Genomic DNA, 72,089 nt, shown 5'->3' on the forward strand with positions numbered 1-72,089 from the left:
TTTGAGAACCACTGCACTAGAAGAAGTTCCTTGTGCCTCCCCCATACCCTCCCTCATGCCCACTGCCAGTCACAATGTGGCCCTTAGTTTTAGAAAATCTAGATGCAACCAGACTAAAAGATCTAAGGTAAAAAGCCTCACTCAGTCAGACAGGCAGACACACACACACACTTGTGATAGATAGCAAAACTCTGCCATATGGCACAATCTTTCTCAGCATGAGTTTTTACAAAGATTCTATTCTGCATGGTCCAAGCACTTTGCTTTCTGCTCAGAAAAAATAAATCAGACCAAAATCCATGAAAAATCACCCACAAGCTGAGGGGCATGCGAGCAATTTGTCTGCATTACTTACTTCTCCAGGAATACTGAGCAAGGGGAAATGGATGGCTGGAATGTACCAGTAGTTCAAACTTTCTGACTGCTCTCTGCAGCTGTGATTTGGACATGGAATGCTCTGGAAGCATACTACATGTGGACATGTTTAAAAAGATACTGAGATTAGGAAAACATTATTGCACTACAGGAACAACACATTTCCGCTGCCTTTACTGCCGCTAAACCTGAGAAAGCTTTTCCAGCAGAATAAGGATTGTGCGATGACACCAAAGAGTAAGCAAAAAACAAACCAAAAAAAAACAACTCAGGGATTTTAAGAAAGTTTAGTTTTAATATGAAGGGCAAAGTTCAGTTTCAAAAGGGCTCAGCATTGTCCTAACTGGGCTGCCAGTGAAGTCACTATTAAATTCCCACTAACTTCAGTAGGAGATGGGTTAGGCCAACTCTTTTGAACCCCTCCCCCCATTTTTCTCTGTGTATGATAAAAGCAGCTTATATTAAAACAGCATCCATTTTACTTCTGCTTGAGGATCAGCTTCCACTTTAAAATTGTCCTAATAGTTTTTCAAACTTCATTCCACCCTATCTGATCTAATAGCCGCTTCTGCCCTTACCCTCTCTATCAGATTTTCTATTTTCTCTTTTGAAAGCTCCCCATTAGCAGCAGACCTGCAGGAGCTAGAAGCAATGCAGATGACAAATACTCAGGATGCACCTTCATTCACATGTTTTGATCAGATGCTTCAGCAAGGATTGGTGGAGTCCAGAAGAAGCTGTGACCCCTCCTCTTTGACCAGAAGGCAGAATCACCTTAACATAGAGACTTGGAGGTGAAGAAAAGAGGAAAGATGGCTGGAGCCTGCAAACTTATGCCTCAAACCCCCCCACCACCACCACCATTCCCCCTCTCCCAAAAATCCTCCCTCAGATTCATTCTCTCTTTATTACTGATTCTCTCAGAATCATCTTCTGTTATTTCACTTCAACAAGAACATGATAGTCCCAGCCCTCCATAAAGGTTAGCATCAAGCTTACCCAGAGGTTATCCAGGGACACTGACAAATAGTTAGAAAAGGCCTATTGGGTGCCTTCCACAAGGCTGTGAAAACTAAACACAGTTTTAAGATCTGCTTCCATTGGGGAGCTCTTCAGACCAAGGGGCTTGTGCCACTTCAAGGGCTACAGCTGCAGAAAACTAGGGGGGCGGGGGGGGGGAGTTGGACTGCCACAATCCTGTTGAAAGCAAGCAAGCAAGCTGGGGCATCATCACGAAAAATGAAGTATGTCTCACCCTGTGTATCTCTGAGCCAAATGACTTTTGTTTATTTACTTGCTCTTCATTTAGATTTTAGATCAGCTGCAGTTACCCAGCAAGCATGGGAGAGGCAGCTTAAGTGAGTACTCGTCCTACAGGACAAGACTGGAAACAGATCTGAGCAGTGAAGGAGCATTTTTAAAGGCAGTGTTCTTGATCGTTTGTTTTTCTGTTTTCTTGGCCCCTTCTCAAAAGATCATGTTTCTGGAAGGGAAGTTTCCCCTGGCGAAGCGGCTGACCCATTGGCAATAGTACAAAGTGCTGAGTTTTTAGAAGATGAACTCATGCTTTTGAATTCAATCCCCTTTTGCTGATGAAAGCTGCTGATGAAGGGGAAGCTGGCAGAGCTATGGAGGAAGTATGGTCCAGGGGTGAGGGCGCTAGCCTGGGATGTCAGAGACCAGCGTTCAGTTCCCAGCTCTACTGCAGAGTTTCTGTGTGATCTTGGACAAGTCTCTTTGGGCCTCAGTTCCCCATCTGATCAGTGGGGAACATAGCACAGCCCTACCTCAGAGCGGTAGGATGATGAGAGAGTTGAAAAAACTTAGCCTAGCTAGATCTGTATCAGAGAATAGTGATGGCAATTTGTATCCTCTGAATGAACTTCAGATTGCAGAGAAATGCCACAGTGATGCAGCACCACTCAGCACTTGTCTGGCACATTCCCTTCAAATGCTTCACGGATGTTAATGGACTAACACTTGGGTGAGGTAGGGAAATATTTGTAGAGTTGTAAAGTATTTTGGAAAGGAAACTGAGGCCCAGAGGTTACATGCCCAATGAGTCACTGGTAGAGTTAGGAGCAGAGTCCAAGATTTTCAAAGAAGTAACTAGTGATTTGAGATCCTTTTCAGGTATCCGTTTTGAGATGTCTTAAAGGAGCTCTAGCTTCAATGGCTGGGCCCTCAGCATTTTCAGAAAATCAGGTCACTTTAAAGTGTCCCACGCCGGGACCTCAAAAACTAAGGCACCCCACAACACTAATCAACCACTTTGGAAAATCATGGCTGATTTCAAGACTCCAGACTCCCATTCCCCTCTCATAACCTTCAGACCTCTCCCCCTTCACGGGACAGTAGTTTATAAAAAGTCTTATTAATTCTTGTGCGTTTGGCCAACAGTTCGTATGGATGCAGTGAAGGTTGTAAGGGCTTTGTTCAAGTTTCATTGGTTAGTCTGTATTTTGAGGATGGCAAGAATACAACATTCCCATCTTGTGGCTCAGCTGATAGTGTTAAGTGCTTCACACGCTGGCCCAAGCAATGGAAAAGCTCTCAAGGGGCCTCCTTTTGGTGTGATCATAGGGATCTCTGTTGAATGACCGTTCTTAGGATCCACACTCCCCAGCTGTCTTTCCTGATGCCAAACATTCATAAGGCCTCCAATTCAGCAGCTTATCTTCTCTTGCATCATAAAGAAATAGGCTGGAAACCAGCCAAGGGCACATAGAAGGGAAGATACGGCAGGAGTGGGGAAACGGTCAAGGGGAATACAAGCGTATTTATAAAATCGGAACAATGACTCCACGGAGTTCTGATAAGAGCCGCAGGAGCTATTTTTTACTCTCAAATCTGAATTCTGATTTTGATTGTTTTGGTTCCCCCCGCCCTGTAAAATAAAAACACTTTTTAGTGGGTAGAAAGGGTTAATACGCTAGCCTTTTATTTATGATCTGAATTCAGATCTACCTGCAGGCCGAAGGAAATGAGCTGTGTGAACTTAACCTACTCCCTGATGGGCATTTGTTCATATCATAGATAGAACACAGCTCACAACACTCAACACAGTCTTAAACAATTGGCTTGAAGGGTGGCTTGCATTTGTAAACAGCAGAGGATTTGCAATCTAGCCAGCAGGGCTGAAATCCAATGGCAGAGCTGCATTGGGAGACTCACACAGTATTGCCCTGGCTTGAAGCCTGGCCTCTGAAAGTGTTATCAATTGCTCGCTTTCAAGAATATTAAAGATATCAAACTTTCCTTTTTTTAATAGCCGCTCAAAGGAAATGCAAATTTAGATCGAGGTCAGAGGCATAAAAAGTTCTTTTTCTCATGCTCTCTTTTGTGGAAATAGAGCTCATATGGTGGCTGTAATGATATATCTTCATGCAATGTCAGAGCACAGGCTTAATTCATGGGCACACATCACTGTGTATATCGCGCACGTCATTTACTGTAAAGTGATGCACCCAAGGGCATGAAATTATCATTCTCAGAAGATCCAGCAGTAGTCCATGAGGGTTGCACTAACCAAAATCCTCTGCAGCCACACTGTCCTCCACCATGTGAGTAGCCATTCTCATGTGTTTCAATTATCTTCTAAAGTTGCTTTGGAGGTTATTTGATGCACAAGGGCCATAAAGTGTTGTATTAGATATGCATTGACATAGGTGAGATCAGAACTGACCCCTAGGGAAAGAACCCATCAACACTAAAGCATGTCAGTTGAGTAACTTTACTCAGGTGAGTAGTCCCATTTAATTCAATGAAACTACTCATCTGAGTAAAATTATTCATGTCTGCAGGATTAGGTCTTAAGGTTGTACCACAAAGTAGCATCCAATTGGTTCCTATAGTTGTTTAACTAGATATACAAGGTTATGCTTCAGTTCTTTGAGATGACCATACGTTTACCTGAACAAAGCTGACCAAACTCTATATAGGAAAGGAAACTTCCAAAATTACCACATCTAGGAATACTTTGGGGAAAGTTGAAGAACAGGATTTTTTGTTTAAATAATAAAATCTAGCTCTTTTCATCAATAGATCGCTAAGCACTTTAAAAGGAGAGCAGTATAAATACCCCTATTTTACAGATAGGGAAACTGAGGTACAGAGCAGCAAAGTGACTTGCCCAAGGTCACCCAGCAATGCAGTGGCAGAGCTTGGAACACATCCCAGGTCTCCTGACTCCTAGTCTAGTGCTCTATCCATGAGGTCGCACTCTCCAACTGCTTTTAAATCATGAAGAAAATGTATTTTCATTCATGTCCTATGACAATCCCTTGAGTGGGTATTAAAAAAAAGATTCTAAACTCATGTTTAAAATAACGTATGTATCTTGGACACCCTTCAAGTTCATCTCATGAATTTTGTGCATTAAGCCAAGGTCTTATACACTGTGTCATCAAGGGATCACATTTACAAATAAGATTAAGAAGTGAAATAAAATCATGCTAGAAGGAGATAACTCACTCACTGGCACAGAGCTCGAAGCTGAATTGATCTCCTGGCACATGTGCACACTCTTACGTCTGCCAATAACATCCAGCAATTAGTCAGAGCTACAGTACACAGTGTTTATAGTCAAGGGTTGTAATGCAATCAACATCTTCTCTCATGAAGGGAACTTAACCCCTGTGTGTTTATTTAATAGCACAAAAAAAGTCCCCCCAAGGATCATATCAGAGAACTGCGAAGTGAAATACTGTTTTTGATCTAAGAATGATTTGGTATGCAATGTATACATAACTTCTTTATATAGGTATCTGCCAACAACAGAAAATCATTTTTTTAAGTGTCCTCTAGTAGATAGGGCCCTGGACTGGAACTCAGGAGACTGGGATTTTATTTCTGGCTTTGCCCCTGACCCTGCTGTGTGACCCTGAACAAGGCATTCATCTTTCTGTGCTGGTTTACTCTCCTGCCCTTTGCCTGTGAGATCTTTGGGGCAGGAGCTATCTCCTTCTATGTGTTTGTATAGCCCCTTGCACAGGGACAGCTCTAGGTACTATTGGAATATGAGTAAACCTATTAAGATCCACTCTATTTTACCTTACCAGAAGAAGCGATTTCCCTCCCTCCCTGGCAAATTACTTTATATATATAGAGAGAGAGAGAGAAATACCTATCTCATAGAACAGGAAGGGACCCTGAAAGGTCATTTGAGTCTAGCCCCCTGCCTTCGCTAGCAGGAACAAGGACTGATTTTGCCCTAGATCCCTCAATGGCCCCCTCAAGGATTGAACTCACAACTCTGGGTTTAAGCAGGCGATGCTCAAACCACTGAGCTATCCCTCCCTCCTTTATATAACATTTACATTTCCTTCCACTTCTGCCTTTTCTAATGAACTTTGCACAGTTTGTGTAAACGAAGAAATGAGATATGGCAGTGTGGGGTGGGGGCAAATGTAACATGTCTATATCAACAGTGTAGTGGGAAACATTGGGTGCTGTCTATAGCCTGAGATGAGTGATGAAAGGTTCGGGATGTATTCCAGCTATATTAATAGGCAGCTTGTTGGTTTGCTTACAGAATTCTGAGCTCAGATCTAAATTCTTTTGACTTGTGATTCAGAAGCAGTAAGGATTGTGTGTGAATAATGAAGTGGAAAAGCCAAGAATGGGATAAATACTGGTGTTTGTATCCACTAAAAGGTGAGATGATAGAGTTTGCTACCTGCCAAAAGGTTAGTTCAATAATTTAACTGTCTAAGGATCAAGTTTTAAATACCTAGACTCCTTAAAACCTAGCGGGGTTGACTCAGCCCTTCTCTCTTCCAAAGTAAATAAAAGGTGATGCAATTTACTATTATCATAAACAGATAAGTAAGAGTTAATAGAACAGAAATGCTTCATATCTCTTTGCCTGGAAAGGGTTAACAAGAACAGTGAGCCTGGCTGTCACCTGACCAGAGGACCAATCAGAGGACAGGATACTTTCAAATCTTGACGGAGGGAAGTTTTTGTGTGTGCTGTTAGTTTTTGGTTATTGTTCACTCTGGGAGCTCAGAGGGACCAGACCTGCAACCAGGTTTCTACCCAATCTCCTTGATACAGGTTCTTATAGATTCCAAATAGTAAGTACTAGGTAGATAAGGCGAGTTAGGCTTATGTTTGTTTTCTTTATTTGCAAATGTGTATTTGGTTGGAAGGAGTTCAAATGTGTATTTTGCTGAAAAGATTCTAATTTGTACTTGTATACTTAGGCTGGGAGGGTATTCCCAGTGTCTATAGATGAAAGACCCTGTAACATATTCCATTTTAAATTTACAAAGATAATTTTTACTGTTTTTCTCTCTTTAATTAAAAGTTTCTTGTTTAAAAACCTGATTGTTTTTTATTCTGGTGAGACCCCAGGAGCCTGGGTCTGGATCCACCAGGGAATTGGTGGGGAGAAAGGAGGGAAGAGGGAGACAGAGGCTGATTTCTCTCTGTGCCAGGATTACTTTCTCTCAGGAAGAGTCTGGGAGGGTGAAAGAGAAGGAAGGGGGATGGTGAATTTTCCTCTCTGTTTCAGGATTCAAGGAGTTTGCATCACAGTGATCTTCCAGGGTAACCCAGGGAGGGGAAGCCTAGGAGAGGCAACAGTGAGGGAAAGGGTTTACTTTCCTTATGTTAAGATCCAGAGGGTCTGGGTCTTGGGGGTCCCTGGGCAAGGTTTTGGGGGGACCAGAGTGTACCAGGCACTGGAATTCCTGGCTGGTGGCTGCGCTACAGGTTCTAAGCTGGTAATTGAGCTTAGAGGAATTCATGCTGGTACCCCATCTTTTGGATGCTAAGGTTCAGAGTGGAGAATTATACCATGACAATTATGTATGGGTCTTTCAGCAGAGATCACATGAATCAAAGTCCTGTGGGCCAGATTGTGCCCATAAGCATCTGAATTGCCTCAGGGAAAGAGCCAAAGGGGCATTTTGCTTCAGGTAGGCATGATACCTGCTCTAGTGTCCCAGAGTGTAGGAGATGTATGCCCAGTGTTACACCTCTTAAGTGGATGCAGACTGAACTCCCCTTCACAGTTAGCCAGCTTTGCTGGGGGAGGGAGGGCAAACTCACAGGTCTTCTTTGGAGTGGCTTGTCCCCCTTGGGGTGTGAGCAGATACTAGTTCCTGCACTCATGTGAGGGACCAAATATGTGGAAAGCCACCAGGGGCACAAAGACAGAGAAAGCTTCTTAACCCTCGCCTTTGTGAGCCACAATCCAGCTCTTTAAAAGCAGACATTCTCTGGCAGGCATGAAAACGTGGGTGCAATCACCATGATTTATACCACATCTGTATATCAATTTAGGGCCAGCATTTTCAAATACCCTGGACAAAAGCATGGATGCCTTTTGCGGGGGACTAGGCAGGGGGGCACCTAGTTGAAAATGAAGCCCTTGGTTTAGTACAACCTCTGATTCCACAATTCATCACACAGCTCGAATCTCATCTCACCCTTGGAGTTCTTGCTGCTTTGGGGTTCCTCCAGAGCCTTCATCCAACATCCCTTGGCCTCCCAGAGAGCTCTCGTCGTCCTGGCTACATATGGAGAACTGCCAACTCCGTTGTCAACAAGCCAGTTGCTGATTCATTGAAGAGAGATGAAGAGGATAGGGCAGTTAGAAGTGTGCAAAACCAGAAAGATTTTAATGAAGAGTGCTCAGTTATTTATTTTCTTCTTCTCCCTGTTTAGCATTTCATTTTACATACATACCTGCACCTGTTCCACTCTTCCATCTGTATGGTCTCCGTATTTCCAGCTTTGTAGCTCTCCAATTGATATTGACATTTTCTGTGTTGGATAACTCTCTTTTCTTTGTTCATAGGAGGGGGCCAAATTGGTTGCTATGGTAGATCATCTTCAAGTACTGGCTAATTTGGAAGGGGGAGTGTCAAGATAAAAAGAGGGCAGGAACTCATAACAGTCAAGGTATGACACGATGAAGCCTGGACTAGGTGGTTGTAACTGGAATGGATGGATTTTCTGAGATATTTTGAGGAGACAACCAGCAGGATTTAGTGACCATATCTATCCATGGGGAAGGGGGAAAAGAAGACATGGGATTCAACAATGAAACCAAGGTGGTGGAGCGGCTGACAGCTATGGAGAAGAAAGGGGGAGGGGAGGACCTCGGAGGAAAGATAGGCAATTTTGTCTTTAACATGTTGAGTTTACATTGGTGTCACATGTTGAGGAGTACATGTCAGAGATGTCTGGAGATGGCTAATTGTCCAGGAAATCTTTACAATGAAAATAACAATCACTTTAGCCACTGTCAGGCCATTAATGTTTCAGTTTCTAAATAGCACTGGCTCATTTCCCCATAAAACTCCTTCTCCCAGGTCTCAATAAATGGTTTTAATCTAGTAATCATCCAGACTTTTAAGTGGTTATGTGGCAATCCCTTTATATGCGCTTCATTTCAGCTCCACATATAAACACATTGCAAATTAGCAATCAGGTTAAAACCCATTTCACAGTGATAATCTGATGTAAACCAGACACTGATTCATATGCATCAGTCAAAACAAACATACCTGTGGACCATCAAACATAAATTTCTTCCATACTGCTGCATTATAGATCGAGTAACTTGTATGTCTTTTCTTTTGCCACAGGGCTGTAACTTGGTTCCTTTGCAATGGCAGGATTCGAGAAACAGTGTTAGAAGACATGGGAACAGCTTTAGGGGAAACGAGCTGGCCTAGTATTTAAAGTGAATGTAAACACGTTAAGGTCAGATTTCAGGGAGGTTTAGAGCCAGCCAATAGAGAAAAACAGGAACAAGATTTGTAGATTCTAAAGCCAGAAGGTACCACTGTGATCATCTAATCTGACCTTCTGCATAATACAAGGCCTTGGCGCTTCCCCAGAATAATTCCTGGAGGTGCAGTGGGCTAACCCTGGAAACCTGGGTGCAAACTATATCTCGGATTAGGTTCCAAATTAAAATGCATTTGGAATCTCACCACAAGCCCCATTTATGTAAGTGAAAAAGGTCATTCGATAGTAGAACCAGTCAAAATATGTTGAAATTTTTTTGAAGTAAATTTGTTGACAACATTTTCCATAACTTTTATTTGCTGTTTTGCAACCAACATACAGCATGGTCAAGATATTTAAAAAAATCAAACTGGTGATGACTTTTTTTTTTTACAAAATTTTTTTTGAAAACATTTTCACAACACTTTTTCTACATTTTTTGACCTGCTCTACCAGGCAGCTGAGTAAATTTTAGCCCGATTGACAAATTTTGCTCAGAGATATTGGAATAGCAGAACATCACAGGTCTGAATCACCAGGAATTTATGCACAGTTTTACTGGAGGAGCTCCATTTATTTCAGTGGAGTTACTGCAGAATTAATCCACAGTACGATAGGGCAATCCGGTTGTACAGGCTGAGGGTGACGTGACTTGATAGAGCTGTGTACGGAAAGCAGGCAGAGTACTTAACTTCATTATGACTGGCCCAAGCCAGCCTTATTAGCCCATCACTTTCAAAAGCACAAAATTCACAGATACATTAAAATAAGAAGTGTTTTAGGGAAAAGACAAAGATTTTTTAAAAAGTCATATGGTATTACATGGGGGAGAATTCTAACCCAGAAATATCTGAGGAATGTTTTATAGCTATATGATTAGGCCAAAAAGTTTTTAATCAGCTCTGATCAAAATAACAGAACTTCAGTCCCATGGGTGATTCCAATACTTTGACATTTGGACAAATCAGGACAAAAAGTCAAAATATCAACACTTTTCACGAATGAAAAATTCCAGCAAATGTTGATTCGGAAATGTGGAAGCATTTCATTCCATGTGGACATGAACCTCTGTGTCCACCTGAGCTGCTGCAATACATCATGGGAGTCTCCTGCCTGCAGTGAATCATGGGAGATGTAGTCCAGGTGGAAAGCCCAGCCCATAGGAAAGAAGCCCAAACTATAGCTGTCATGAACCATCAGTGCAGCAGCTCAGGAGGGTTCAGAGATTAACGTCAAACCAACCTGGAACAAAATGTTTTGTTTTGATTTGAAAATGTCAGCAAAACTGTCATTCCCAAAAATTTTGATTTTGCAGAAAGCACATGTCCATTGAAAAACACCGAAGGAACCTTCCAACTAGCTATAATCATGAGCTATTGCTAATGAAACAGAGGAACATGAAAGTAGGACTGGGATATAATCAGCTGAATCTGAATTAAAATAAATATATTTGATTTAAAGTTTTTAAAGATCTGAAATTTTCATGCAAGATTATGCTAATCCACTTTGTGACCTATAGTTACCCTTGCACAATCTGTCAAATTGGAGAACAAATCTATTTCCCCCCCATTAATGAAAAGAAACAAAAATATTCCAGTCTACCTTATACAAATTTATTGTGGCATGTTCTGGAATCTAGCTTGAGTGATAAACACATATTCTATTATCTTTTCTTCTTCCTGCTTATTGGTAATGGCTACTAATCTTTCAGCTATGGAAAGCCGAACGTGAACCAGTATTTTCCATTATGGTTGTAATTTTGGCCTGTAATTTTATCACTCCAATCTAAATCCACTTCAGAAACACAATAAACTAATTGTCGCTGGATAAACTGAAACTTTTGAGTGGTTTATTGAAGTGATTTAAGAAAAGGAGAATAAAAAACAAATGTTAGTCACTATATTTTTGGCAAAAATGGTACAATATTTCTTTCTATTCTGCTCATTTGAACACAAGTATCTACCCTAGCTTTTAAATGCAGTCATACAGGTTTTCTTTCTCTTGGATGATGTAGCAGCAGATTTAACATTTGTCCAGTGTGATTTGACTTTTCTTTAAAGCAAAGTAAACAGACCAAATTTCCATGCAACAAAGATACCCTCTTCCTAATTTTTTAAACATATTCAATGCTAAGTGTTAACAATATGGCTGTGTTCTCATTACATAGTTACAGTCATTTTCACAGTTTGCATAGCTAAACACTTCAGAGCCCGTTGTAAGTTTATGTTAGGCAATACTCTGAATGACTACTGGTTAGCCTGCTTCACTTCATTCATATTAAGAAACAATATACAGAGGATATAAAGTGATCAGCTATGTTTATGCTGAAGAAAAAAAGGATTGCATAACTAGTAAACAGGGAATTTGTGTCTGAACGCTGACAGGCTTCTGCTAATCACTTATGAATGAAAATCTTTTGCAAAACCTCCAAGCACAGACAAATCTGGAAATGTCAAACAACGGAAAGTCTACGAACAATATTTCCAGCAAAAAACGAAAAGACATTAGTAATTCTTTTATTGCGGTGGTTTTTATGTTGACACATGAAAATTTGCAAACCATGCCTGTATGCAGAAAAAAAGCCCCATACTTATTCATAAACCAGACTCACTTAAAGAAAACAACATAAATCTATTATAAATTAATAATTAATACTGAGGCTGATTGCCCATTCTGACTGGCCTGTGCTCAGCCCAGGAATGGGGTGAGAAGGTCTTATCTCACCTTTGGACCTGTATTCTGGGTCTGCTCAAGGATCAGTTCTAGCCTCAATGTCAATCAGAGCAGCCCTGAATCTGCTCTTACTTTTGTTCTGTGGCAACAAGGGCCATTGCAGCAGCCAGAACTCATTGGCCCTCTAACTATTCCTCTCTCACCTGGCTGCAATCTTGGCACACTCCATATCAGAGGGGCAAGAGGAGGTAGTTTATAAGAACATAAGAACGGCCATACTGGTTCCCACCAATGGTCTGTCTACCCCAGCATCCTGTCTTCTGACAGTGCCCCGTGCCTGATACTTCTGAAGGAATGAACAGAACAGGGCAATTATTGAGTGATCCATCCCCTGTCATCCAGTCCCAGCTTCTGGAAGTCAGAGGTTTAGAAACACTTGGAGCGTTGGGTTGCGTCCGTGACCATCTTGGCTAATAGCCATTGATCAACCTATCCTCCATGAACTTATCTAATTCTTTTTTTATCCTAGTTATAACACACAACCTAGATTTGTTACTGGAGGGGACTGCTTCTGCCCCTCTATGTTATTGAAGAAGTGTAAAGGGGCCAGGACAGATAACTGACACCACAGTCAGCTACTGATAGTTATTTTCCCTCATGTTTATGCTGCTATTGAGTTTCTTTCCTTTGATTCCATTCTAGCCAACATAGGTTTTCATACTGCACCATCACTATGGTATCTGGGCACCATGGAATGGAGAAAAAGAGACAAAATGAGGATTAATGTCTCCCCCCTTCCTTCTAACTCCTGGAGGTGCATCTGAGAAGTGGGTTTTTTACCCACAAAAACTTATGCCCAAATAAATCTGTTAGTCTTTAAGGTGCCACAGGACTCCTCGTTGTTTTTGTGGATACTGACTTACACAGCTACCCCCTGATCCTGGAGGTCTAGTTAGCTGCAGGAGGGGCAGGATGTTTGCTTGGTTTTAGTACAGTCATGTGTCCATTATTGTGGAAGAGCCAAATCAAAGATGTGGGTTTCCTTAGGTCTGTGGTCTTGCTCAACCCCTGTGGGGGGGCACTCTGCCAGGAAAACTCTATCCCCGGTTCCTAAATGTCTAAACCTTGCTGTTGAGGGTTCATTGTCTCCGGTGAACATCACGGTGGGTTCTGATCAGGCGGTCTCTGAGGTAGATGGGCATTCATCTCAATAAGGCTTTGAAGATCAAGACTAGTAGCATGAACCTAACTTGGTATCCTATGGGAAGGCAGTGTAGAAACCAGAGCACCAGGGTGATGTCTTTGTATCAACCAGTGCTGTTTAGTTGGGAGGCTGCAGCATGTTATACCAGCTCAAACTTCTTTAAGGATTCTTAAGTATAGCACGGTTGCGGTACTGAAGCCTGAAGGTGATGCAAGCGTGGATTACAGTTGCCAAGTCCACACGTGTCAGGACTGGATGCTATAAGAGTATCCAGTAGCAGGGGGCAATTCAACATGATTCTGAGGCTACATCTACATGATGAGCTAGGGCTGTGATTCCCAGCTGGCATACACATGCTAGCATGATGAGAACTAGTCATGTAATCGTGACAGCATGGGCAGCAACAGCACACTTAGCATGCCAGGTACATACCCACAGGGCTCAGGTGCTTACCAATGAGCTTAGGCTGGGCAAAGCCTCTTGTCCATTCTGCAGAGAAGCAACCCCTCTCCTCCCGATGGAACATTCCAGGGGAATCTTAGCACGTCTCAGTTCCTTGTCTTTGCTGAATCAGGATCTGTGTGAGCTTTTATCCTTCAGTGCAGTAACTTGGCCTATGATTTTCAGACCAGCACAGCTAAAGAACATGCCCTGTGATCTGACTTCCTTTAATGGCCAGGTGCTTTTAATAACAAACTGCCAACTGCGACTGGTATTGCAGCAAATGGTGCCTGGAATGAAAAGGGAGGGGGGAGGGAAGTCAATGAAACAGAACAGATAATTTTGCAATTTAATTTTCCATCTTCTCTAATAATGGTACCAGTGTCATGGTTGATGGATGAAATTGCTACAGAAGGTTTCTTAAGATTAATTCCTCTCCTATAACTACAGCTGTGTTTTTCCAGAGTGCATCTTTACTCCCTTACTCAATCTTTCCTGCCCCATCCCCCCTTTTTTCCCTTGGAAGAATGTTTTGGATCATAGACTGCATGGAGAATTAGGCCGGGCATAAGGGCCAACTTTCATGTTTACTAAAGAGACTACAGTCCTTTTCCTGAAGCAGAGAGAGCAGCTTTTATGTGGAAAACTTGAGCACAGCAGCAAATAGACCAGAATACCCTCTTCCCCTTATCTGAAACTGTTGACTATCACACAAATACAGTGCATCTGCTCCTTCCAGGATCTTGGTGGATCTACACTTTTTACCATTATGCTGAGGCAAAATCTCTGAAACCCATTAAAACCTACAATGTAATCTGAGCCCCATATTTTCTCAGACCAGGAGATCGGCAATTTAAAGACAAGGTTCGATCTTATCTATTTTTTATCTGACAATGCTGGCTCCACCACATAAGTTTTATCTGCAAAGAAAATAATGCAATTAATGTCCTGGCTGTCTAGAACTTTACGGAGAGATCTTGGTTCTAACAACTCAGGGCAGCCTGTCAATTAAATGTAACTCTGTAAACTTTAATGAACCAAATCCTTATCAAAGAACATGCAAAGCTACTAAATTAAGTTCATGGATTAGTAAACTATATGGAAAGGTTTGGGGTTTGTTTGGGGATTTTTTTATGTGAGGGAATATGGAAACACTGTGCTGAATAAAATCTGATTTTCTTTCTCCTCCACTGGCAAAGAAAGCACATACCGCTAACAAGTGTCATTACTGTATTTACGTCACTGAAGAATTTTCTCTTTCTGGCACGCTCACTGGTATCCCACAGCTGAAGGGGCTCCAGGAAAAAAAAAAGAACAATCTGGCCTAATGGTGGTGGTGGAACATGAAAACTCCTCTTGCTCGATTTGCACATTTAGCCCTGACAAAATTATTTTAGATCTGGAAACCAAAGCAACCATTGCATGTTTGCTTTTATTTGTATTCATTTTCTTGGCACACTAGTGATCAAGAAAGCTTTGGAACAAATCCATGGCCACCCAGGACTTCCTGGCTACCATTGTGCTGCACACCATCGACAATTGGCACTGCACTGGACAGTAGGGACAGAATTTTGATACTCTTGCTCCAGAAAACACAGGCCCTTGCCACTCTAGCTAAAGGAGACTTGTTATTAATTAGCCGTGGGGGGCCTATGGCACACAGTGGAGCAGTTCTGATTCTCTCCAGTAGAGGGTAGCGGTGCACAGATAGCTCATTCTAGTGCTTTCAGAGCAACTCTTTATTTGCTTTTACTGCCTGCAGGAACAACAAGCAAGTCTCTTAAAGTTTGAAGTTTAGATTCAGCTGAGAGAGACATCCAAAAGTTCAGATGCTTATCTAGAGCTTATCAAAATTATTCAAACCTCTTCCATCTGCAAAAATCCATTGGAGATCTCGTTAGAGCAAGCTGCTTTGCTAGATTTCAAGCACTTCAGAATCCTAATAATACCTAGCTCTCAGAGTGCTTTTCATCCATGGATCTCAAAGCACCTTACAAAGGAGGTCAGTATCATTATCCCAGCAGGAAACTGAGGCACAGAGAACTTGGCCTCCTGACTGCTGTTGAGGCATATATGACCTACCCTGCCAATCACGGTAACAACCAGTGGCAAAATAACAGCTGTTGGACAGGGTCAGATCTTTAAGGATTATAAGTTCTGCACGAAAGAGACAGGGCTGACGCCAATTATTATTAGCATTTCAGTAGCACATAGAGGCCTGAACCAAAATCAGGCATTGCACACGCACATGGTTAAACAATCCATGCCCCCAAAGAGCTCGCAGTCTAGACACAGAGAAGGGCAGCCTCTTGCCCAAGGCAATGCAGCAGGTCAGTGACAAAGCTAAAAATAAAACTCACCAAGAAACTTAGGCCCAGCCATGCTCAGCTTCCCCCCACCTAACTTGTAGGTGCCTGGAACATCCCTTGGATTCACAGAGCCTGAGTTAAGTGCCTCAACTCCCTGTCTCATGAATGGAAAGGGACAGACAGGTATTTCAGAATGGGATTCACAGGTGCCAGCATGCTAGGTGACTTCCTGCCTAAACTAACCAAGGCCAGGGGTGCGTCCTAAGCCCTAGGAGTTTGGTCTCTAAATCCAGGCTGCATGGAGGTGCCTCCTTTGCTTGGGATTCTCAGCTGCAAACCCCCTTGGCATTAGATTCCTATGTCCTTTTTTGCAAGAAGCAGGGCGAAAAGGAGATAGGGAAAGGATGCCAACCTTTTTCATAATTATTAGCTCAGCAGTTAGAGTACTCACCTGGGATGTGGGGGACCAAGTCCCTCCTCTGTCTAGGAAGGAGAGAGAATTTGAATAGGGCTTTGCCACCTCTCAGGTGAGTGCCCCAGCCACTAAGCCATGGGATATTCTGCTGTGGGGCTCTCTCAATGTCTCCTGCTGAAGCTGTTCCCCTGTGAATAAATAATAAAACAAAAGTCATTGGAGGAGGGAGACTGGATCCGGGTTTCCCACCTCCACAGTGAGTGCGCTAGACACCAGACTATACAGACATTCTCAGGCTCTCTCTCACCCAATGATTCTTTCATTCTTTATGAAGAAGGGGCCTGATCCAGTAGGTGAACTCTGAGCAGGGTCACCAGATTGGGCAGCTCAGGTGAGTTAGACAGAGGAACCCTTGTCTTCTCCTTGTTCACCTATCACCCTGGAATGTAGGCATCTGGGGCTACAGTGCACATATGAACAGGCAGAAGCATAGGCAGCTAGGGGACTTTTACTGCCAAAATGTATGCACCAAGCAAGTTTAGGTACCTACGGTATTAGGGGACAGATGAACAGCGGGGCCTGATTCTGGGATTTAGATACCCAAAATGGCAGCTAGGCACCTAAGTCCTTTTGTGACTCTAGTCCCAAGTCTCTTGATTTTCCATAGCCACTGGAGATCATTGCTACTCCAAAACATGCTATTTATTCTCAACTAAAGATACCGTGAGGAACTCATCCAGTTGGATTCTTTCCAGACTCACTCATCTCCTTAGTGGTGACTAGTAATTTCAAGTGATTGCTGTGAAGAGTCTGAGCTGTTGTTTGAAGATGATCATTGATAACGCTGGCAAGAAAAGTTCAGGTGTTGGCATCTATGGTGACAGCCCATTTGCTCACTTATTGGAGAAACTTTCATCATATTGGAGAAACTTTCATCAAAGCCCACTGAGGTCAATAAAAGTTTTTCCATTGATTTCAATAAGCTTTGATTCAGGGTCATTGTTCCCAGCCTGTGTTTTTCCTTACAGTGGTTTCCTGCAAAATGCTGGATTGATTGTAAGATAGCACTGTTGATTTTTAAAGTTTGTAACAGTGCAGGACCCTGGATGCATTAAACACCTCCTTTGTGAGCCTTGTCTTCATGGGTTCAGGTGTTCATGCACCATCTGCCTTCAGGGTTCCCACCATAGTACCCTGGGCTGACCTTTGGTTGTGCCTTTGCTGTGGCAATCTCTATGTTGTGAAACGTTAATCGTCTCCAGAAATCCATCTCAGTCACTCTGACCCCACTTTCAAAAAACACCTAAAGCTGAAGCTTGTTGAAATATTATCTAAATTCAGAAAAAACAATAATTATGGAAAAAATTTATAACATTTTCTTGCTATTTTTATGCCAGCTATGGTTAATGTTTTCAAATTACAAAAAAAATAGGAAAAAAGTTGGGAAATTCTTCCCCCGCCCTCTTGAGGCAACGTCACCTAAAACCATTCCCCACCCCCTTAAACGTGTTGTTGAAATGATTGCTGTATGCCTTAGGCATTTATCCTTTTATTCCAGCTCATTTCCCTGCTTTTTCTTTGTATCCCAGCCCTTCTTAAATTTACATTAGTTGCTACTGTCTGTAAGTGTCATTTTTTGTTATAATTTTTGTTATTTTTTTAAAACTGTTTTTAAGGCTTCTAGAGCGTGTTCAGCTTTAGAATTCATATTATTATTATTATTTATTATTATCATTGCAGTTACGTCTGGGAAGAATGCAAAAATAGCCTTCCCAATAGTATAAGACAGCAAGACAGTGGTAGTGACAATGCGTTGTCCATGTTTTCACCACATCTTGGTGCTAATGGGAGCTGTTCATGAATCTAGGAAAAAACAAGACATTAGCCTTTCACTGAGAGGGACACCAGCATTATACCCTACTCTTTCTAAGTCAAGCTATGAGATCTTTAATTCACACCATCACAAAACCTGCTTCAGTGTAGCATCTGGAGAACCTGAGTTCTGACAGTGTTGTGCCATCTCTTGTAGATTACCCTTCAATACCTTCACTGGGGTTATGGCAAAGTTCTGGGGTAGAGCTTGAAGCTCACAGCACTGCACTTCTGTCATTAAGCATGCTACTAAATGAGGCCCATTAACACCTGATAAATAAAGACTTCTTGGGATCATGGTTGTTAGAGATGGAATAGCCCTTGCAGACTGAGTAGTTCCCTAATGGATATTAAACTGTTCTTAACCAAATGGCCAATGGCAATCTCAGCAGGAACCATTTCAGTGAGAGGAGAAAGAACCAGAAGGTTCACAAGTGCTTGTTGCACATCACATTTGAGCAAGTTCACCATCAATTCACCATGATTTTGAATGAATATTAAAGGCACAAGCAACCTCCCCATTCTCCTTATTTAGCTCATGGAAGAATTGTACCCAGCAAGCTGAGGAAGTCAGTTACATTCAGTAAAACTGAACTTTCCATTCCTTGTGTAAACACAATGTATCTCCCACCGGTGTCCATAAAACGCACAAGAGTGCAAAGTCAGCAGCTTCAGACAGACTTGGTACCTCCATGCAGTGAGTGTAAACCAGGTGGTCTCTGTCAGGGGAGGTGATTTATGCTAACTCTCTCCCTCTTGGGCTGCTTTTATTTAGTTAGTGGGAGTTTGGCAGTCCAAAGGTCACAGACACTCCAATCACCAGTGGTTTCTCTGCTGAAAAGGAGAAATGCCTTTATAAGGGGAAAAAAAAATGCAGAACTGAAAGCAGGGTATCGTTCTCACTGGAAAACCAGCAGATGCATAAATAGTAAAGGGCTTTGAAGCAGAGAGATTTGTGTACACTAAATTAATCACAAATGAAATGCAAAAGAAAGCAGGGCTTTTACCTTCCTATTTATTCCCTCTTACTCAAGATCTAAAATCTGACACCCGGTCACTAGGTACAGTACAGTGAATATGTTATAAGCATTCAGTGAACAATCACTTCCTGGATTCTTAAAGCTTTTTCCTGCTGTATTAGACTAAACCATCAGAAAATGAGTGACAGTTGGCAGAGTTCTATTCCTGCCTCTACCTTACTCCGTGGTCTTAGCCACAGCATTTAAAGGCTCTGTGCCTCAGTTTACACATCTGTAAAATAGGAAGAAAAGGTATTTACCCACCTTTATGAAGCACTTTGAGATCTACATAGGAATAGGAAAAGTGCTAGATACATGACCGAGGGTCTTTATTATAATTTAAGCCAATTAAAAGGGAAAAGCTTCATTTAGTCCGCAGTTCAGCACGGTGCTTAAGTGGGTGCCTAACTTTAAGCATGTGAGTTGTTCCATTGACTTTAATGGACTGTTCATGTGCTTAAAGTTACGCATGGGCTTACGTACCTTGCCGAACTGGGGACTTTAAGATAATAAAAGCCATGGATACATCTGAGAAAGGTCCAGATTGATGCCTTGTTTATTGCATCTATAAATGTGCCCAAATAGCCTTATTTAAAAGCACCCAAAACCTTAAAATATTCTTCAGTAATGTGCCAAAACACTGTGGTAATACTAATGAAAACTATAGTTTTGTATCATTACTGTAGAATACTGTATTATACATAACATGCATAATCTGCAGTTTTAAAATATGTACAGTACTAACTCCCATCAATATTCCTGGGGTTTAAGCAGGTGAACACATATCTAAAAGTGTTACCAGTTAGCCCAGTTAACTAGGTTTTTTTCCCTCTATGGTTGATTGAAGCCTGGAAACCAAAACTCTGATGGGTTCTTGTTTTCCCTTTTTAGCATCCATTATATGAACGCTTTCTCTATTAAGAATACAGGACACTGATCTCACCAGTATATCAGTATAGAGCCAGAAGTATATTATTACTATCATAGAGTCTAGAGCTGCACAAACACCGAACAAAGAGAAAGTCTCTGCCCTGAAAGAGCTTACCATCTAACAAAGGAAAATAGACAATAGATGGATACAAACAGAGGGTAACAAGGAAACAATGTGATAGTATTGGTCAGCATGATAGGCGGTTTTCCCAGTGTACCAAATTTTCAAGTTTTTTATAATGCTGTTGGGTTAAGTGGAACTACTTTGGATTTACACCAAGGTAAATGAAATCAGTTTCTGTCCCACACACTGTGCCAAATTCCATACTGCCCCTGACACACTCCCTACAAAATGGTTAAAATTGAGTTTGGTCTCAGACCTGTTCTAAATTTGGCCACTATCCCCAATAGACTATATAAGGTCAAGTCACCAAATCGCAATTGTTTTCCAGGGTTGTGGAGGTCAATGCCTGATTTCACACTGGACCTTTCACTTGTAAAAGACAAATAGTCTGGGTTTTGTTTCATATCATACCCAGCACAGAGAATACAGGAAGCCATTTGGTTTGGAAATTTCTTGAGACCAATCAGCTTTTTCATACATCTGCTGATACAATGCTGAAGGATAATATGACTTTCCTCAGGGAAAATCAACAGTTGGAAATCTGACAGGAAAGCTAGTTTTCCCAGGAAAATCTCCATTCAAGTTCATAGGAAATGGCAGTGACCTGTACAGCATAGAGTTGGGAAGCAGAGTGGACTGTATGGGCTGGAAAAGAATACAAGTGCAAACTGAATTCTTCCCAAAGGAAGAAATTAGCTTGTCTGCTAGTGAAAAAGAGTTAACTTGAGTTACATAGCATGTTACTCTGATAGTAATCAATGAGATTACTCACAGGGTAATGTGCTAGTCAAGGTGAGTAAGAGTGGCAGAATCTGGCCCAAAAAAAATTCACAGTAACTGCAGAGGAAGGGAGAGTCATCCAGAGATCAGAGCAGCTGAGTGAAAGTCAGAACTCCTGGGTTCTATTCCTGATGCTGCTTGTGATCTTGAGCAAGCCACTTAACCTGTCTGTGACTCAGTTTTTCCAGATGTAAAAGGGGTATAGTTCAAAGCAGTGGTTCTCAAACTGGGGCCGCCGCTTGTTCAGGGAAAGCCTCTGGAGGGCCGGGCTGGTTTGTTTACCTGCCAGGTCCACAGGTTCAGCCGATCACGGCTCCCACTGGCCGGGGTTCGCCACTCCAGGCCAATGGGGGCTGCGGAAAGAGGCGGCCAGCAAATCCCTTGTCCCACACCACTTCCCGCAGCCCCCATTGGCCTGGAGCGGTGAATACAATACAAGGATATTGTGAGGAATCAATGAATGTTCAAAAAACACTTTGAAATGCACAGAGAAAAGGTGCTATATGAGTAAAACATTAAAGTGTATGTTGGATCCTCTGTACAAATGGATTGTGGGTAACAAACAATTGACAGCTCCTAAAAGAATATCTACAGTTATCAGCATTTCATACATTAATAGATTCTAAGGCCACCAGGAACCATTATGATCATCTAGTCTGTCCTACTGTATAACACAGGCCAGAAAACTCTCCCAAAATCATTCCTACAGCAAATCTTTTAGAACATCCAATCTTGATTCTAAAATTGTCAGCGATAGAGAATCAACCACGATCCTGGTAAATTGTTCCAATGGTTAATCACTCTCAACATTAAAAATGTACGCCTTCTTTCCAGTCTGAATTTGTCTAGCTTCAATTTCCAGCTATTGGATTGTGTTAGACCATTTTCTGTCTTTCTTTTAAGTTACCCCATAACCTTCTCTATGTTAAACTAAAAGGATTGAGCACCTTGGTCTATCACTATAATGCACATTTTCTAATACTTTAATCATTCTTGTGGCTCTTCTCTGAACCCTTTCCAACCTATCAACATCCTCCTTGGAGGATTTAAGTTGTTAGGGTTCCAGTCTACCTTGATTAGTATATCAGTGATGTCCTATGAGATCTACTGATGAAAAGCACTACGTAAGAGTTAGGTACTATTATTAGATCACATAAAAATAGCAGAATTAATGTATTTTATGGGCTCCATGCTGCCTTTGGTTCATGCACACTATTCCTATTAACATCAACAGGGGCTCCACAGAATTCTCTCTTATGGGATGAAATTTTCCAAGCCCTTTGGGGATTAAACATGTTCTAACAGAGTTGGGACGAGAACTCTGGAAAACGGGTTTGGTTGGAAGGGTTTTGTGCAAACCTTATTTCCATTTTTGGATTGTGAGTTCAAATTATCTTTCGTTTGAACGAATGCAAGTATTGAGCCAAAACTTTATGATTTGTCTGGTTTGGGCTCAAAAACTTTGAAAACTACAGGTCTAGGACTACGGGTAAGGAGGAGCGTGAGTCAGCATAATGTGCTTGCTACAAAATCTCTGAGTTTTATGAGTCATCTGGGGCTCAGTCCAGAACTCAAACAATCTGTAATATAGCAAATCAAATACTCCAAAACATTCACTTATGGCAATAAACACAGCATGAGCTCAGCTTTGCTTGTATTCAAATCAAATGAACAGAATGGGGATCTTGTTCTATAGCCTTAAAGAAGAAAACAACAAAAGATCGAAACAACATCCTTCAACATCATAAAAGAAAAAAAATTGTTCTTGCAAGTGCTCCAGGTATGCAACTGTAGTTGACTTCAATGGGAGACTAGGAGTCCCATGAGCTGAGCACCTACAGGACTGGGCCTAAAAGTGCTACTTTCTGCAAAATAGCTATTCTTGCTGAATATCTTGGGTTTGGAAATCTTCTGGAGACTGTGGATCCATTGTCCAATGGGGAAGCAATGCATTCACCCTGTTTGAGAGAAGATTTGCATCTGTGACCTTCTAATGGAAGAACTCACATAATCATATCCGAAACAGCTCAGGAGGGATGAAGCTGCATATGATCCTACCTCTACAAGCTTGAGAAATTATAATGCTTTAGCAGTGCCCTGAAATGGGGAATGGGAAAATGGTGTGTAATATGGTGAAAAAACGGCAGTAGGTGGGATGTTCTGAGTGGGCTGGACCGGCAGTTTACAAAACACTCTGAGACTACTCATAATTACAAATTATGGAAGTTGGGGGAAATTAAAAAAAAATAGTGCTTTATGCACGTGTTTGTGTTTTCATCGACTACAGAAGTGGTCAACCTTTTTGGAATTTTGACAAAATTTCAAATTGCAAAAACCAAGAAAAACGAGTAAACTATGGTTTGATTTGTTTGTTTTGTATATGTGGGATAGGGGAGAGTGTTTGTTTTATTCTGCAGGACCTTGTGCTTAGACCTGGACGGGTCCTATCTATGTGAGTAAATTGCATCCATTACGAATAACCCGTGCGATATTTTAAGCACAAAGTGGACAGTGAGATGATAACATTTACTATGCCTTCCCAACTTGCTGATGTCCTTGCTACGAGTGCCTACAACCCACTCTCTACCAGGAAACACAGATTGTAATAGAATCTCCCTGCAAAATTTCACATGCTTTCTTCCTTTGCAGGATAAAATTAGCAGAGTTCTCATGAGATGGTAGCTAAGAAATCTGGCTTTCCTTGGATGACCTCAATGGAATCATTTGTTGCTCAAATGACAGACAAATGCAGTAATTAGGTCTATTTAGTAAAGCAGAGGTGAAAGGTCAAACTACTGGGCAAACTGTCTCCACTGCTTAACTTGGTCACCAAGTCAGGGATTTGCAAAGGTAATGTTTGTACAATAACCTGACACTAGCAATATCCAGCCAGCAGGTCCCTGCTCCACGGCTAGCACTCCCCTAGGGCTCTGCACACCAAATGCCTTTTTAGTTTAGCTTTAAGCATAAAAATGTTGGCTTCTACTTGGATACCAATAAGATTCTGAGCTCAGGCACTCAGCAACAAATTAGTCCTGTGGAAAAAGGAGCAGTTAATTAAGAGATATTTTATGATATTACTTAGATTTTAGTCAGGAAGGGCTGGAGTGAATGGACTGAGTTCACCCATTAGATGGTAAGTTACAAACCTATTCAAACTCACCGTCCTCTCCTCTTTGGCATTTTTATTTATTTGTTTTCATTTTAACAAGGAGCAGATAAACATCATTATATGATGGGTTCTTTCTGGATGCCCTGGAAGTATAGTGGCTGAGTGGTGATAATATTGAATGGTCAGGGATATTGCTGTTTAGTTGGGATTTGCAACATCTGTTAACATCATTTAACAATTGTAACAGTATGTATATATTACATGCACACAGATGTAAAATTATACATACATATATAAAATTATAATATATATAGTGTGCAATACATAAATATAGAACACACAAAAATAACATTATTAAGGTTGCTAAGTCAAGCATTCAGCAGTTAGGAAATGCCAGAATTGAGGTGTCCGGTGCAACCTTAATTTGGCCTCCTTGTGCATCTGCATTAAGACAGTCTTTCATTACAAGATCACGTATTTTTCCCCTGCCTGATTCAGTGCACATGATGGACCTGCTCTAGTGATGAATTGGGGTTGCACAGCAATGGACGATGTTTTCTGCAAGATCTGGCTTCATTTGTTCCAGAAGTTAGAAAGTGTGTAATAAATGAGGCAGGGGATTGCTGGGAGAGAAAGGATGTGCTGAGTGCTTGACTTTGCAACCTTAACGGTGTTATTTTAACACAGTTTTTGTGTATAATTTCCTAGTTTTTTTTTTAAAAAAAGCAAATTGAAACAACAGAAATTCCATCATGTGGCATTATAGTGACCTCTGCATGGGTCATCAGCAGGATTGGAACCTTTAGCTCCACCACACAGACCTCTGCCACTTAAGTTAATAGAGTAAATAATACTAGTAGTGGTTTTTATCCTATGTGTGGACCAGCACTAGAAAGGAGTGAGATGCTTTGCCAGTGGGATATTTGCTGAGAGAAGAGAAATAGTGAGACTTGGGAATCTTGGGAAGGGAATGTGATCTAGTAGGCAGAGATGCTGCTACCTGTTGCCCCTAAGCATGATCCCCTTCTGCCTTGTCCCCTTGAACCTGTCCTTGTCCTCTCTTCCCCACTTCCAATTCTCCTCACCTAGCCAGGCCCAATCTCCACTCCTCAGCCTTCTCCAATCCCAGCTCTTTGCCCAGCAAATCCAAGTGTCCCCCCACCTGGCTTCATATCCAGTCTGTATCTTTCCTCCTCCACTCTCCTCCCCCAGCCTTCATTCACTGACCTCTCACCCACATTCCTCATCCCCAGTGGCTCCTACTACCAGAACCCCTTCCCAATCAACTCCCCCAGTTGCAGTGCATCCCACTATCCCCTAACCCCTCTGTCCCAATCTTTTTGCCTAGCCAGTCCCAATTCTCCCCTCACATCCTGGCTACTTATGAGATCTGACTCACGGTCCTCATTCCCGTGGTTTCCAGTCCATCTCTTTACCCAAACAGTCGACGTCTTCCTCACCCCACCCCTAGTCCCAGTTTCCCTCTTCCCTCCAGAAGATTAACAAATCTGGGATCTAGCGCATGCATCCACACACAGGCATTTCTAATAAGCCAGTTAGAGGAGTATCTAAGCAAAATACACAGAAGTAAGAATCAAAACAGATTTTGTCTGAAAAGGAAATCTACTTTCCACCATTACTTGAATCAGTAGCTGTTCCATAGATGGTTTTTATCTTCCTTTGATTTTCATTTACACTCATATAGATACAGTTCTACAACCCAGCACACACAAATACACTTTTGGAATATGAGAAGATGGTGAAATACGAAAAGAGCTAATGAAATTCTAGGATGCATAAACAGGGACTCTCAAATAGGAGTAGAGAAGTTATTTTATGTCTGTATTTGGCATTGGTGCAACCACAGCTGGAACATTGTGCCCACAATTTAAGAAGGACGTTGACAAATTGGAGAAGGTTCAGAAAAGAGCCACAAGAATGATTAAAGGATTAGAAAACATGCCTTATAGTGATAGACTCAAAGAGCGCGATCTATTTAGCTTAACAAAGAGACCGTTAAGGGGTGACTTGATTACAGTCCATAAGTATCAAAGTGGGGATCGAATATTTAATAATCAGCTCTTCAGTCTAGCAGAGGAAGGTCTAACACGATCCAATGGCTGGAAGTTGAAGCAAGACAAATTCAGCCTTGAAATAAGGTGTACATTTTAAATGATGAGAGTCACTAAACATTGGAACAATTTACCACGGGTCATCGTGGAGTCTCCATCACTAACCATTTTTAAATCAAGATTGGCTATTGTTCTAAAAGATCTGCTGTAGGAAATATTTTGGGGAAGTTCTCTAGCCTGTGTTATGCAGAAGGTCAGACTAGATGATCAAAACCTTGGAATCCATGAATCTATGAAACAAACTTTCTTATAATACGGGGTAAAGATCTACCCAAGTTAACACACAATGCATTTAGGATCTGATAGCACAATCCTTACTTACACGTGCAAATAGTCCATGTGTCTTCAGGGGGATTACTCCTGTAAGTGTTTGCAATCATGAACAAGAGTTGTACCATAAAATCAATTAAAGGAAGAGCAGCAACAACCTTGCAATGTTATCTGGGCTGGCTTTGAAAAAATCCACAGTGCAATGTCTAGAAACCACCAGACTTGGAAAAACTTTCCATTATTAATGGAATCTGCCAACTGGCATGTGCGAGTCTGTCTGTGTCACGCACCCTCTTGTCCCTTACCCTATTCACATTTGTCACAAATATACTAGGTTACAGAGGGGGCATTTTTCACTAAAACGTCAGATTGTGACATTCCCTTTCTGCCTGAACTCCATCTGACAAGCTGTCCTCCTTAAACAGAAGTGATTTGCAGGTCTCTCACAATTACCAAGGGAAAAATGTGTTTTGAGTAGGATCTCTTTAAAGAAAACCTAGCTGCTAATCAGTCTTTGCAAGGTAGACTTCTTCATATGCAAATAATAAACTATTAGGATGATGAAGAAAAAAAGTAAATTCCCCTACCAAAAAGCCTAAGAAAACAGAATTCCTTGGAAGCAAAGGCTATTTTGATACATTATTTATTAATTGTTAGAAGTCCCTACCAAGATCTTGGTTCTGTGATTCTAAGTCTCTATATAAGGTACAACATACAGTAAGAGACAAAGAAAACAATACTTCAATCATGTTGTCTTTAGTTCCCTCACTCACAGATACTCCTACAACAACAAATGTTACGACAGCAATATTAGTAATAATTAAAGAGGACATTCACCCCGATTTATAGATGTTCATCTTGGATAGGGGGCTTGGGGGTGGGAAGTCAATCTAAACTTTTTGTTCATAAAACAAACTTGTTTCCCAGCTCCAGCTCCCACTAAGAAAAGCAACTTGGAGCAAATGTCAAAGGAACATGGCCCTGTCTCAACAGAGGTCCAAGTTCTTGCTTTACTTCTTAACAAGATGACAAATTTTGTTTAGACTTCTGGCATCACTAAAGGTGTTGGCTCTAGCTGACGTGTTTTGGTGCAATGTTTGTAGAGGCACTAAATGAGGTATCAACACCTCTCAGAACTGGAATGGGGAAAGGGAGAAGCATTAAAAAAATATTCCTTGAGTACTGAAAAAATAGAGAGAGAGTACAGCATCCTATCTAGCACTATCACTCTTCGCTTTATTTAAAGAACAGCTTTGGAAAGTGTGCATGTTTAATTGGAACCGCCCATAGGCAGATTGCTACACAGATAGAAACATAAAATAGCTTCTGAGGCTCAGGCTGAAGGCACAAGGTTGACGTTTGTTTTTGAAAGAGACAGGAAGATTGTTTGTTTGTGGAAACAGGTCATTGTAGGACCATCAAGTATTAGACTTAACTGTAGTCAGCACTCATTAGAGAAACATACACTTCCCAACTGGGGGTAGCATGTTTTATTGTTCATACTGCAACTATGTTAAATCAACTAAAATATGATGACACACATATATGATAAAAAACTGTCAAAAATAAAATGAAGAGCTTGCTTGAGTCTTTAGGCAAAGCAGTGGGAGCTCTGACCTCCTACTGTATATAAACCCTTCCTGAGTAAATATTTCTGTCATGTAAAGATAAAAGATTATTTTTATAACTTGTAACAAAATTAGATTCTTCTTCCCAACGGATCACCTTTGCTGTCTTGGCAAAATGCAGGGTTTGAATTGCTTCACGCTGAACGGATGCATGGAAAATCCCTGCTTTCAAAAATAAAATGAGCAAGTGAGTTAGAAGGAGGTGGGGGAGAGATCAGCTGTATATTTTTGTATTTTGCTCAGTGTCATACCTCTGGCTGATCGCTATGATTGTCCAATTATTCTTACTTAATGCTCTAGTACTGTTGATGGATACTCTAATGAATCCTGAAACATTCTGATGCATATTGTTTTGCATCTTGTGTGCATAACATCACACACATACCCCCTATGCATTATGGGCCAGATCTTCCACCCTCTACAGCTCCTTTGCACCAATCTGGTGGTGAAAAGAGACTTGTAAGATGACTCCATCAGCTTTCTGGAGATTCTCCAGGCATAGTGAGTGGGGCTAGTGTACCTGGCCCAACACCATTACTATTTCTGCCTCGTAGTCTAGGGGGCATCTCTGGACAGGGACAGGGAACATAGCAGGAGCACCTGCTGGGCTACAGCTGCCCAAAGATATTTGAGAGCCATTGTAGCCAGGCCTCTAAGTAGTGATAGGGCCCTAATCAGCCCTAGATAAGACCTGAGGCAGGGCATTTCTCCCTCGCTCAGCTGTAATGGGGGTAGCTCTGGTATCTCTGAGGCTCAAACCTTATATGCTCACGCATGTAGGTTTCCCCCCCCTCATAATATATATACCTACAGAGACAAGAGAGGTTGAACTCTGCCCCAGCATTTACAAACGAGAGCACAATTAATAATATGTTATTCTCTCTGAGGCTTGTCAAAAGCCTTTGCTAAAAGGTACAAGATTTAAAACAACAAACGATGTCTTAAAAGCCAAAATAAAAGGTGGCTTCAGTCCACTTGGTTTGAAAATGCAGACTACCTTCAGAGGAAGTTGGTGAACACTACTGCTAAAGTTGCTGGCTCTAATTTATAGATGTTCCATCTGAAGACTATTTATCCCATTTCCTCATGATTGTCTCCTCCTAGCTATGTATTAATTAGATCCAGCTATTAGCAATGTACCACTACTTTCTTCAAGATTGGGCTTGGAACACATTTTTACTTTGGTTGTAATAACATCTTGTTCTTTTAAATCCTTTGCCCTTAATAACTTTTTATGAGCTTCAGAGGTAACCAAAAATGTTAGCTGTGTTTTTGTGATGTGCATATATAGAGAGATAGATACACACACGCGCGCATGCACACTGTGGTCATCCTTAATAACTTGCTGGTTTGCCTTAGATAAATAAATATGGTTCCCTCTGTTTTTGCCATGTTTCCTATACCTGCTGTAGTGAATGCCTATGGAACACTGAGGTAACATTATTTTGTTATCTATGGCAACCAACAAATTTTTAAAGGATGACCACCATGTATGGATGTGTATAAATATTTGCATACATGCATATGCACACAGATAAGAGGCCCAATTCTGCAGTCCTTTCTCACGCAAAACTCCCATTGATTTCATTAGTTATTTTGCTTGAGTAATAACTGCAGAACTTGGCCCTCTGAATAAAAGTCACTTTGCTTCACACTGTAGACAAGATCCTGGTTTCTGTTTATGGGCTCTGTGCCACATTACTTCAGGGTTGGGGCCCGATAGTCATATACTTTTGCATTAGTCCAGCCCTGCCTCATTCACTCCTTACTGTGATGAGAAACAGGAAAGAAAAAAGAATTAGGCTCAGGATCGGCTTCATTGTCTGTACTTGCTGTCCAAACGTAATAAAATGATACATTCCACATGGCGCTTGCGCAGCCTGAAGTGTTCAGCATCATGGTATTTAGTAACAAAAGGGACAAATCCTGGAGTCCTTCCTCTGATTAATGTCATTGGGTCAGAACTGCAACTGGCTTGGACCCATTTGCTGGACTTCGCTAGGAACTCTCCTAATTAAACCACAAGGACCAACAACGCAAATCATTTGTAAATGTCCTTGTAGACATTTTGCGCGTATCTTCTTCTGGCTTGGTTTTGAGCACACAAGATGAAGAGTCTGAAACTCCCCTTGTCTGCAGTCATGTAAATCAGGAGAGTCCCCACTGAAGTCACTTTAACATGGAGGGAAAATGAGACAAGAATCTGTCCCAATGTTTTGAGGAATCCTAACAGTTTCTTGCCCCTAGTGCTCCTGGCACCTCTGCTCTCAAACTGGCCATCAGTGAGCATGCAATGCTCACAATTCAGTTGGCGTAAGGCAAGTTGCCTTTGCACTGCTGCTGCTCTCCGTACTGGACCACATGTACTGTATGTGCACTACTGCTCTCTATTGGACTGGATGAGAATAGGTCCTGATTTTACTACATCTTGCAAAGTCAGTTATTTTAGTCAATAATTTGTGTGCTTGCTAGTTATATGAGCTGCAAGATTTTCTTTAGGTTAAGAGCTGGAGATAAAAAGATAAAGGCATTACACAGAGCTCTGCTTTTTAGCCTACAGTAACTGAAACCAATTAATACACCCAACAAACTGATACTCCTCTTTAAATCACTAGTGCATCAGATTTCATAATAATCTGACTTCTAATCTCCCGTTCGTCGGTAAAAGGGGGGGAAAGTCTCTCTGTGGTATTTTGGTTTCAGCATTTAATTAGATTGGTTCCACCATTATTGGGTTTTAAAAATAAAACATGATTTCATAACGAAGAGTGAAACCACAGACGAGATGGTGTTGTAATTGGAATCAAAGAGATAAGCAAGAAAGCAATGCCAGATGCTTTGAGGGGAAGAGAAATCTCAACTTAAATCAGATTTAAACAGATGTTCTGATGTCTAGAGTTTGCCAAACATTTCATATTCAAAATGCCTGGTGTTTTTATTTGAACCCTGTCTTCTCCAGATGGGAAAAACCTGTTCAGATCAAATAAAAGCATCAACCTGCATCTTTACCAGAACTTAATTCCAAAGGCTTTTTGAGGTTTGGAAGACTTTGGTTAACTTGTTTTGCTTCTTTTTTTTTTTCCCTGTTCATTTCTTTCAGTGCTGGTCTCAGCTGAGATTAGCAAAAGTAGCAGGAAACTAAGAGGAAAAAAGGCTCTCCTTGCAGAGTTACAAACTCAGGAATGATAAGAAATATGTTTTTGTAAGATTCCAAAGAGATTTAGATACGATCATGGTTGACTCAACAGTATGCAAGTTGAACCTCCAGATTTTCAGAGATTCCTTCATCACTCATACATTTTAATCACACATGGGAATTGAAAATTTAAGACATACATAAATATTACTAATTTATTATTAAAATCCTGTGCTTTAAAAGAACGGTTTCCAACCACTGGATACAATCTATAAGTGCTGAAAAACCAGATGGACACATTCAGCATTTGAAACACTGACAAAAGCAAGGGGTGCTGGATATAACCTCCCAGATTAGGGTAGAGAGACAAATCCTGGCTCCACTGATGTCAGTGGCAGGACTCCCATTGACATCAATGGAACCAGGATTTCACCCAATAAATAACCTTTGCTGGAGCGGCTCAAAACAAAAGGTTGTCCGAAGCAAAGGAGGCTTGTATAGGTTTAACTCTAATAGATTTCATTCAAAAGCCTACCCATGAGTTCCTGGTCTTGATCCCATGGCCCGTTCCTGAAGTTCTTGCACAGATAAACTCTCCATTGAACTCAAATGAGAGGGGTTTTTTTGGCGGGGGGAGGAGAAATAGGGGTTTAAAAGAAAGCCTTGGGCAGATTCTTAATCAGAATGGTGGATACCAAGCGCATGTAAACCGAAAAACAAAGGATCTTGTTCTTCGCACACCCAAATATCAGTGGGACTATTGAGCATGCACACAGAAGGCAGGATCAAGCCCAAAATGTGTTGCTTTCTTAAGCTCTAGAGCAAGAATTTATAAAGAAACACCCTTTAAAGCAATTATACTGGCAAAAACTCCACATTAGTCAAGAACTTACAGCAGCGCTCATAGAGATGGGAGAGTGGTCCTTTGTCTAAATGCCATTAGCCTAATCCTTTGGAAAGCCCAGTTACAAGAGTCAGAGATTTAGATATGCACATTGCCTGACAAATTCAGTGCTAGACTGCGGCTTTGCCATAAGACCTGTGAACGGGCCAGTGACTTGTTGCACTGCCCAAGGACCAGCTTAGGAAGCAGAAGAGATTCATAATCTCCGTCCCATTCCATACCTGCTCTGAGGGTGACAAACCCTGGGCCACTCCTACAGCTGGCTGGCTTTCATATGACCCCAGTATGCTGGCACAACTGTGTCGCCCAATGCACTGGGGGGTGGAGCCAAGACCACGGGGGATGCTTCCCTCCCATCAATACTGAGAGCTGGTAGAAAGGAGTAAGGGAGAAACTTATACCCATTTATTGCCCTGTGCAGGCACACTGAATGGGCCACGATCTGACCTCAGTAAAAAAGTAAACCAGGATTATGAAGATCATCAATTTGGAGAAACATCTAGTAGAAGAAAAGGCCTCACTTTTTTTCTGAATGAGTGAATGATTGTCTGAATCAGAAAGGGACAAGTTTGGACTCAATCCAATTTTGTTACTTAAAATTCAGATCAAATCTATTGTTCTATCTAGATTAGGAGCTCCTGGGGCAGGGACCCATCTCAGGTTTTGTCTGCGAAAGACTTATACAAATGATAACTAATCATAGAAACTAATGATGGAATAATCTATTCAACTAATATAGTCAGTTCTATAGCGGGTTTTTTATTCCAAGTATACAAGTGAACCTCAATTTATTAAAGTCTTGAGGGACACAAAAACAGGCTTTGTAAACCCATCTTTTGGATAACAAGGAAATTGGGAATTCAGGTCAGCAGTTGATGAAAGCACTATGTAAGAACTAGCATTATCATCAGCATAGTCCAGTGGATAGGGAATGAGACACCTGGATTCTATTCCCAGCTTCATCATTGATTCACTGGGTGACCCTAGAAACTCACTTAGCTTCTCTCTGACTTCAATTTCCCCATATGTAAACTAGGTATAACAAGGCTTACCTCTCTCAGAGAGATCTTTCAGATTTGTTGATTACAGATACCCCCTTTCTCTTCTCAGAACCCATTCATTTCTCTTTCAGAACATGTCCCTCCACAAACTGAAAGTAAAATCACTCAGGAGCCCCAACACTCATCTCTAATTTCCTCCAAATGAGCTGTTAAGGTTTACTTTGCAAATACGTCTAAAAATTCTAGTGAGAAATCTAGTGAGGAGAAGAGCAGTGATATATTTCATAAGCAGGAGAATTTGCGTGTTACTAGTATTTCACCCATCTATATGTTTTCATTTTCTATCATTTTCCCTCCTAAGATCCAAATTACATATGTTATCCCACTAAGGTGAATATTCTGCAGGGACATTTAAAGTCTGTGATACCACATGGCTTAACCAGTTATTCTTTGCAACAGGGTATGTGCAGCATCAATGCTGATACTATACAGTACATAAAGGATCCTCATTACAATTAAACTATTTTTTTTCAATGCAGCAAAACCCTAGAAATAAGGGTGAAATCTGCAAACTTCTCATTCTGAGTGGGTTTCACTGCATATATCTTGAGCATTCTCTGTGTGTGAATACTTGGCCTTGAATTTTTCCTAAACAATCAGAAAGCAAATGTCATGCCATATGCAATTTAAAGGGCAATTTTTCCTAGATTTGTGATAAAGTCTATTTGAATTATACACTAATGCACACAGTGTAATTAATAAATCTCATTATTGGTAATTTACAGGCAAACAAATTAAGCTGTCCTTTTGTTCAGCTCCTAGAATTAATTTACAAATGAAGGCTAAGTAAGGGGCTGATCCGAAAACCATTGAAATCAATTGAAATGCTCCCTCTGCTTTCAACAGGCTTTGGTCAGAGTCTAAATCATTTCAACTGATATTCACATTACTGGGATGGATAAGTTGTGTAATATAATTTAGCAATATTTGCAGGAAAAGGTACCGTTTGCTTTTTATATGCCATAAAAGCAAAGGAGGGGCTAGTAGACAAATTACAGAAGTATTGTCTGTGTCTTTTGAAGTTTAATATCCAGTTCATAATTAATATTTGGATCCTGTAGGGTAGATTTTCAAACAGTTTAGGTGAACAAAAGTATGCAGAAAACACAGGCCTAATTTTCATACGCAATGATTGCGCAGGAGGTTAAGACAACAATGTACATAAATTTCCAGTTCTGATCCTTTGTAGAAAATGCAGAAAATGGATTTGCATACAGCAAATCGGATAACTACACAGGCAAATTAGGTAGGCTGTCATGCACACATTAAAAATTTGGCTCCAAACACTCATGCACTTCTGGGCAAACAATTGCCAGTATCCAAACTGTAAAATGTATAATAATTATAGATATTAGGATGCAGAGGTGAAGGAAACAAAATAAATCCAATTTGCATGTTAATAGAGATGCAGGACTGTTTTAATGTATGAATCTTCCATGAATGGTTAGTACGTATTTGGAATATAAGGAGTTGGATTGAGCCAAAGAAAGTTCTGTCCAAATTTCACTATTTTCCAAACGATGCCTCATTTATTACTGTAGGCAGCTCCGAGTCTCTGGGGATTAACATTTTGGCTGCGCAGAATGATTAGATTCAAGATCAGGAGGAGCCCTGGAGTCTGAGGCTCAAAGTATTTCATGCAACAACAGAAACGTCTGATGTAACATAACTTGCCTTTCTCTTCCTATGCTCCAACCAAAATGCAGCTCTGAACCCTTCACAAACAAGTACTGTCAGTGTTAAATATTTGACATAAAAAATAAATATAACACTTTTTCGCTATAATTTGAAGGTTACTGAGTCACCATCTTTCTCGCATACAAATCTTTGTATAGCTAGATGTCTCCAACATTATCAGTATTCGTAATACATTAATTATTATTGCTAATCAGGATACTTTTCACTTTTTCAGCAGAGGCCCTCAATGCATTTTTGCAAACAAGACACAGATCATGTAAATGCTCAGCAAATGAGTAATCTCACTGACATCAACTCGACTGCTCATGTGGTTAAAGTTAAGCAGGATTTACAGAAACAGACCTTAAATAATTAAGCCTCAAAACAAGAACTAATGGGGTAGGTCACCACAACTCATGTTCTCAGTGGATTTAGCCTTGTTCTGCTCCTGGAGTATCCAAAAGTAAGTCAGGATTTCTCCAAATTAATTTTTCAAATCTAGGCAAGGAATTGCTTTTCCAATTAGTTTCTCCATGCTTTGATCGCCAATATTCAAAATCAGAGCAGTGTTGCTTGGGTGTGATTTGTCAGGTAAGTCATATGGTTTGTTCCCTGATGGGATAAGCACACAAGCATTTCAGGCATAAATACTTCAGCACAAAATTTCATATCTGGTTTCTGTGAATCCTCAAGTCTGTATCTCTGAAATTTGTTTTCCACAAATGTTTGTGTTAGTCACTTGAAAGTGAACTCAAAAGGAGCATGTATTATTGTTTGCTCTTCAAGAGATTGTATCTCACTTTAACAGAGCTTTTTGTGCGTTGCCCTGAGGCCTGGTCCACACTACAGCGTTAAATTGATTTAAACAGCGTTAAATCGATTTAACGCTGTACCCGTCCACACTACAAGGCACTTTAAATCGATTTTAAGGGCTCTTAAAATCGATTTCTGTACTCCTCCCCAACAAGAGGAGTAACCCTAAAATTGATATTACTATATCGATTTAGGATTCGTGTGGACGGAAATCGAAGTTATTGGTCTCATTCTTTTACTGAGCTACCCAGAGTGCACCGCTCCGGAAATTGATGGTAGCCTAGGACCATGGACGCACACCACTAAATTAATGTGCCCTAGTGTGGACGCGTAAAATCGATTTTATAAAACCAGTTTTATAAAACCGGTTTTAATAATTTCGATTTTATGCTGTAGTGTAGACGTGGCCTGAGTCACAGAACAAATGGTGATGGAGCCTGGTATAACTCAGGAGCATTGATCCATACGTCTCTCCTTTAACCACCTCACTACATTGCCTCTCTTATGAGAAACTTTCTGGCACCTAACACAGTAAGAAAAGAGTTTAAAGTTTAGAGCACAATTGAAAGGAAAGAATCTCCACTTAGTCCTTCATGAAAGGAAATGTAGGCCCAGGTACAATTATACATGAAGTACCTTGGGGCAGGGGCTATGTCATACTCTATATTCTCTGCAGAGCTCTTGACACTCAGCAAATAATGTAACAGGAAATTAATAAAAGTTATTTTATACTTTACCCAACCAATTGCCCTGTACTCTAAATCTCATCATATAATTGCAAGAAGAGCAATTCAACTAGTAGTTTAGTGTTCAAACTGAGCTGGAAGACACCATGGGTAATTGTATGTTATAGATACACCAGCTTCTTAGTCAAGATTTCAAGCTAGATAAACCTCCTCTTTCTTGTCTGTATACAAGGGACAAGACCAATGGAAAATGCCTTGAAACAGCCCAAATTTTGTTGGAAAAAAAGATGCATCATCACCGCCCTTCCAACTCCATCTGCATTTCATAGTATAAAAATTAATAGAAAATAATAAATATTATGGGCGTGGGGGGTTGGAACCAACCTTGATAACGAAACAGAAAATGGATTGCTATAAAATGTTGTAGAATCATCTTACATTTCAACAGCGACCTCTCAGTCAAGGGGAAAATTTTCAAAGGCACAAATGTTTCAGTGGGAGATGGGGGATCAAGCTTCCCTTAGAGACTTTGAAATCCCTATTAAAACTTCCATCAGGACAGAGTTCCCTGCTTTGGGTGGGTGTAGCTAGATGAAGAAAGAGCAGGGCCCTACTTGAATTTCATCTTTCCACAGAAACCCCCACCCAGGCTCCCTGCATCCTGTTCTGCTGCATTAAGGACCATCCATAGCTGTGGAAGACACACAGATTTGGCCCAGAGAGAGAGAGAGAGAGAGAGAGAGAGAGATGTATGTGTTATTTCTGTACTTTTTTAATATTAAACAAACATTGTTGGGTGGATCCATGCGTACGTGTGTACACACACACACACTATACCAATGTATACTCCCCAGAATAGGATCCTAGGGTAAAAAAAAGAGTTATTTCAATATTTTTCCTGCTAATTTCTGGAAACCATCCCAAATTTCCATGGCAAGGTAACCAGCCTCGATTCACCAGGGAAAGGAAGTTTACATACTTTAAAACGGATTGTTTGTCCCCACACTCAAACCAAAGAGGAAGGCATTGAATATCATATAATAAGAAAATTGGGAAAAGGGAAAGAAGTAGCAATATTGTTGGACATTAATAGCATTCATCTCTTAAGCATGAATTGTGGATCTCTAATTGTTCACAAAACTGTAATGTAAACAATTGGTGCCTAATGCAATGGCAGAAGAGCAGCATTAGAAAGCCAGATCTAAATTTAAATCTCCATTCACTAGGAATTTTTTGTAATGGGAACCCTTTCAGCATTGTTTAGGAAGACTCCTGTTTAGCCCATATCAGGAAAAGCAGATCCTCTTATTTCCTTTAAAATGACAAATAAAGCCCAGGGGTTCTAAATTCCACACAGACATACACCAGCCTTCAGTGGTGCTGCTTGGGGTGTAAGCCAGCACAGAATTTGGCCTGATGTACAGTTGATTGTGATATTTTGACATGAGCCTTTAAGTCTAGGGGGCGGTTTTTTTGGTACTCAAAAGAATTAGGAAATTTTTGGATGGAAAGCAAAAAAGGGGGGGTAATTTAGGGTTTAGTGATAAGCAACTGACCCACAGAGATGTGCAGTGGGAACTACTGACATGAGACTTTTGGTAGAAGGCTTTGGAAATTCTCTCCAAATGGAAATAGAGCTCAATCTGGACCTGCCTACACTGGCACCTAGATACCACAGTGATGGACACACTTGAAATGATACACATTCGACATAGGTTGTGAGATTTCAAAATTCATTGCAAGCCACATTTCATTGTCTAGGTCAGTGGTTCCAAAACTTGTTCGGCCGCTTATGTCGGGAAAGCCCCAGACAGACTGGGCCAGTTTGTTTACCTGCCGGGTCCACAGTTTCAGCCGATAGTGGCTCTCACTGGCTGCGGTTCACTGCTCCAGGCCAATGGGAGCTGCAGGAAGTGGATGCCAGCACATCCCTTGGCTTGCGCCGCTTCCAGCAGCTCTCATTGGCCTGGAGCAGCAAACTGCGGCCAGTGGAAGCCGCAATCGGCCGAACCTGCGGACGCGGCAGGTAAACAAACTGGCCCGGCACACCAGGGGCTTTCCCTACACAAGCAGCGTCCCAAGTTTGGGAAACATTGGTCTAGATTTTCAAACTAAGCCCAGTCTAGTGAACACCGGGCACTTAGCCAACTGGGTGGGTTTTCTTTGCTGTATGAGGCTGGGTGGGGGCATGATGCAAAGGCTCCTTTCATTAGAAATGAAATGCTAAAGGAACCCAATTTAAACCATGTAAAATGAGCCAAATTTCACAGTGATGGACCCCCAATAAATGCATATAATAATCACCATCATAAGTCAGTCAGAGTTTGCTCCAATTCAACACAATCACAGAATTTCTATTGGGCCAAGTTCTCTACTGGGGTAACTACTTTGATTCAGTGGAGCTATGTCAGATGAGAATTTATTTTCCCCAGGAGCAGGGTGATTCAGGGATGAGATTCTTCTAGTTAAAACTGATGCATCTTGATTAGTGCTAAGACAAAACCTATGGATCTGCATTTTTGGCACGTCTCCAGAAACTATGAAACCATATTGTGTGAAATATTGTGGATTTAGTTATGCAATTAGAAAGCCTTGCATTGCATCTTGCATATAGCTCTATTGTGGTGCAGAGGATGTCTATGCAATTCTCATCTGTTCAGATCCTATGGGAAAGAATCAGTGCAATTTATCTTAGACCAGTATTTTCAAGGTATCCTCTCTCTCTCTTTCTCTCTATTGTTTGTTAACTGCTGCAAGTTTGGACGAGAGGCTGTGGGGTCAGAGCCAAGGCAGAGAACAGAGATTTACAGAGATCACGCAATGCTTCTCAGTCTGTGGCTGGAGTAAACAGAATCTCCTTAAAGGTCACTTCTTCAGGCTCCGGCTGCAGTTGCCAAAGGAAGCTGAAATCATTTTTCAGCCCCTTAAATGCCAAGAGTGAAATGCACTGAGTCACAGTTTTCCTACATGTTCCTGGTTTGTGATCAGTCTACTTAGGAGGCATTTCCTTGCCAAGAAAAGCTTCTTTTTCCTTTTGAACCCGGAATAGACCCATGGCACCCTTTTACAAAGTTACGGGTCAGGGCATATTGGGTTAGGAATTGCAGTCGGACCCATTTGTGTGCCCTGGACAAAGTGTTTTCTGAATGATCAACGGTGTACTCTGAACAATCAGATCACGGCCTCTTTCTCCTTTACATTCACACTAGTCAAGGCTTTCGATATTGCAAGAATAATTCGTGTTGGGTGAAAAATTCATAACACATTTTACTCAATGCATTAAATCTCTTTTTCCGTTTGCAAACTGTCTTAAATTTCCCACTGTTATTTCATCTCCTTCTTCGACAATGGCCTCTCTTGAGCTAGCCTGCAAAGCCACCCCTTTCTCCTTATTTAGGATATGGAGTTGGGTTTTTCCATTGTCACTAAATTTATCCTCTGTCTGGCACCAATGCGATCATATCTGGAAGGAAATCCAGATAAAATCTGAAGAACTACAACCCTTATCCACAGATACGAGCAGCCTTAACAAAGCCAATGAGACTACTTGCATACACGCTACTCAGCCTGAAGAAGGGCTGTCAGATCTGGCACTGAAGTCCAGCCTTCGAAACATCCTTACATGAATAGTCGCCGTGTTTATATGAACCATGCAACTGATCTCTTCTCTCTTACCTCACAGTTCCAATCCATGTCCATCATATCTCTGGGTTTCATTAGGCAGTCCTGGCTGGATACAGAAATAATAAGGCTGTTGTAAGATTTCCCAATGGTGTGCAAGGGCAGATCTGGAAACCTAAAGGCCCTGACCTTCATGTTTCTCAGCAGGGAGTGAAACACCCTCAGAGCTGAAGCAGTGGGAAAATGCGAGCCTGTGTTATGCTTTAACGTGATACTGACAGGCAAATGTAATTTCTCAGAGCTCACTTGAGTGAACTCTGATCTGGTTTATAATCTCGTGCATTTAACACCGAGCCAGTTGTAGCTCATAGGCTGTGGCAGAGGCTTTAACGGGGTAACTTCTCTTTTAAGCTCTGCATAGCTTGGAAGGTGGCATAGGATAGCGGGTTGGTTTATTATCCCCTTCCTCTGTTGATAGAGGCAGGCAGAGAAGACAGAATCGGGCTCATTTAACGGCCAAGATGTGAGTAAGTTTAAAAAAAAATAAAAGCGAGGTCATTGTGCCATGTGGGTGAGATTGCTTAGGTTCAAAGTTAACACCTAAAGGAGGGGCAAATGTTCAAGTCTGTTCAGAGTTGGGGCAAAAACTGAACAAGGTCCTCAGGATTTGGTCTTTGATGCATGAGGCCAGACTAACCGTAGTTCTACTATCTGAAAGTAGGAACACTGAAAGACAGATGGGAAGGGCCAAGCTTGTTCCTGTGTCTTCCAGCATCTCTCACCTTTCTCCCTCCTCCTGGACATTAGTCGGGTGGATGCACCCAGCTCAGTTGCAATGCCAGGGCCCAGTGCAGTTTCCTTCAACAGAGGTTCTTAACCTTTTATTTCTGAGGTCCCCTCAACAAGCTATAAAAACTCCATGGCCCACCTGTGCCACAATAACTGGTTTTCCGCATATAAAAGCCAGGGCAGGTGTTAGGGGGTAGCAAGCAGGGCAACTGCCTGGGGTCCCATGCCACAGGGGGTCCCACGAAGCTACATTGCTCAGGCTTCAGCTTCAGCCCCAAGTGGTGGGACTCAGCCCCATACTGTGGGGCTTCAGCTTTCTGACCTGGGCCCCAGTGAGAGTAATGCTGGCCCTGCTTGGTGGACACTCTGAAACCTGCTCATGGCCTCCCAGGGGGGCCCTGAGAACCACTGTGCTAGAGGAAGGCAACAATTCTCAGCGTCCCTGCCAGTAGGCCCTGGGGTAAAGTCCTCCCCTACAGCAAAGGTGGGCACAGTTGTGCCACACAGAGTGTGCTCTGGAGCTCACAGAGCCATTGCAGTCCCTCACTCTGTGCACGAGGAGGGCGCCTGCACCTACACCTCAGCATATTCCTCTGCCAGCTGGTGCATATGAGGTGTGGGCAGATGCTGGGCAGACTGTATGGCATTGGAGTGGGTCCTCAGGGGATGTGTTGTCACTGTTGTCATGGCTTCAAAATACAAGCTCCAGCTCCCAATATAAATCTAGCCTTCTCAAGAGGAGCAGGAATTTCCAGATTACACCCACACCTTATGTAAGCGTCCCTGCACCGAGCTCTCCAAAAGACAGCATCCAGCAGCACCGCTGTTCTCTCAAAACATGGCAGCTCAGCAGCTCCCCATCACAAATGACCTTATCAAATGAAGATGTATGGCCAGGAGTCAGCATCCCTGTAATGTGCTGAGGCTTTGCAGATGGAGAGCGACTGGAGGAGTGGATCTGACTTGCAGCCTGAGCAGTAGTTTAGGGGTGTCATTATGATGGAAAGCTAACTCCTCTGCCTGCCCCCTGGGTCACTAGAGAAAAGACTCCTTTAGGTTACACCATGCTTCCTTCCAAACCACCCCCTACGCATGGAACCTATCCAGGTTCAATCTCTCCCTGCCTTCCTCTTGCAAAAATGTCCTTAAACCCCACTTGTTCCATGCATGATGCATTCCATTGATAATTGCCATCAGCCACATGGTTTCTCTATTTGTATTGCCTCCCATTGTTTTGCACTATATCCGTTTGTGCCTTTAGCTTGTGCTTTTTACCCTTCAGGCCAGGGAACTTATCATCAGCATAGCTCTCCCCTCTTGACGGCACCATGCATGCATATATCGCTGCAAGTAATAGAAATGAGCCAGAGATGCAACACTCAGCTCTGAATCTGAACAGTGTTTAAATGGCTCTTCCAGATGTGAGTTCAGGCCATCACTGAACAGCCAGCTACAAAATTTGGGCACAGATCTGGGCTCTACGAATTTTCCCAATGCCCTAGAGTGTTTGGATCCAAATTTTTTTTGTTTGGGCCCAGGGCTAATAAAAGAACAATGCAAGAAGACAAACATACGCTCCACTTAGGGTCCGTGCCTTTGTGCCACAGATACACAGAAAATAAATAACACGCTCACCTGGGCTACGAAAGAACCCTAGAGTGATCACTCTTCACGGGAAAAAGGAGTGGTGGTGGTGGAAGGAATGTGTCTGAGCAGCTCTACAAATGTCATGAGAATGAAAGGCACATTGAGCAGAGTGTGGTAAAGCAATTCAAGAACGTCTCTTCCTCATGACTTCATCCTGGCATACACTACAGAAAAAGAGGTTGTTTACATCTACATGTTGTGCAGTGGCTGAGAGCAACGGTTAACTAAATATTGTCAGATGAATTAACCAAAACTATATACAGAATGGTTCGCGAGAGGGTTGCATATGCTGAACGTGAGCATAATTTCAAGACTGCATGAAAGGCAGTTCATGCGTGGCACTGGCGATTTCTCCTGAAAATGACATTTGGACAGAGGGAAATTGATTGAGGCCCAATGATAGTACAGCCTTGAGTGCATAATAGATAGCAACTGAAAGAGGAATTATAGAGATGGTATGAATTTCCCTGGAAGGGAGACAAGGACAAGGTTTGCAGATGACTTTATTAGCTGTGGAAGTAGTAGTGGCACTCTTCCAGGAGTACACTATGTCTCCTGCACGGGAATGTATACCCTGTTCTTCAGCACGGTAGTGGAGTTAATCACATAGCAAGCAGGGGGGACTTGTGCAGCACAAGCAGCAAAGCTGGTAAGAGGCAGGAAACGTTTCCAGAAGCAGGGCAGGAAGGCTCCTCCAAAACATTTATGGCCCAGAAGAAATCTCGGCCCCCTGGTAGTGGGAGGAGTGTTGCTTGCGTGCATGTGTGTGTGTATGTGTGTGTGTGTAGCGTGCAAACCCAATGCAGTCTGGTCCCTGTGTGGTCTAGAGGGGGGTTGTGTGTGTGGTCTTCCCAAAGCCCTGCTCATCTGTCCAAAGGCTGCTAACTGCCTGCTGAATGACCACGTCTGTTTACTTTAGCTCTGTCTGCACCAACTGAACTCTGATCGCTGTCTTCCTCCAGCTGGGCCGACTCAGGACCCCAAAGTGAAAGAGAGAGGGAGAGAGAGAGAGATCTGTGTGTGAGCCTCCAGAAAAGAATGGACTGCAAATGGACTGCAGTGTAAATCACAGTGAAGAATTTATGGGCTATTTTCTCTCCCATCATTTCTCCCCTGACCCCCACCCCCTCTTCACTCAAACAGGCCGGGCTCATAAATCGTCTGTGCTGAGTGCTGGCAGAAAGGTTTTTCGTGTTCCTGACAGATACAATAAAAATATGCATGTGTGTCTGTTCATTGGGAGGAGGGAGAGGTGAGGTGGGTGTGTATGCGCTTGCATGGTGTGTGTGTGTGCCGTGACTGTGTGTGTGCATGGGCAGATTGTGAGCATGTGACTGGTGATTGTGTGTGTATGTGTCTGGTAATTACATGTGGGAGAGGCTGTATATCTGTATGTCTGGTGTGTGCATATGAGCGTACGGACTAAGAGTTTTGTTGGGTCTGGTTTGTGGATGGTGCATAGTGTGGGAAGAGCTGTGAGCACATGTTGCATGTGCTAATAGAAAAAAAAGTGTTCCCAATATTCTTGCAAACAAAACTAGCAGATACACTTTGCTCATTTTTAGAGCTGGGTGGGAAACCATTTTCCCATCCTGGGAAAATAGTTGAGATTTCAACAAATTTTCCTATCCCTTATTGGGGCAAAGATTTTATCTCGAAAATTTTCATGAACTCACAAACAAAAACCAATTTAAATAAAGGTCATGAAAATATTTTGATTCTATTTTGATCATTTTTATTTAAACTATAATTTGTTCACTTTCCAAATGAAAGTCATTTCTAACTGGGAAAACAGAATTGTTCATTTTCAAAATGTCACTGTGGGAAACTGAGAATTTAAAAACTTATTATTCAAAAAAACCCATTGTTTTTGTTGAGATTCCCATCAAAACTGACACTTTCCCAGGAAGTTTCAGTTTCAACTAATGATGTTTATGGACAGAAAAATGGTTTTCCCCCCGCAAAAAAATCCCAACCATCTCTACTTGTTTTCATGACCCTCTTTTATTCCCCTACCAAAGAACATTTCTTAGAATGATTTTTTCATTCAGAAGATTATTCGTGGAAAGTAAAAGCATGGCAAACAAGTTTGTGTCTATTTAAGAATGGTAATGCACCATTTTGTAAAACTTTTTATTTGCTCAAAAGATTAGAAGAATTATGAATAAACAGCAACCTGGAATGTGGACCTGGAATATTTATGATAATCCACTAAAAGAATTGGGAATTCATCCTGTTTAGAAATTTGTCAGCAATCAGGAAACAGACACAATACCATGTGATTTAGCTAGTTGCCCAATCACAACGTTTTAATAGCAAATATTCAGTGAACAATCTGCAAATAAGTCATTCATGGATATTGGTTTGCCGAAACTAGTCAGACAACTGAAAAAAATTAAAAATGCATAAAAATCATAACTTGTTCACAGATAATTCACAAACAGAAATAAAAAGGCTGGACAAATTAGCCACAATGAATAATTTAACCAGTCCCAAGCTGTGTATGTTTTGTGTGAGAGCCTCTGAACAGAAGAGGTGAATATTTATATGCAGTATGTGTTTGTATATATATATATATGGATGTGTGTGCCTTTGTGCATGAAGGTGTATAAGCAGTGGGTGTGGGGTCAAAAATAAAGAGAGCGGGTGTCTGTGTCTCTGTGTGCGTGGGTGTGATAGTTGTGTGTGTGTGTGTTTTAAACTGTATGTGCCAGTGCGGGAAACAAAGAAAGTTGACAAAAAATGAATTATCCACTTAAGGTTGTGCCAATTTCCCATCATCAATCTTATTTTAGAGGTTTATTATTCATTTGTGAAAAATCATTCTAGTCTTAACCTTTGCATATACAATATGGTCTGAAAATTGGAAAAAATGTATTACCAAATTGTGCTTTTATATATAGATGTAGATATATGATATTATCCTCATTATATGATATTGATCATGATATATAATCATTAATATATATCATTAATCTCAGACACTTTTAAACTACTCAAAAAAAAATCCCAAAGCCTGAAAGTTATGGAAGTCCTTTGTTGTTTAGTTAACAGTAAGAAAAACCACAATTCATCTTAAAACAAATAACATTTGGCAAAAAAATAGAGTGCTTTCATGGAATTTTGGAAACAATTCAACTTGATCGTGATATTACACTTTCAATTATGATGTGAAATTTAAGGGGTCTAGAATAAGTCATGCCCTTTGGAAATGAGAATATATATCCCTATAGAGTTTTAACTGATAGACTGGAACATATATATATATATATAATCAGAACTCAAGAACTGCTCTGATCTGTGGGGAAGTGAATTAAACCAGTTATTTGTTGTTCTTTGTACCTCATTGACCCATTCTATTGAAAGTTATACTATTTTCCCTGATGGTCAGACTCAACTAGTGAGCATCTTCCCACTGTTACATGCTTGTAAATAATGAAATGTATTTAATTATTGTATCAATCTACACCCTAGTCCTTCACTACCTGTGACTATCTAAAATACACTTTAGAAGCATATCCCACATACAGAGAAAGAGTGAGACAGAGATAGAGGAAATGTTCCATTATACTGAGTACCTACCACATATTGATTAATAAAAACCATGTTTTTAAGAAATAGTTCAGTCTCTCTCCTGGGGAAAAAAAAGAGAACTATAGTTATTCTTTATTGCCCAATGGTTTAATTGGTGTCCAAATACTTATTACTCTATAGAGACTCTTAGGTAAATTATATTTTTATTGCCTGAATATCTATTTAACAGAAAGATTAAATGAGAAATAATATGTGCTGTAAAATTTTCCATATTCCTTTCCCTTTGGATTTTTAATAGGATAAAAGGAAGTCACATACAAAGGATTAAGAGTGACTGACATTAAATTTAGGAGACAAAGTAATAAAGATAATGCTTTCTAGATCTCTTTTAGCTGCTATAATTGTTTCTATATTGTCACAACAGTGAGTTAAGAATGAAACTGCAGATTCCAGAGCACATCTTCTGGCTTTTGTCATATACATTATAGCCCGGTCATTAGTTTAAATTCTCTTATTTGTATGACTGTAGATTTAATTCAGAGTCATGCAATGCATGGATATTCAATTTATTTCTCTAGGGTATTTCTGGAGCCAGATAAGATTGTAAAAACTGACTTTCCAGGTCTATGGAAATATATGCACATTGTTAAACGGTCTTCAGCATGCAAAACAAATACAGATTGGTCATTCAATATCCACGGTCCAATTTTACTGGCTAAAGATACTGATCTTTCAGCTTTACAGTTGGCTTGCAGACTTGATCAGTGTCCCATAAATGCTCATTTTTATTTTCCACCAATAGAAAAAAACAACAACATGTGAGTCCTTAATCCCTAGAAAGGGACAATGGCAGCAGCTTTACAGGGCTATTAGCTGTAGGTTATCTAGTTTGCCAAAGGAAAGGAAATAAGCCAGAATCAGTGTCTGCTGCTCCCAAATTGTGCAATGCCTTTCTGGGCGCCAGTCTATGCACCTCCAAATAAGTCCCTGACCCCTAAAATTAACCTCTCTTGACATGGGGGGGAATACCGGTTAAACTAGACTACGCTCGCTAAAACAATTGGCAGTGTTCATAATTCCATAGGAGGACATGGATGGCTATATGGACTAGGATAACCAGATGTATTCATTGGGCATACAACGACTTTGATTTTCAATTTCCCATCCGTTTGGGTTTACTTTTAAAAAAAACCTGCCCGCTATGAAAGCAAATCGGATCCTTTATTCTGAGGCATCAATTAGCAAACGAATTTGTTTTGTTGTTGTTGGTTTAAAAAAAATAAGTTTAGAAACCAGGATTAGATTAAGAAACCAGGCTAAGAATAAGATTAGAAACCAGGCTAAAAACTATTCCCTGCTAAAATGCAAGAAATACGAGGAACCGAGTTTCAATTTAACTCTAGCATCGGTGTGCTTCATGCTGGATTAACTTTGATTTCATGATATTCACACAAGACGGCGATGTATTTTCTCATTTAACAATCCCATCCCCACTCCCCATCAGAGATTCTTTGGTTTCTCCTTTCTGGTCTCTCCGGAGTTGTCACAGTTTACTGGAGGCAGTTAGGTCATTTTATAGGCAAAGAAGAATGCTTTCTGCCTAATAGTCTGTTACTGTAAAAAACCAACAGGTACGTTTAGCCCTGGATCGCATGTTTGTGTCTTTTCAGATTCATTCAATTGCATCCACGTTATATTTCCTACTATATTTCCTCTATTCAGATAAACCACTACTTCTTTGGGGGGAGATTAGCTCTGAGCCGGGGGTTGTTCACTGACAAACACAGTAGAACACGTGGGCTATTTGTATGCGAAGAAGATTCGTTTTTCGCAAGTGTATTTACGAAGGAGAAGTTAACGCAACTCTGTACTATGTTTACGGTGCTGGGTTTTTGTTTGTTTTTGGCGGGGGAGGGAATATGGTGAAATTCAGAAAGGATAAAGGAAGAAGTTCGTACCTAGGTTGTAAAAATACATATTTGCATTGTGCCGATTTCCTTTTGAACCCCCCACCCCAACTTTCCCTGCAATCCGATCATTTGTTTGGAAGAAAAGGAATCTGGGCTTTGTTTTCAAATACTTGAGCTTCGGCATCTTCTGTAACACGGGAGTTTACAGGCACCCGCCCCGAAAAGCCAAATCCAAACAGCGTTTTAAAGCGGAGGAAATCTCAGTGGAACTGATCAGCAGTTAAAAAAAAAGGCTGAGAGTTCTGATTCCTGCCTCTTCAGCACCAGGCATTCTTCTCGTTGCCAGGTCTCTAATGCATCCCTAGGGTTATCGGCTCTGAGTCCTGGCGTGGTAAAGATAAAAGCATCTCTTCTATGGGGGATCTTTTCTGCCACCCGGTTCTCCTTCCTTTCCTTAACTTTCGAATCAGTTCCCCAGAATGATACTCAGCGTTCTCAACACGCTCAAAAAGCCAGTCAATTTCCTACTGACCATTCACCAGGGAGCCCTAATAGCTCTGATCTTTGGGTGATCTTCCGGGGGAGGGGGTTCTTTTTACGTTTTGCATTAAAACATATTTGCGAAGAACCCATTTCAGAGGATAGACAAAGGGAGGGGGGCAAGGGCAGACCGAGATCTGACGAGGAGGAAGGGTGCTGGGCTCAGGCTCACGTGTGCGGGTGGAAGGAAGAGGGGTACAGCCGGCGTAGGAGGAAGGGGTGTGCAGTTGGTGTGCACGTTACTGTACGAAAGGGTGTACGCAGGGGAAAGGCTGAGTGTGTGGGTAGTTGGTGCACGGGGTGCACTTGATGTCAGCGCAGAGGTAGGGATGAGCAGGAGGGGGTGTACACGTGTGTGGGTGGTTGGGTCCGGGTTGTGCATTAAGTGGTTGTATATTTGGGGACGTGTAGTTGGAAGGGGGTGTGCACAGGGTCTGCGTATTCCAGGATGAATCCAGCGCCCGGTGAAGCCCAGGGTAAAACTCCCATCTACGCAGGCTCGGGCCCCATCAGAACACACCGCCTACGACAGCCCACGTGTTAAGAATACCCCGCGGCGCGTCGGAAGCCATTGCCCGAGGTGCAGGGCGCGTCCCGCAGGCTGCAGACGGTCCACGCAGCCTCTGGATCTCTAGGGGCCAGGGGCATCGCCCGAGGACTCTTCCCCCTGTTGATCATGCCAAGGGAGAGCGAAAGGGGGGAGCGGAAGCTGATCCTGAAGTTTCCATCATGTGAAATTGAAGCGCAAGTGCCTCTAATGAAATATTTCCTCCCGTTTCAGGGCAGCTCAGTCATTCCCGATGGCAGGGAGCCTGGGAAAACAGATTCCCCCCAGCTCCCACCCACGGCGCCTAACCGCACTGGCCTGGCCGGGGCTGGGGAAACAAGGGCCTCGTTTTGCAGGGCACTGTCAGATTTCCACCTCCCGTGGGGGCGGGGGCTGGACACCTATAGTTCTCCAAACTCAGCCGGCTCCGCAATGCAATTGCTTTAGGAAGGCTGCATGGGGCAGGAGTTTCACTAATCTAAATGCGGGGTGAGGGGAGAGCTTCCTTCTTGGGGTGGGGTGGGGACAAATCCGCATTTAATCCCCTCCCAGGCTCCCAGCCTCAAGGAGCTCACAGCCCCACAATGCATAGGGCGCAGGCAGCCGGGGAATCGTTTGTGCTGTTAAAGGGGGGAAGAGGAGGTTGCCTTCAAGCCACTGCAGCCCCGTCCGCTAGCCACCGCTGCATGAGAAACAGCACAGGCTGCAAAGCAGTTTGTGCCAAGAGGTCACCCGAAGTGCTTTGCTTGTGCTTTGGTCAGATTAGAGTTGGCTGTTAATGATGCCACTGCAATCATGGCCAGTGACTTGATTTGCTTTAAAATGAGGGGTGGCTTTCAGCTCCTTTCAACATTTGCACTTTTAATTTCTTGATCAGAAAAAAAAAATTACTGCCAGGCCAGGAGCTAATGTAAATACCCAGCATCCGCTTTTGCTCTCAGTTAAAGTGGTGTCAAGCCAGAGTCACACAGTCAACTTCAGCAAAAGCACCTTGGATTTGTACCAGCAGGACCAATAGCTGAATATACCCCTTAAGCGCTATTTTAGTCATGCTTCTTTTGTTTGCTTTAATTAGTTCTATTAGTTGTACTGACCCCTTAGGCTGCTTGTATGCGGATGCCACTCCCTATCATGCTGACTTGTACTCCCCTGTCTGTAGCCAGCTGTTGTCTCCTCTTATACTTAGATTGGAAGCAGCAGGAGGCAGATACCATCTTTTTGCTCCCTGCTTGTACAGCACCATGCACAATGGAGTCCTGGTCCATGACTCTTTGCCATTAACACTAACATTTTTATTCTTGGTTTCTTATGTAAGAAACAAAACGGATGGGATTTTAAAAGGAGGCAAAGAGGCCTAACTCCCCTTGAACTTCAATCAGATGTGGCAGCCGAGAGGACCCTTTGAAAATACCAGCCAATGTTTGCTTGCTGTAGCTGGGGCACGCCACCCGGAGACCATGAAGAGGATCATATTCTGCAAATTCTAGTTACAAACTTCAATAGCTCAAGGTCGGAGAGTTAGGATTCCATTATCTGGCCCATTATAGAAAAAGGAACCAAGAGTAAAGTTCTCCTCCAAATCCAAAATGTCCCAGCGTCCCCAAGATTTGGCTCAGAGGTTCAGCCAAACACTTCCATTGTGACAAATCAATGAACAAAAAACAACACACTAAAATCACAGTAGTTTTTACAAAACACCTAATCCCATAGTATTTAATTGTAATTGCTTAATATTTGGATCACAATTGCTTCCATAGGCCCCATCAAGTCCAAGGCCCCACCGCACTGGGTGTTGTGTAAATCATATGAAGACACTGTCCCCAGCCCCTACAATTTTACAATCTAAGGACTCAAGCCTGCAAACACTTCCAACATACATAAAGTTACTTACAAAAATGTAAAACGTTGCAGGATTGGAGCCTAAAAGACAGCTGACATGACAGGGGAGAGGGATACATACAATCAAAGACATACAATATATAATTTGCATATTTAAAAAAAATGATGACTAGATAAAGTAGGTGCCAGTTAATCTGATTTACCCCTCAAGCCATAATTAATTGGCTGATTTATTGTAGGCATCGCAACAGAGGTGGGTTTAAAATACTCTTTGTTATTTTAAGAGGACACAAAAACATGGGGCAGATTCTCAGCATCTGTAAATTGCTATAGCTCCATTGAATTAAGTCAGTGTTTTAAGCTAGTGGTTGACGCCAGTGGAATTATGGCGATTTACACCCCCTAAAAACATGGCCCATATTCTTTAGAGTTCTGATCAATTTTCCCTCCACATTCCCTTCAAATTTCCCTCTCCCCAGCTGATTAAAAAAATGAAAACCACAATATTTTATGTCACCCAAGAAGAAAGTATCACCTACACCTTTACTTTTTTCATATTTTCTTCTCTCTCCACTTTTTCAGCCCTAACCCCCAAGACATTGCTAACAAGGCAGAGGTAGGAACACAGTGGCTCAGATCAGGGGGCCATGTAATCTACCATCCCATCTCTGACAGTGGTCACTACCAGCTGCTTCAGAGGAAGGTGCTAGAAATCCCTGCAGTGGGTGGTTATGGGATAACCTGGCCTCAGAGGAAGGTTATTCCTAGCTCCCATCAGTCAGCGGGTGGATTATGCCCTGAAGATTCACACAAGGGACAGTGTTGGCCAGAAAGCATATAAGATTCAGGCTGTCAGGAGTAAAACTTGCAATAGGTGCCATAAAAAAAAGCAGTAGAATCAGGAGTACTCCTAGCTGATCCTCTCAGACAGACCCCCACGACCCTGCCCTCACACACACACATACACACACACACACACACACACACTCTCTGCTTTCATAAGAATCATCAGCAAATTGGTACAAGTATTACAGGTGACTGAGCTCCAGTATAGATAGTGGAGGTTGTTGAAATACTCAAGGACTAATCCCGCACCACAAAAATCAGTGGTAATTTGCCTAGACTAGACTGTGATAGGCACCAGATACATAAAAACAAACAATTTACAGCATGTTGTTATATCACTGCCAATTTTACTTTATGACTGTTAATTAGGAACACATGAATTGCCACACTGGCAGATCAGTGGCCCACCTAGCTCACTACCCTTTCTCCTCCAGTGGTTAGTGCCTGCAGCTCTAAAGCAGAACCCCTGCTGTAGGCAGAGATTGGGAAGCAATATAAACTCTCAACCTTGGAGGCAAAAACCAAAGTTTTTTTAAAAAATTCCTAATAACAGTGGATACATTATACCTGGATATGGAATAATATTCCTCAAATTTTTCCACTTAGGGCAAAATTCATCCCAGCACAAGGTTCCTAGACACCACCTGAAGCCTCTGTTAAGTGGTCTCTAGGGGTTTCTGTACTGGGGTAAAATATTGCTCTTACAGAACTTTTTGAACTTTTTTACAATCAGTTTTATCACGTGTAGAGCACCATATATTTGAGTGGCCCCTCGATGCTTACAGTCCCCATCCCAAAGAGCTTTCATTCTAAGGGCTTGATCCTGTGGTGCTGAGCACCCTTAGCTCCTATCAGAGTTAATGGAAGCTAAGGGTGCTAAGCCTCTTGCAGGGTAATAGATTCAAACAAACAGTGTAGTAAAATAGTTTAAAATATTTCCCCTGATCCTCCTTTAAGCAAGTGTCTCTGTTTCTTAAGGCATTCCCTTCCTATTCCCAAACACCGCAACGTGTAAATGGCTTTTACTGCTCCACTACTAAAACCCACTCATGTCAGGTTAACATTTCCCATTGCTTTAGCATTCTAGATACCTCACTTATGTGAGGTGAGTTATTTTGTATGTTCATATGGGTTCAGGTGAGTGAGATAATATCTTTTATTGGGCCAACATCTGCTGGTGAGAGAGACAAGCTCTCAAACTTGCAAGATAAAAGATACCTTGTCTCACTAATATTCTGGGATCAACACAGCTACAACAATATTGCATACATATTGGTTAAGATATTTCAAGCGGTCTAGGAGATTTAGACACAGATTTCATTAACTTTAATGGAAGATGTGTCTTAACCCCTTCTGATTTAATTCCGTTTTCCGTTTCATGAATGGCCTATATGGAATGTGGAATATCTTATTTCTGTCATGCTTTGTCGTGCATTTGGTTGGCAGCTTGGAAGAGGTCATTAACATTGGAGAAGCTGCATGTGGTGGATGAAAGCAAGAAGCCAGGATTCCTCTCACTTAAAAGGGTGAGTAACTGTTTTTGAATTGTACTGTGAGAATGTTGCAATGGGATAGGTCTTTCTGAAACTCAGTTGCACCACCATGCAATGACACATACGTATTCTACATTCTTCACATGCTTAATATAGCATTAGCCACAGAGACAGAATCTTAGAAATCACTGAATAGCATTAGCTCAAGTCAGCCTCACTGAGGTGAACATCATTCACTCCACCTTGATACATATCTTGATTCAAAAAGAAGAGGAATGGAAGTTATTTACTGTTCCTGGATGACCAACGACTTACCTAAGATGTTGATGAAGACATTTACTAATACTGTAGTACTGATTAGATCTACGATTAATTAAATGATTTCATGAAAATAATGGAGCAGAAGCTAGTGCATAACACAGATCTACTCCAACATTATACTTATATTCAAGTAAATGATTTTACAATTACTCTTTCATACATCAGTGGTTGGGTACCATTTAATTTATTTTAAAGCTCCAAATAGATTGTAAACAATTTAAGCAAGAAGATCTAATCCACTACCATGTACCATTTATTTCAATGGAGTTACACCAACATAAAACTGGATTAATACTTTGGCAAATGGGACCTGATATTTGTAACTGGTCAGAGACATTACTGGTATGTTAAGAGAGTAGGTCCCCTAAAACTGGAAAAAATAATGATAATTTCTGGAAAATTTCTGTAGGGGCCTGATCTAATGCCCATTGAACTCATTGGAAAGACACACATTGACGTTAATGGGCTTTGGATCAGAAGAAACAACAATATTGACTTACATGAAGTTGGTGTTACCTTTGTATTAGTATCAGAGGGGTAGCCGTGTTAGTCTGGATCTGTAAAAAGCGACAAAGAGTCATGTGGCACCTGTGATGGGGCAAGGCCAGATGGGTACAGTAAAGTACTGAGAAACAGGTATGTTAGCCCCAGGCTAAAGAAATCCCTAGGACCCTGGTAACCAAATGGCAGTTGCTCCAGGTTAATCAAGGCACCTGGGACCAATTAAGATCTTTCTAGAAGGCAGTAGAGATAGCTACTTTCATTAGAACACCTGCAGCCAATCAAGGCAGGCTAATCAGGGCACCTGGGTTTAAAAAGGAGCTCACTCCAGTCAGGCAGGGAGGAGCCAGAGGAGAAGGAGCATGTGTGAGGAGCTAGGAGCAAGAAGCTGAGAGCGAACTGCTGGAGGATTGAGGAGGACAAGCATTATCAGACATCAGGAGGAAGGTCCTGTGGTGAGGATAAAGAAGGTGTTTGGAGGAGGCCATGGGGAAGTAGCCCAGGGAGTTGTAGCTGTCATGCAGCTGATACAGGAGGCACTATAGACAGCTGCGATCCACAGGGCCCTGGGCTGGAACCCGGAGTAGAGGGCGGGCCTGGGTTCCCCCCAAACCTCCCAACTCCTGATCAGACACAGGAGGAGCTGACCCAGACTGTGGGTTCCACAAGAGGGGAAGATCACTGAGGTGAACAAATCTGCCAATAAGCGCAGGACCCACTAAAGTAGAGGAGGAACTTTGTCATGCACCTTGTAGACTAACAGAAGTATTGGAGCATAAGCTTTTGTGGGAGAATACCCACTTCGTCAGATGCATGTAATATAACCTTTATATTAGGTTATTTTTAATATATAAAATTGTCTATTCCAAAAAGTTTCCGGGCACATGTACAACATTAACAAAAATTAGAAACACCTGTTTCTAATGATTTCTGGATCATGTACTATTTATCTCCATACATGTCATATCTATTGTCCTAAGTCTGTATAAATGCACCCAACATTGTGGCATACAGGCAAATTAGCTAAAATGTTATTAATTAACAAGGAGAAATTCAGTTAGGAAAATGACTGAAGTTAAACATGTTTACACCGCGTATAGCAGTTCTTGACAGAAGGAGTTACTTTTAGTTGCTTAAGTAATTAAAGTAGAAAAATACATACCCTCATTATTCAAGCATGTTCCTAAATATACCTCCTGTTACAGATGGAATGATCATAAATCATAGAATCATAGAAATATAGGGCTGGAAGGGACTGAGAGGTCATCCAGTCCAGCCCCGTGTGCTGAGTCAGGACCAGGTATTCCTAGACCATTGCTAAAGGGTGTTCATCTAACCCAGTGGTCCCCAACCTTTTCGTCTGGTGGGCGAAAGGACCGTGGAGGCATTGGAACATCTGCCAAAATGCCACCAAATTTCTGCGACATTTCGGCGGCGACGCCTCTCAATGACGTCACTTGTCGGCGGCAAGCAGCGTCATCGAGAGGTGTCGCCCCCGAATTTCTGTGGCATTTCGGCCATGAGCATCCTGGCCAGCGGTGGAGCATCCGCCGAAATGCCGCCAAATTTCAGTGGCATTTTGGTGGCGACGCCTCTCGATGACGTCACTTGTCGGTGTTGGGAACCCCTGATCTAACCTCTTAAAAGTCTCCAATAATGGGGATTCCACAGCCTCCGTTAGAAATCTGTTCCAGTGCTTAAATATGCATACAGTTAGAAATCTTTACTAATATCTAATCTATATCTCCCTTGCTGCAGATTAAGCCAATTACTTCTTGTGCTACCTTCAGTGGAGCGACTGATAACCGTCTCTTGAGAACAATCCTTAACATATTTGAAGATAATTACCAGACCCGTCCCAGTCTCCTTTTCTCAAGACTGAACAGGCCCAGTTTTTTCTTAAATCTTTCCTCATAGATCAGGTTTTCTAAACCTTCTATCATTTTTGTTGCTCTCTGTAGTAGCCTAGCGGCAGGGTTCCTCTCCATGTGGGTCTGTGGGAGGCCACACCGCCTCACTACACACCTGTCCGTCGCCCACCGTGGGGAATTAGTGGAGTGACAAGCATCTCTAGCTCAGGCCTGTTTTCAGGGGGCAAGCAACATAGTTAAATAGCCCAGGCCCTCAATCAGGGTGGGGCAATAGGAGTCTAGGGCTCAGGCCTGTGGTCAGGGCCAAGCAGTGAACACAGTTAGATGGCCCTGGCCCTCAGGCAGGGCGGGGCAATAGGGTCTATGTCTCAGGCCTAGGGTCAGGGCCGAGCCACAAACCCAGTCAGGGAACCCAGACCCGTAGTCAGGGCAGGGCACTCAGAGTCAATAGCTTGGGCCAGTAGTCAGGGCCAAGCAGCAAGGGGTTTGGGCATCCTATCTCCTGCAGATGGCCAACAAACACTGGCTCTGTGGCCTAGAAAGGGGGAAACTGCCATGCAGCTGCAGCCAGACTAGGGTTGGCTGCCTCCGGGCCACTTCCTAACTCCCCCTCAAGGTGTACCTAGATCGGTAGGGGGTCCTCCAGATTGTCTGGGTAGAAGGCCTGCAGTAGTCCTGGCCACTCCTCTGTGGTCGGGTTAATAGGCAGCTTTGGCCACTCCTCAGTTCTGCAGCAGTCTCCCAGCTCAGGAGCAAGCAGAAGGTGTCTGGCTCCTCCAGTGGCTGCAGCCCAGGTGAGCTCCCAGATCCATCTTTTATCCATCCTGCCTACTGACTTCTGGTGGGAGGGGTAAGCATGGCCTGGCTCCGCCCACCAGGAATCAATGTGGGGTTCCTCTCCCTCTGTGTCCGTGGGAGGCCAGATTGCCTCACTACACTCTCCTTTGGACTCTCTCTAATCTGTGCACATCTTTCATGGAGTGCGGTGCCCAGAATGGGACACAGTACTCCAGCTGAGGCCTCATGAGTGCTGAGTAGAGCAGAACAATTGCCTTCTGTGTCTTACATACAAAACTCCTGTTCATACACCCCAGAATGATATTAGATTATTTTGCAACTGCATTACATTATTGATTCATTCAATTTGTGACCCACATCTTAAGTTGACTTGTGGAAAGATCATCATCTTCCAATCACCAGTGAAGCACCTTTCAACATTCACACACAGCACTAGTCATTGAATCTCTTCAGAGCTCCTAGATAAGAGAAAAGAGCCTATTTCCCGCCATTAGGTTAAAAGCTACTTCCACACACACAGCCACACATTTCACCCTTGTGCTCATCTGGATCCCCACCAAGACATACTTCTGTCATGCCTGTCAGCACCACCATGCACACTCCATTCATGTTCCTTGGCACTACATAACTCACCTCTCTTCTTTTTTGGCATTGGAAAACTCTCTGTCATCTGCCACTCTCTTCTGTCTGTGAGCAAAGAAAACACACAACTGTACAGAGCGACCAAAGAATACAATTACACCCAAGTTTCAGGTCATTTACCTCTGATTTCTGATGATGGAGAAAACCCCTGCTTGACCCGTTAACTACTCACACACAGATGTGCACTCAGCTGGAGTCTGGACTCTTATTCTCCTTGTCAATATGTAAAGTACATATACGTGAAATAATGTGGGACAGGTTTTGATTGATTGTTGTACTAGTATTACTGACCACATACCTGATTTCTATTCCAAGCTACAGATTATTATTATTATTTGCAATAGTGCTTACAAGCACCAGTCATGGACCAGGCCTCCATCGTGCTAAGCACTGTACAACACAGAACAAAAGAAAACAGACATTCCATTACCCAAAGAGTTTGCAGTCTAAATCAGAATAGTCCAGCTGGCAGCCTGCTCTCAAAATGGCATCCTATGCATAGCATGACCTCACATGCAGTGTACATGCAAGGTCGCATTGCATGGAGGATGCCATTTTGTTTTTGTATGTTGGCCACAGGGTGCCACACAACTGCACACATGGCCCACATTACTGAAAAGGCTGGACCACTGACATCATTCTACTCTTCTGCATTCTACGGACAAAAAGTTATACTGCACACATTTCTTGTTCTCAGGGGTTTTCAAAAATTGCCATAGGAACTAGTCTTCTCTACCATTGAGCTATGGCAGGGGTAGCCGCTTCTGTAGGGAAAGCCTCTAACGGTCCGGAACAATGTGTTTACTTGCTACATCCGCAGATCAGGCTGATCGCGGCTCCCCCTGGCCACAGTTCACTGCTCCAGGCCAATGGGAGCTGCTGGAAGCGGCGTGAGCCAAGGAACATACTGGCCGCCACTTCCAGCAGCTCCCACTGGCCCGGCGCAGCAATCCGCAGCCAATGGGAGCCACGATGGATCGGACCTGCGGACAGGGCAGGCAAACACACTGACCCGGCCCACCAGGGGCTTTCCCTACAGAAGCGGCGACCCCTGTTTGAGAAACCCTGAGCTATGGGGACTGAGTCTCTGCTAACTTTCACCTTGTGTTGTTATTGACACCAGTGGAAATGGTGTGCAAACTGCTACCACTATAGTTGTTGAGTGGACAATCCTGATTCAGTAGCATTTCACATCAAACTTTGCAGAGGTGTAAATGGTGACACATGAGGTGCAAAGCAGTGGAGAAACAAGCCCAGCAAGTGCTGATGCCTTTACTATAAAGGAGTCATTTACTTGTATTTTTAAAAATTTAAATAAGTGCCAGATGGCCAGCTGTGGGCTTGTCCTCACAACAGGAATAGCCTGGGCAAGAAAGCTGGCAGTGTGTCTTACCCCAACAGGGAGGGCCAGTCTCTAGTGGCGAGAGGGTGTCATCATGCCAATGATACCCTTGGTAGGCACACCCTCTGAGGTGGATGCTCTGTGGCAGTTATGGTGGGTGAGCATTACGAACTGGAGTGAGACAACCAGCTCAATTCAACAGACAATCCAATGGCTGCCAGATGGCAGCTAACTACCAATTTACTGTATTTTGCTCCTAAATTCTGTTCATATTTTTACCTCCTCCTATTACCCATTCCCAGCTTATGAGTCTGCTTTGTCCACATTCTGTCTGATACCTCAGGTGAAATCCTGGAACTACAGAAGTTCATGGTAGTTTTGCCCTTGTCTTCAGTTGGGCCAGAATTTCACCAGTAGACTATAGACTCTCTGGGTCAGGGACCATCTTCCTTGTTATTTGTCTGAACAGTACCTAGAACACCGAGGATCCTTGATTTAGGATTAGGAACAAAGAACATATGCCATACGTACATGATGGGGGTTGGTTCTGTCCTGAGAAGCAGTAACTCTGAGAAAGATTTGGGGGTCATGGTGGATAATCAGATGAATACGAGTCCCAGCTGGGGCCAAAAGAGCTAAGGTTATCCCGGGAGGCATAAACAGGGAAATCTTGAGTAGGAGTAGAGAGATTATTTTACCTCTGTACATGGCACTGGTGCAAACACTGCTGGAATCCTGTGTCCAGTTCTGGTGTCCACAATTTAAGAAGGATGTTGATAAACTGGGAAATGTACAGAGAAGAACCACAAGGAATATGATTTATAGTGATAGACAAAGAGTTCAATCTATGTAGTTTAACAAAGAGAAGGGTTAAGGGTTAACTTGATTGCAATCTGTAAGTATCTACATGGGGAACACATATTTAATAATGGACTCTTCAATCTAGCAGAAAAAAAAACAATCCAATGGCTGGAAGTTGAAGCTAAACAATAAGGCATACATTGTTAATGGTGAGAGTAATTAACCATTGGAACAATTTACCAAGGGTCATGGAGGATTCTCCATCAGTGATAGTTTTTAAATCAAGATTGGATGATGTTTTTGTAAAAATTCTGCTCTAGGAATTATTTAGGGGAAGTTCTCTGGCGGTATTCTACAGGAAGTCAAACTAGATCACAATGGGGCCTTCTGGCCTTGGAATCTATGAATCTATGACTGAGGTTCCTAGTCATAGATTCATAGTCTAGTCAAACAAATAGTAATAATAATGATAACGTGTAGCAGGAAGAGAGACAGAGACATAAGCCCTTTCTTCATTTCTTATGCTTTAGTTACTTTAAATAAATGCTTACAGTAGCAAACAGGGGCAAGTATCCATGTTCTAAACCTTGCTCCTCCTACCAAAGTTTATGTAGGGAAAGTGTGGTGTGTTCCAACCTCTTCCCTTCTGTCTTCAGAAACTTGACTGTGACAGTCCTAAGGTGCCAATATTGCATTCACTCATCTCTCTTTTCAGAGCTAGTTCTAACGATTATAAGGATCCTCTTCTCTCTTGCACTCTTTGTTTTTTCAATCCAGAGATTTCACAGGCTCAGCTACAAAAATTCCTGTTTCCAGAAGGTTTTTTTGTTGTTGTTTTGATTTGCAGTGGTGGTTTACTGGAAAATGTGTCCAGGTTTACAAATAATGACTGCTCTTCCTGATTTTATCTTTCTCCCTTTTATTACTTCCAGTTATTAGTCACTTGGCCAGCACTTCCACTGGGACTTTCCAAACATCAGGTCTGGCCAAAGAATGGAGTTTATGCTTATGACTGTCCCCTTCCTGCCGCCAGCCACCCTCCAAGACTGAATGATGTCCAGTAGGAAAAGTGGGACTTGTCTGTAAATGGGAAGCTTGTTTACCATTTACTGGAAGACGCCTAGAACACAGGAAGTACAATCAGGCAAAGGGATTCTATGGCGGTGGTTCCACTTTGTGGCATCTCATTCTCCCAGCTGACTAGCAACAGCATGGACGTGTTTCCACACATAGTAAAGATGGAGACTGTCAGAAAACCATTGATCTAATACACTGGTAGACGGGATTACTAAGGTTTGCTATAAAGGTCTTTGCTATCTCTACAACCCCTCTGTATTTCACGCTCACCTCTATAGTCCTCTTATATGACCACATTTAAACCATGTTAGCGGATACCGCAGTTTGCCTGTACGTCGTTCATCTTTTTAATTCTGCTGCAAGGGCATTCTTGTACCACATTCAAACCTAGTACAAAGAGATGAAGAGGCAAAAGCCTTTAACACCGTTCTTACTGATATGGTTCACTCGCTGCCTGGCCAAGAATCTTATGTCCTAACACAGTTCCTGGAGGGGAAGTGAATTCATTTATCTACTTGGGAAGTAGCAATTATCTCCCTAGTTACAAAACCCCAGTGAAGCCCTGTAGATTTTTTTATACTTCCCCTGTAGCTTTATCCCTTGCCTGATTCTCCATTTAGGGGAAATTCATTTGATTTCACAAACTGTTACCTCCACTTTCACAGTCTTTAAAAAAATCCCTCACAAAACCTAATGCACATAGTAGATGGGTTACACTGACCTCTCTTCAAGCAGAAACTAATCCTAACATGTCCATGAAAAGTGGTGCAACATGATGACTAGATGAGAAGGCAAATGGCTTGAACTGAGTGTGATGACTGCATGTGATGCAGAGGTGGAGAGCTCTTGTATAGATCATAAGCATGGATCATGACATGAAGCACTTTTTATTATTATTTATATGTGCAGGGCACAAAAAGACACAACAGAGGGGAGAGGAATCAAACAACGGTGAGATCACTGTAATAAGCAGGAATCACAGCACACAGACTATGAAGAACCTTTATTGAAGGTAAACCTGTGAGGCAAGCTTGGGCGGGGGGTTCCATCCTTTTGAGGAGGAATCCCATTGCACTATTGTGCAATGATGAAGAGGAATTGTATAAAGATGCAACAGACTGAACAACAAGAAAAAAATGTTCTAAGAGTCAGGTCTACTAGCATGTGGTCAGGTCTACTAGTGGTGGAAGCTCCATCTCTTAAACCCAGACTAGACCCAATACTCCAGACTATGCTGGAAGGAAGATCCTTGCGTTAGCCAGGGACGGGGGACAAAATAATCAACACTTTCCCCATCTCTGATTAGCTTGAAATAGGAAACGGAATTATTTTATTATGGTTCCTCTGGAAATAAGAACAACAGACTCGCAGGGAGTGAAATGCATGTGACTTGCATAAAGCCAGAGTAAGCTAATTAGATGCATATATGTATGTGCGGGGAGGCACCAAGTACCTTGGCAAGGCAAAATCAATCCGAACGTGGGAAACAGTGCAGTCCTTGCCCCACTCACTCCCCCAGATGCTACTCCAGATTATAGCCTGCAACAGCCCCCACATACCACTTGGATGGGGTGTCTAGGCCCCTTGATCTAGATAACTTTGGATTCTGTACTTTGCCTCCAGTGCCACTGTCTGTGCAATCCTACTACAGGGATTAAATGTTGCAGCTTTAGAATCTGGTCAAATTTCATTAGATTTAAAAGTCGTTCATGTGAATATTGGAGGTTTATGGGCAAACAGGATGGTTTAGCTGTCTGAGTAAATTCTTATGCATTTGATATATTAGCCTTTACGGAGACACAGTTAAACTCTAGGATTATCAATAATCCAATTACACTAAACAGGACAAGTTATAAAGGAGAGAGAAGGAAATAGATCTGGAAATGGGGTATTGGGTTACGTAAGGGAATTCCAAAACCTGTCTGGATGTCAGTACCGATAAAACTGATCTCAATTTATGACTTTGCAGGATTTTATTAGAGCGCTAGTTTAAAGTTAGATACAGGAAGGCCCAGTTCCTGAATAAGATATCAAGAAACTAAAATACTAATAAATACTAATAAATAATTGGTTTTAATAATAGATGTCAGCATTAGATGAACAGCTAGGCAATACCATACATTTCATAGACTAGAGTCTGACAGACCTGACTAGGAGCAGCCTCATTTTTCAACACAAAAGAATAATTTTTCAAGAGGCCTCTGACAATACTTCTGCAGTAGTTAGAGAGTCACCAAATGATACATACAAAATCCCACATTTGCCTGGGCATTTATGCAGCAAATCACACGACTGATTGCACATATGTACAAATACTGCAGGTGTATTTTCCAAGACCTTTGTAAATTTGACCCCAAATGCCGTATTGACAAACCCAAGCACTCAAAAATCATGAATCAGACTCCCCAAAATCATTGTTTTTTAAATAATAAATGTTGGGTTCTTTTTATTTGACTTCAGGTTTCTGAGCAAAGTTACACTCATTTTACATTTCCAAGCTTTTATCTGAAACTATAAGGGCCAGAAACTTACTTTTTCCCCCCAACAAAAGCTAAGATTCTCATGTAATCCCATCATTCTAGAAGTTAGGGAACAGCAATTTGGTAATAGAGGGCTCTTCAGTTTAGCAGACAAAAGTATAACTAGTTCCAATAGCTGGAAATTGAAGCCAGAAAATTCAGAGTAGAAATAAGCGAAAACAAAGCTTAATGATGGTAATTAATCATTGGAACAGTTTACCAAGGATGTGGGTAGTTTGTCAGTGGAAATGTCAAAATCCAGATTGGACATTTTTCTAAAAAATATGTTCTTGTTCAACCACAGCTATTGGTTTTGAGGCAGGAATAAATATAAGGAAATCCTGTGGCTTGTGTGATGTAGAAGATCAGATTAGATGATCACAGTGGTCTCTTCTGACCTAAAAAATCTGTGACTCTATAAAGGAAAAAATCATGTATTGCAAGAGCTGGTAACACTGAAAATGTCAGTGAATTCATCAGTAATATAGAGTGGGTCTTTGGTCTGGTTTTATAAGGAGGGGCTTAAAGAGCAATGGGCATTTCCTTGCTGGAGAGGATATGGATTAAATCACAAATTACATAGATGTGGTGCTTTCTCTGAAAATGTTAATAGTTGAGAAGGATTAAAGCTGGAAGGAGCAGAGGTGTTGCATGAAAGGTTTCCAGGTCCTTTCAAGAGCTGAGATTAAGAATGGGGCGTTTGTATAGCTCCTCTTGAATACTGCAGAGTCAGCACGAGAACAAGTGCACACCACCCATCAAGTAACATTCATTACTATCATTTTCCCTCAATACATTTTTATGTTTTCCTGTTTCTAGCTTCAATTTCTGCTGCTATGGAAGTGACACACTTAGGCAACTGTGCAAGTTTCTGGTTTAGTGGGGGAAATAAAAATCATCAGTGGGTCTTCTGGTTTAGGAAAGGAAGGAGGTCTTAGGAACAGAGAAAAGGATTGAGCCCTGGTCTGCACTGGAGGGGAGGGGGAAAATCAATCTAAGTTACACAACTTCAGCTACGTGAATAACGTAGTTGAAGTCGACGTACTTAGATTGACTTACCGTGGTGTCTTCACCACAGTAAGTCGACTTCTGCTGCTCCCCCGTCGACTCTGCCTGCACCTCTCAAGGCACTGGAGTACAGGAGTTGACGGGAGAGTACTCGTGGGTCGATGTATCACGTCTAGACTCGACACGATAAATCGATCCCCACTGGATCGATTGCTGCCCGCCAATTTCGCGGGTAGTGTAGACATATCCTGAGAGTCAGAAGGTTAAGACATTGGACTAGGACCAGGAAATTAGGGTCCAGTTCCTGGATTTGCCACTGGATTCCTGAGCAATGCTGGGCACACCCCTTAATTTGTGCATCTCAGTTCCCCATCTTTACAATGGAGACAATAATCCTTGCCTCCCACCCCACCAAGGCTTTAAAAGTGCTTAAGGTCCTCAAATACAGAGTTAATTGCCAGCTTTACCCAATGCTGCTTGACTTCTTTGCAATGCAAAGCAATGATGTCAACCAGAATATGCCACGTATGGAAAGCAACAGCAAATAATTTCATTGTCAACATGTGTTGATCTGGAATTGAGACTCTCAGCATGGACTAAAGGCTGCAGCCTCAGGTCCTTTCTAATGGCTTGAGTACCTGCACCATATACTAATAATTCCCTGGTTCGTGTTAACGTAGTCACATTTCAAACAATAAGAACATACAAATGGTCATATTGGGTCAGACTGAGGGTCCATCTAGCCCAGTATCCAGTCTTCTGACAGTGGCCAATGCCAGGTGCCTCAGAGGGAATGAACAGAACAGATAATCATAAAGTGATCCATCCCCATCGCCCATTCCCAGCTTCTGGCAAATAGTGGCTACGGACACCATCCCTGCCCATCCTGGCCTATAGCCATTAATGGACCTATCCTCCGGGAATTTATCTAGTTCTTTTTTGAATCCTGTTATAGTCTTGGCCTTCACAACATCCTCTGGCAAGGAGTTCCACAGATTGACTGTGCATTGTGTGGAGAAATATTTCCTTTTGTTTGTTTTAAACCTGCTGCCTATTAATTTCATTTGGTGACCCTTAGTTCTTGTGTTATGAGAAGGAGTAAACAACACTTCCTTATTTACTTTCTTTGCACCAGTAATGATTTTATAGACCTGTATCATACCTCCCACTAGTAATCTCTTTTCCAAGCTGAAAAGTCCCAGTCTTATTCATCTCTCCTCATATGGAAGCTGTTCCAGACCCCTAATCATTTTTATTGCCCTTTTCTGAACCTTTTCCAATTCCAATATACCTTTTTGAGATTGGGTGACCACATCTGCACATAGTATTCAAGATATGGGTGTACCATGGATTTATATAGAGGGAATATGATATTTTCTGTCTTATTATCAATCCCTCTCTTAACTATTCCCAATATTCTGTTAGCTTTTTTGACTGCTGCTGCACGTTGAGTGCATATTTTCAGAGAACTATCCACAATGACTCCAAGATCTCTTTCTTGAGTGGTAACAGCTCATTTAAACCCCATCATGTTATATGTATAGTTGAAATTATGTTTTCCAATGTGCATTACTTTGCATTTATCAACATTGAATTTCAGATGCCATTTTGTTGCCCAGTTTTGTGAAATATATTAACATTAACATGCACCAGGGAACTTTTACTGCATGCCAGCAGGGTCCACACAGGCCAGTTAATGTGCAACACACTAGTCCATACTAGAATTTTCAACCACTTCGTGCGGGCTAATGCACTGTGTGGACAAGCCCTTCATGGCACTCTGCAAAAGCTAGTCAGGGCCTCACATATCCAATTTCATTTCAGAAGCATAGCACAATGTTTCACGTTGTGTTGATGACAGCAATATGGAGCTAGATTCTCACTTGCTCTCTCTCTGAGTGCCCCAGGAACATGGTAGAAAGAACATTTGCTTAGAATAGGGAATTAGAATTTCTGTAAACAGGGATTAGACATGCTATTCGATGACAAATGGATTTGACTGCCAGTTTCAGGCATCTGGTGCCTAATGCCAAACTGGCAAACGCCCTCTTGAAATGCACATGTATAAGGCATCTGCACTCATTGAACTGCTGTACTTTTATGGTAATAAACACAGGAGTCCTTAACACTACAGATTTCTGTGCATTCAGATGGGTTGGCTCAGACTTAGCTCACTAGCTATTAGATGTTTACAGGAGAGAATTAGCTGTTTATATTTCACATGTATACTGTAGAATGCACACCCTGACATGCAACTAATAACTTGCAGAAACCCACCACCCAGCCATAAGCGTATGAGTGAAGATAGCACTCTGTTCAAGTGAGTTTCTATATCATATGCTAATGGGTGAAATAACTGTGAATCAGTGTCTTACTTGTACAAAGGAATATGCAACAAGTTGTCAGAGGGAATCTGCAAATATGAAAACAGTAGAGTGGGCGTGAGAGTAAACAAGAACACAAAAAGGGTAACAACATCAATAGAACTAGTTGAAAGAGGGGGAAAGATGTTTGTTAGCAGACAATTTATCCATTTAATAATAAAAAAAAAACCTTAAATAGTTTTGGCTGAGAACTGCTGAAAAGTGCAGAAAAATAATAGGGGAAAAGTTGGGTTTTGGTTTTCCAACAAAATTTTTAAGGAAAACAGACACTTGAAAAATTTTAATTGAGCTGAAGCCCCAATTTTCCATTGCTTAAAACTGTTCATGGAAAAATTTCAACCAGCCCTAAGAAAAGTAACCTTTGTATGTCCTGTACCTGCTCGCATAGAGAAGACCCTGATCATAAGTGTCCAATAGTCACTATCAAAGTCAGTATTAAAACCCGAATAAGCTTTAAATACCCATAGGAAACAAAGTGCTAGCTATCCAATTATTAAAACAAAACTTTTTCCATGTGCACCTATTTTTTGTTTGTTTTGGTGGAAATCTGGAGGCATTCTAGCTTTATTGGAAAACACTTATGACCATTCCTTTAAAAAAAATTAAAATATGGTATCAACTGCTGATTTATTTATGTCTATCCTTTGGGTTTTACCAGAAACCCTGTAAAATTCACTAGTTGAGCCAGAAAGGTTTGTTGCCAGTATTGTGCTTTACTGAATATAGGTTCTGCATGTTTTGTTTGTTATTCTGAGTCCTATTACAAACATTTAGCAAAGGTATCCAGAGGCTTACAGGAAACTCAAGAGAAGCCAAAAATCACCAGATGGATGAGAAGCATCTTAAGGGGATAACACTGGGCCTAGGAACCAGTATAGAATTAGACTTAGGTTCAAACAGAAGATTCTTGATCTGCCCCTCTATTCTAGCACTACTTATAGCTTACAGGAAATTGTTGTGGGAAATGGCTGAATCAAAAGAAAGTTCTAACTTTGTAGAATTTTCTCTCTAAAAGCTCTTTGAGACCTCACATCTTCCAGTACATTATATTTTAATTATAAACAAATATATGCACTCACACACAATACTGTTTTGGCCTCATCTCTGGCTCCTCGAAGGCAACACAAAAGAAAGAATCAGTTAATTCAGCTGGAAAAAGAAAATATACTAAAACTAAACATAAATGAAGACTAAACTAGCGTTTTATGCTCTTGAGCACTGTCACCAAAAGGAGGTGCTGTTCGTCACAGTACAGATCAATCCTCCAGACCCTGGAATCAGTCCCATAGTGGATGAAGGGAGACTAGCTTTCCCTGTGTCCTGGTCTCTGTAATTGTGAAAGCATAGCAGGATTCAGTCCCAGCCCCTCACAGCACATGGGAGGCTCCTCGTGCAGGAACACAATCACTGGAATCAAGCAACAGAACAAAGCAAAAAGGTGTGGAGGTGCAAAAAGACATTACAGCTGTAGATACTGTCTTGAACCTGCTTCAGGGTGCTGTGCCAAGCACCATGGGATATTTATGTAAGAACCCACAGCACACCTGAAACAAGATGGCTATTGTGAAAACTCTGGGCCATTGCAGCTTCTACCTGTGAAGCCTCACTAGCTCAATTAACAAAGGGACAATTCTCTAGATCGGCACCCTAACTCAAAAACATCTCACTAAACCTTCCCCCCCAGTGTGGATTCTCTTTCTCCAGAATATACCTTTCAAGAGAAGAAAACGGAACATCCACCAACCTGTGGCAAAAGATGCCAAGGGACAACAATTCTGAAGTCCATACAATGGGTGGGCTATCAAAATGAGAATGAAACCACTGACATTTACAAACAGATCGGATAAGGTGCCCACAGGTATTGGCATGGGTAATTCCAATATTGTCAGCAGTAACAGGATTATATGTGTTTTGCAGATGTTTGAAAGTTTAGCCTTGACTTTACAAGAAAATGTCATTTAGAGCCCAGTCTAATCCAAAACCCAGGGAAGTTACCAGGAATGGGATTTCTTACATGTGCCAAAAGTGACTCAAACACATAATCCCACCCTGGGAGTCTTTCCATAGACACCAAAGGGCTTTGTGTCAGTCCTTGTGTAATTATTGTTGTTTCATTGCATTCAGGGGAAGTATTAACCCAAATAAGGTCACTCACACAAGTTTAGTGTGCGAGCTTCCGCTATATTGCAGGGCCGTGAATTTGTCAGAATTCACTAACTCAGGGTGACTGTTTTGGACTTACATACTTATCTGATATCAGAGGGTAGCCGTGTTAGTCTGGATCTGTAAAAGCAGCAAAGAATCCTATGGCACCTTATAGACTAACAGATGTTTTGGAGCATGAGCTTTCGTGGGTGAATACTCACTTCGTCAGATGCATGTATTCACCCACGAAAGCTCATGCTCCAAAACGTCTGTTAGTCTATAAGGTGCCACAGGATTCTTTGCTGCTTATACTTAGCTGAATACATAACAAGTACAATGAGCCAGAGCCACAGCTGGCATAATTTTTTTTTTTTTAGAAATCATATAAATAAATGACAGCAAAGTATTATCATTAAGTGCAATTCTGTTCTCATTTACATCTGAGCAACTACACTGAATTCAAAGGAGGCTGCAAGGGAGTAAACATTTATGTCAAAACCAATTCAATTTTGAGCTTAAACAACAAATTGCCAGACTAGAGAAGCCAGGAAAAGTAACATTTCTGAATCAACAAGAACGTACAAATTAGAGCAAGATCCACCTTCCATAAAATCCAGGGTTAAGCAACAACTCAATGCTTCACTAAGTTATTTTCCCAGCTCACATGCATTAGGTACTCCTGGAACAGCTTTGATTTAGTCATATCCCAATTTCACTGTGTGCTAATCTCAGAAATTTGCAGCTAGTTAAACTGCACTAGAGCCACGCACAGCATTAGAATGGCATATAAGCATCGCTGGATTTCAGCCAGTCCCATAGCCTTTTGCTTTCAGGGGCTTTATTATTCTACTGCACAAACATTTTCTGGACTGAAGCTTGACATTGTGCAAGGGTTCATTTTCAAAACAGCTTTCAGAGATTAAGATGGGTGATTATTCCCATTAAATTCAAAGGAAGTTTGGTAGCCAAAACACAAAGTAACGTTCGGAAATCTTACCTTATGAGGTCTCCAACCAGCAGCATAATGTTACTTCTTAGCCCTGGTCTACACTGAGACGAGGGGGAGAATCAATGTAAGGGCTGGTCTACTCTCTCAGGGGGGATCGATCTAAGATACGCTATCCGCGTAGCTGAAGTCGAAGTATCCTAGTTAGACTTACCTGGGCATCCTCACAGCGACAAGTCGACTGCTGCGGCTCCTCCATCAACTCCACTTACTCCTCCTGCCGAGGTGGAGTACGGGCGTCAATTCGGGGATTGATTTATCACATCTAGATGAGACACGATAAATCGATCTCCAATAGATCGATTACTACCCGCCGATCCGACTCAGGAGTCGATTTATCGCATCTAGGTTAGATGCGGTAAATTGATCCCCACTGGATTGATCGCTGCCCGCCAATCCAGCAGGTAGTGTAGACATACCCTAACTGGAAAATTGCCACCTGCTTCCAAAACTAATGCCTGAAAAATCTGTGACAGGTAGGAACCAGCAGTTTTTCTGAGTGCACCTTGCTAACAGCTTGGTAACCCCCAGCTGTGCTACACTTTGTCTTCATAGCAAAAACCAAACAAACCTGATAATACATTTGTTTGGATTGTGAATTAATGCTACCCTAAAAAAAAAAAAAAAAGGACTCTGGTGGCCCTTTAAAACTTGCCAGTTGCTTTAGATAACTAAGCATTTGTAGTTAGATTATCTTGGTATTCAAAGTATTTCCCATAGCGCAAGAGAATATAGCCGACACTGAGGTACCTATATGGTTTCTTTAGGTGTGTGACAGGGTTGAGGGATGACCCTGTCCACTGTGAGGCAAGTGCGCCCCATCACACTCCTAAACCCCAGTCAATATACTCGCCCTTCTGAGCAGGGGAGTGTGGCCCAATGGCCAGAGTCAATAAATTGTTCGCCGTAAGCAGGGCAGTAAGGCCCGGCGGCTATAGTCAGTACGTTCACCCCACTGAGACAGGGCAATGCAGCCCAATGGCCAATGTCAATAGATTCCCCCCTCTCTGAGGGGTAGTATGGCCTAGTAGCTACAATCAGTGCAATTGCCCCAGGAAGACAGGGCAGTAAGTCTTAGTGGCCAGAGTCCATGGGTTCACCCTTCTCATCAGGGCAATGATGCCTAATGGCTAGAGTCAATGTACTCATCCCTAAGAGCTGGGTAGTGTGGCCCAATGGCCAAAGTCTATAGGTTCGCCCTTCTTAGAGAGGCAGTAAGGTCTAGTAGTTGCAGCCTATAGATTCGCCCTTCTTAGCGAGGCACTAACACCAAGTGGCCAAAATCAGTAAATCCACTCCAGTTTGCAGAGCAGTGGGGCCCACTGGCCAAAGCCAATAGATTTGCCCCAATTAGCAGGACTATAAGGCCTAGCTGCCAAAGTCCATATATTTGCCCTTCTCAGAAAAGGTCCATATATTTGCCCTTCTTCTGCAGGAATTCGGCAGCGGGTCCTCCTTCTCTTCCTCTTTGGCGGCAATTCAGCGGCAGCTCAAAGAGGAAGAGAGGGAATGAGGAACCCACCACTGAATTCCCGCCAAAGACCCAGATGTGCTACCCCGATACCAGACGGAGTGCCGCCCCTTTGAATTGGCCTCCCCAAGCACCTGCTTCCTATGCTGGTGCCTGGAGCCGGCCCTGGGCTGGAGCCAACGGAGCACATCCTTCCTTCCCAGTGGTCAGCCCCACCCGAGCTGAGCTGCTGCCTCTTATACCAGTGCACCTGGAGCATGCCCAGTAGGATAAAAAGGGGTGTGGTCTCTTCAACCCACAATGTAGGGTTAACCCTTCCCAGTCCAGTGCGGGGTGAGTGCACCCCATCACAAGGTGCTTATGCAACCCCTCTCACCACAGCATCTGAACACCACATAGTTTTTAATTTATTCTCACAATGGCCCCGTTAGACAGCACTACGTCCTCCACCCCCCTTTAAAAAACCCAAACAGGCACAGAGTCTACACAGCCAGAATCAACATACTTGCAAGGGTCCTACCACCATGCTAAAAATAGCTGCACAGACATCACAGCTTGGGATCTGAAGCCTAAGGAGGTGGTGGGCCTCAGACCCCAAGCTCCAGCCTGAGTCGCAACTTCAAAGCACGGTCTATGCAGCTATTTTTAGCACTGTCACTAGCCTGAGTCCATCAACCTGGACTGGGAGGCTCACTGCCACATGCTGGACAGACGTGGTAAGGCCCAGATCCTCAAAGGTAAGTAGGCTCTGAACTCCTGTTGAAATCAAGGGAAGTCAGGAGCCTAAATATCTTTGAAGGCCTGGGGAGTAAGTAAGTGACTTGCCCATCATTACACAGGAAGTCTGTGACAGAGCAGGGAACTGACCGTGGGTGTCCTACAGCCCAGGCCAGTGTGTAACCCACACACCAGCCGGGTTCTGTCCCACCTAGTGGCACCAAGATCACTTAGAGAGAGAGAGAGAAAATGAGTCTGCTCTGCAGACTTAGCTAACAGGCAGTTGGCTTTTAGCTCATGCAGTAGAGGCTCACACACTATTCTCCAGTGGTCGCCCGTTCAGTGCCGCCGATGGGGGCCCATTACAAGTGCACTAAGCACTAAACTGTCCTTTCTCCCTATATTGGCAGCTTA

The 72,089-nt window shown here is 42.2% G+C and overlaps 1 long non-coding RNA gene across 2 annotated transcripts; it reads right to left on the bottom strand.

Moving 5' to 3' along the window:
• Positions 1–13,394: 13,394 nt before the first annotated feature.
• Positions 13,395–46,002, bottom strand: LOC115660543. Of its 2 annotated transcripts, XR_004002836.1 has the most exons (4): positions 45,946–46,002; positions 42,352–42,527; positions 16,199–16,350; positions 13,395–13,728 (listed from the first exon to the last, which is right to left on the bottom strand). It is a non-coding gene; the product is annotated as an uncharacterized LOC115660543 (long non-coding RNA). The 2 variants fall into 2 exon arrangements; XR_004002837.1 differs by lacking the exons at positions 13,395–13,728; positions 16,199–16,350 and adding an exon at positions 39,981–40,036.
• Positions 46,003–72,089: the final 26,087 nt, after the last annotated feature.

Source organism: Gopherus evgoodei, chromosome 12 (genome assembly GCF_007399415.2).
Source record: "Gopherus evgoodei ecotype Sinaloan lineage chromosome 12, rGopEvg1_v1.p, whole genome shotgun sequence".
NCBI lineage: Eukaryota > Metazoa > Chordata > Testudines > Testudinidae > Gopherus > Gopherus evgoodei.